The following is a 72,089-nucleotide window of genomic DNA, read 5'->3' on the forward strand; positions in this document are numbered from 1 at the left end:
GAAAATCTTTGGAGGGAGCTGAAAGTCCGTATTGCCCAGCGACAGCCCCGAAACCTGAAGGATCTGGAGAAGGTCTGTATGGAGGAGTGGGCCAAAATCCCTGCTGCAGTGTGTGCAAACCTGGTCAAGACCTACAGGAAACGTATGATCTCTGTAATTGCAAACAAAGGTTTCTGTACCAAATATTAAGTTCTGCTTTTCTGATGTATCAAATACTTATGTCATGCAATAAAATGCAAATTAATTACTTAAAAATCATACAATGTCATTTTCTGGATTTTTGTTTTAGATTCCGTCTCTCACAGTTGAAGTGTACCTATGATAAAAATTACAGACCTCTACATGCTTTGTAAGTAGGAAAACCTGCAAAATCGTCATTGTATCAAATACTTGTTCTCCCCACTGTATATGTGTATACTGTATACAGAAATGTGTTATTCTTTATTTGACCTAGAAACATGTTTTCAAAACCCCAATGTGATGCAAATATCACTTAAACAATAACAAATATGAGTCATTGTTAAGTTATACACAATTATTTTTCAGATCATGAAAAATACAGTTGATGGACACTTTTCTACCATTACGTGGAGGACTTTTATTTGGAAAATTCACTGACCCGGAAGAGCTTTTTCATTGCTGCTGATGAGACGTTAGCTTGCGAGATTGCTGAATAACATCCGGCTTTACCACTCAATCAAATAGATTAGCTAGCCTCCCTTTCTTACATGGCATGAGACAGTTTATCAGTCACATGCACCAACTGTCATTCAGATAAAGAAACGAAACGGCAAGCTAACTAGCTAGCTAGTCAGTGTACCTGCGCTACAGTAACTAGCCAGTTTATCTTCTCGCGTTAGCTAGCTATTCGTTTACATATTGGTTATCCAGCAAACTAGCTTTATTTTTTCCCAAAGCAATGGCTGCAGACCTGCAAGCGAAATACACCAAATTGGCCCAGGAGTATTCAAAGGTAAGCAGTTCTTTGTTGCTCTATCTTTAGCCACAATTCTTGGCTATTTAATCCGATTGCTGATTCATTCTAACTAGCTGCAATGGATTGCAAGGTACTCTACATGACCAAAAGTATGTGGACACCTGCTCGTCGAACATCTCATTCCAAAATCATGGGCATTAATATGGAGTTGGTCCCCCCCTTTGCTGCTATAACAGCCTCCACTCTTCTGGGAAGGCTTTCCACTAGATGTTGGAACATTGCTGCGGGGACTTGCTTCCATTCGGCCACAAGAGCATTAGTGTGGTCGGGCACTGATGTTGGGTGATTAGGCCTGCTTTGCAGTCGGCGTTCCAATTCATCCCAAAGGTGTTTGATGGGGTTGAGGTCAGGGCTCTGTGCAGGCCAGTCAAGTTCTTCCACACCAATCTCGAAAAAAACTATTTATTTATGGACCTCGCTTTGTGCACAGGGGCATTGTCATGCTGAAACAAGAAAGGGCCTTCCCCAAACTGTTGCCACAAAGTTGAAAGCACAGAATCGTCTAGAATGTCATTGTATGCAGTAGCGTTTAGATTTCCCTTCACTGCAACTAAGGGGCCTAGCCCGTACCATGAAAAACAGCCCCAGACCATTATTCCTCCTCCACCAAAGAACGGCAAACTTTACACCACTCCAGCCGACCCTTGGCATTGTGTGTGGTGATCTTAAGCTTGTCTGCGGCTGCTCAGCCATGGAAACCCATTTCATGAAGCTCCCGACGAACAGTTATTGTGCTGACGTTGCTTCCAGAGGCAGTTTGGAACTCGGTACTGAGTGTTGCAACATAGGACAGACCATTTTTACGCGCTGCGTGCTTCAGCATTCGGCGGTCCTGTTCTGTGAGCTTATTTGGCCTACCACTAAGTGGCTGAGCCATTGTTGCGCCTAGATGTTTCCATTTCACTAAACGTCACTTACAGTTGACCGGGACAGCTCTAGCAGGGCAGACATTTTACAAACTTGTTGAAAAGGTGGCATCCTATGATGGTACCACGTTGAAAGTCATTGAGCTCTTCTACTGCCAATGTTTGTCTATAGAGATAGCATGGCTGTGTGCTCGATTTTATACACCTGTCAACAACGGGTGTGGCTGAAATAACCGAATCCACTAATTTGAAGGGGTGTCCACAAACTTTTGTGTGTGTATATACACTACCGGTGAAAAGTTTTAGAACACCTACTCATTCAAGGGTTTTTCTTTAATTTTACTATTTTCTACATTGTAGAATAATAGTGATGACATCAAAACTATGAAATAACACATATGGAATCATGTAGTAACCAAAAAAGTGTTAAACAAATCAAAATATATTTTAGATTTTAGATTCTTCAAATAGCCACCCTTTGCCTTGATGACAGCTTTGCACACTCTTGGCATTCTCTCAACCAGCTTCATGAGGTAGTCACCTGGAATGCATTTCAATTAACAGGTGTCCCGCCTTAAAAGTTAATTTGTAGAATTTCTTTCCTTAATGCGTTTGAGCCAATCAGTTTTTTTATGACAAGGTAGGGTTGGTATACAGACGATAGCCCTATTTGGTAAAAGACCAAGTCCATATTATGGCAAGAACAGCTCAAATAAGCAAAGAGAAACGACAGTCCATCATAACTTTAAGACATGAAGGTCAGTCTATACGAAACATTTCAATAACTTTGAAAGTTTCTTCAAGTGCAGTCTCAGAAACCATCAAGCGCTATGATGAAACTGGCTCAACATCAACTGTTCAGAGGAGACTGTGTGAATCAGGCCTTCATGGTCGAATTGCTGTAAAGAAACCACTACTAAAGGACACCAATAAGAAGAAGAGACTTGCTTGGGCCAAGAAACACGAGCAATGGACATTAGACCGGTGGAAATGTGTCCTTTGGTCTGGAGTCCAAATGGGAGATTTTTGGTTCCAACCGCCGTGTCTTTGTGAGATGCAGTGTGGGTGAATGGATGATCTCCGCATGTGTATTTCACACCGTAAAGCATGGAGGGAGGGCGTGTTATGGTGTGGGGGTGCTTTGCTGTTGACACTCTGTGATTTATTTAGAATTCAAGGCACACTTAACCAGCATGGCTACCTCAGCATTCTGCAGCGATACGCCATCCCATCTGGTTTGGGCTTAGTGGGACTATCATTTGTTTTTCAACAGGACAATGACCCAATACACCTCCAGGCTGTGTAAAGGCTATTTTACCAAGAAGGAGAGTGATGGAGTGCTGCATCAGATGACCTGGCCTCCAATCCCTGACCTCAATCAAATTGAGATGGTTTGGGATGAGTCGGACGGCAGAGTGAAGGAAAAGCAGCCAACAAGTGCTCAGCATATGTGGGAACTCCTTCAAGACTGTTGGAAAACCATTCCAGGTGAAGCTGGTTGAGAGAATGCCAAGAGTGTGCAAAGCTGTCATCAAGGCAAAGGGTGGCTATTTGAAGAATCTCAAATATAAAATATATTTTGATTTATTGAATTTTTTGGTTACTACATGATTCCAAATGTGTTATTTCATAGTTTTGATGTCATCACTATTATTCTACAATGTAGAAAATAGTAAAATTTTAAAGAAAAACCCTTGAATGAGTAGGTGTTCTAAAACTTTTGACCGGTTGTGTATATTGTAGCTATTATAACTAGCTAGGTAGCTAATGTTAGTTGACCTAAAAACTAAAAGGTACTAGTCAAAGTATCTAGTTACGTAGCTCAATCTGTTTCCAATCAAGTTCCTTTTCAGGGTGTCACTACTCACTAGTGTGTCAATCTCCTGGGTGTATTGTCAGGTATAGAGAGAGCATCCCATTAATAGGTTGATTGGTGTTTGTGATAATCAAAGACAATATTTGGTGATTTCTTTACTGCACTGTTTACTATGAACGTGAACTGTGTACAGCAAAGGATGTAGCAAACTGCTGTCAGTCAATCAAAGCAACCTCATAGCTAACGTTATTTTGGATGGTTTCTTCACTCTTTGATTTAGCCTAGGTCACTGCATGATATGTCAGCTGACACTCACAATGTGTGTCAGTCTTTTATGACAGAGGGAGGAGGGGAGGCCAGGACAGAAGCCACCCTTCTCTAAACAACACAATGTTACACAGCCTGAGTAAAACATGGGCAGCCATGTTCTTCAAACCTGCTGTCATGTGTTAGGTAGAAAATGGATTGGTAGCCATGTCAATAGTACCCATCCTAAAAGCCCTTTGTAGGCATTATTAAAATGAATGTCAGTTAAAGACAGACTAGCTTTGGTTAATATAAAAACCATCCTCCTGACCCACACTGTGTCAGTTGACAGGCAGCGAAGGGAATGCATGGTGTTTCCTGTCTGACTGTTGTAAAATCACAGCCCCCCACTGGCCAATATCCTGTTCATTGTATTTTCCCATATAATATGTGGTGTGTAGTTGCCCAATAAGCAGCAACATTCACCCAACCTTAAGAAATGTTAGTGCAGTCATGCATTGCAGTGGAGGTCTATTGTTAAATCATCAAATATGGATGTCTCACACAAAATACATCCATAAAATAGCTATGTTGCTTTGCTTAGAAGCCAAATGCCTAGGCTATACTGTAAAATTGGCCAGTTTGGTCTTCAGAGCTAGTGTGTGTGTCTACAGCAGACCTACGTCTCAGTGTCTACTCCCATGTCTCCATAGCTCCGGGCCCAGAACCAGGTCTTGAAGAAAGGCGTGGTAGATGAGCAGGCCAGCTCCACCTCTCTAAAGGTACAGAACCATTCAGAGCCCTCTGGAATAGGGTTGCAAAATTCCAATTTCCAATCCTGGTTGGAAGAAATAAGCAGGAAGGGAGTTCTCCAACCAGGATTTCTGAAAAACCTAGGAATTTGGGGTAATTTACTTGAAAGTCACTGAGTGTCTTCTCCTCCACCCCGACATTACAGGATCAGGTGAAGCAGCGAGAACAGAGCCTGAGGAAGGTGGAGCAGGAGATGGATAGTCTCACCTTCAGGAACCAGCAGCTGGCTAAGAGAGTAGAGCTGCTGCAAGAGGAGCTGGCTGCTAGTGAGGCCAAGGGCAAAAAGAGCAAGGTAGAGACATACTTGAGTAAAAGTAAAGATACTTCAGTAATTTCCTAATAATGTATAAGTCACACAGTAAAATACTACTTGAGTAAAAGTATTTGGATATATATATATATATATATACACACACACACACAGTGGGGAAAAAAAGTATTTAGTCAGCCACCAATTGTGCAAGTTCTCCCACTTAAAAAGATGAGAGGCCTGTAATTTTCATCATAGGTACACGTCAACTATGACAGACAAAATGAGAAAAAAAATCCAGAAAATCACATTGTAGGATTTTTTATGAATTTATATGCAAATTATGGTGGAAAATAAGTATTTGGTCAATAACAAAAGTTTCTCAATACTTTGTTATATACCCTTTGTTGGCAATGACACAGGTCAAATGTTTTCTGTAAGTCTTCACAAGGTTTTCACACACTGTTGCTGGTATTTTGGCCCATTCCTCCATGCAGATCTCCTCTAGAGCAGTGATGTTTTGGGGCTGTCGCTGGGCAACAAGGACTTTCAACTCCCTCCAAAGATTTTCTATGGGGTTGAGATCTGGAGACTGGCTAGGCCACTCCAGGACCTTGAAATGCTTCTTACGAAGCCACTCCTTCGTTACCCGGGCGGTGTGTTTGGGATCATTGTCATGCTGAAAGACCCAGCCACGTTTCATCTTCAATGCCCTTGCTGATGGAAGGAGGTTTTCACTCAAAATCTCACGATACATGGCCCCATTCATTCTTTCCTTTACACGGATCAGTCGTCCTGGTCCCTTTGCAGAAAAACAGCCCCAAAGCATGATGTTTCCACCCCCATGCTTCACAGTAGGTATGGTGTTCTTTGGATGCAACTCAGCATTCTTTGTCATCCAAACACGACGAGTTGAGTTTTTACAAAAAAATTCTAATTTGGTTTCATCTGACCATATGACGTTCTCCCAATCCTCTTCTGGATCATCCAAATGCACTCTAGCAAACTTCAGACGGGCCTGGACATGTACTGGCTTAAGCAGGGGGACACGTCTGGCACTGCAGGATTTGAGTCCCTGGCGGCGTAGTGTGTTACTGATGGTAGGCTTTGTTACTTTGGTCCCAGCTCTCTGCAGGTCATTCACTAGGTCCCCCCGTGTGGTTCTGGGATTTTTGCTCACCGTTCTTGTGATCATTTTGACCCCACGGGGTGAGCCCCAGATCGAGGGATATTATCAGTGGTCTTGTATGTCTTCCATTTCCAAATAATTGCTCCCACAGTTGATTTCTTAAAACCAAGCTGCTTACCTATTGCAGATTCAGTCTTCCCAGCCTGGTGCAGGTCTACAATTTTGTTTCTGGTGTCCTTTGACAGCTCTTTGGTCTTGGCCATAGTGGAGTTTGGAGTGTGACTGTTTGAGGTTGTGGACAGGTGTCTTTTTATACTGATAACAAGTTCAAACAGGTGCCATTAATACAGGTAACGAGTGGAGGACAGAGGAGGCTCTTAAAGAAGTTGTTACAGGTCTGTGAGAGCTAGAAATCTTGCTTGTTTGTAGGTGACCAAATACTTATTTTCCACCATAATTTGCAAATAAATTCATAAAAAATCCTACAATGTGATTTTCTGGATTTCTTTTCCTCATTTTGTCTGTCATAGTTGACGTGTACCTATGATGAAAATTACAGGCCTCTCATCTTTTTAAGTGGGAGAAGTTGCACAATTGGTGGCTGACTAAATACTTTTTTCCCCCCCACTGTATATATATATATATATATATATATATATAATGTAATTGCTAAAATATACTTAAGTATAAAAAATGGCAAATTCCTTATATAAAGCAAACCAGACGCCATCATATGTTTTATTTACGGCTAGCCAGGGGCATGCTCCAACACTCAGACATCATTTACAAACAAAGCATGTGTTTAGTGAGTCTGCCAGATCAGGGGCCGTAGGGATGACCAGGAATGTTCTCTTGATAAGTGTGTGAATTAGGCAATTTTCCTGTCCTACTAAGCATTCAAAATTTAACGAGTACTTTTGGGTGTAAGGGAAAACGTATGGAGTAAAAAGTACAAAATGTTCTTTAGGAATGTAGTGAAGTCAAAGTAAAAGTTGTCAAAAATATAAATAGTAAAGTACAGATACCCAAAAAAACTAGTAGTAAGTAGTACTTTCAAGTATTTTTACTTAAGTACTTTACACCACTGCTCATCACATCACATAATGAGTAGTAATTTGGGATGCAAGGTGATTTGTCGATCAGAGATTCTGTGCAGTCCGACTGCAATGTAGTCGATCTCAGACACTTTCTCTTCACCAGAACAAAGGGGACTCCCCCTCACGGCAGGGTTCGCAGCAAACCCAGAGTGTGTTTGATGAGGACCTGCAGAAGAAGATCCAGGAGAACGAGAGGCTTCACATCCAGGTATGTCGGTCTCTGAGACATGGGAGTTATCTGTATGGGTGAGTGTGTACCAAGAGACTACTGGCTTGAATATGTGCACATCATCATGTATTTTACCAGTTGTTTTTGTGTTCTGGAATGTGTGTCTGAGGATGATGTTTTTAGAATTCTTGTAAGGTGATGCCCAAAGAAATGTTGAATCCTTGGTTGGACAATGAAGTTATATTATTTTCTATTCTATGTTCTACTCTAAGTTCTATGAGGCTGATGAGCAGCACAGGCAGCAGGAGGCTCAGCTGAAGGGCCGGTTGGAGGAGCTGGAGATAGACCATGAACAACACCAGGCCAGAGTTGACGGACTTGCCTCCAAATACATGGACACTATCGAGAGACTGCAGAGTGACAAGGCCAGACTAGAGGTGAGAGAGGGGGATGACGGGAGGGAGGGAGGGAGGGAGGGAGGGGGAGGAGAGAGTAGTGGACGTCTCACCAACAAATACATGGACACCATTGAAAGACTGACAAGGTCCGAGTTGAGATTGAGGGAGGGGGAGGGAAGGAAGGAGGATGAGAGAGTAAGAAAGCGACTGAACAAAGGCAAAACTCATGCTTTTGTTATTGCTGATGATACAACAGTAATACATGATGCTATTTGTGAATACATGATGCTACAGGTGAAATCCCAGACTCTGGAGAGGGAAGCTAAAGACTGCAGAGTTCGGACAGAGGAATGGTAAGTAACTTGTTTTAATCTACACATGTACCGGTTAGATACACACATGCTATATACACTGAGTGTACAAAACATTAGGAACACCTTCCAAATATTGAGTTGCACCCCCTTCTGCCCTCAGAACAGCCTCAATTCGTCGGGCATGGACTCTACAAGGTGTCGAAAGCATTCCACAGGGATGCTGGCCCATGTTGACCTCTTTGTGAGGCATTGGAAAACCTCCCTGGTCTTTGTGGTTGAAGCTGTGTTTGAAATTCACTGCCAGATTGAGGGACCTTACAGATAATTGTATGTGTGGGGTAAAGAGCGGTAGTCATTCAAAAATCATGTTAAACACTATTATTGCGCACAGAGTGAGACCATGCAAAGTATGTGACTTGTTAAGCACATTTTTTACTCCTGAACGTATTTTAGGCTTGCCATAACAAAGGGGTTGAATACTTTTTGACTCAAGACATTTCAGCTTTTCATTTTTAATTAATTTGTGAACATTTCGACTTTGGAAATTCTAGTTTGACATTATGGGGTATTGTGTGTAGGCCAGTGACAAATCAAAATGTAATCCATTTTAAATTCAGGCTGTAACACAACAAAATGTGGAAAAAGTCATTGGTGTGAATACTTTCTGAAGGCACTGTAGATAATCTTTGATTAACATCAGCCTACTGTCGTCACCTAGTGAGTTACACTGAGTGTAAAAAAAACATTAGGAACACTTTCCTTATATTGAGTTGCACCCCCCTCCCCTCCCCTTTTTTCCCTAAGAACAGCCTCAATTCGTCGGGGGATGGATTCTACAAGGTGTCGAAAGCATTCCACAGGGATGCTGGCCCATGTTGACTCCAACGCTTCCCACAGTTGTCAAGTTGGCTGGATGTCCTTTGGGTGGTGGACCATTCTTTATACACACGGGAAACTGTTGAGCGTGAAAAACCCAGCAGCATTGCAGTTCTTGACACACTCAAACCGGTGCGCCTGGCACCTACAACCATACCCCGTTCAAATGCACTTTAATATTTTATCCTCTAAATGGCACACATACACAATCCATGTCTCAATTGTCTCAAGGCTTAAAAATCCTTATTTAACCTGTCTTCACCCCTTCATCTACACTGATTTGAAGTGGATTTAACAGTTGACATCAATAAGGGATCATAGCTTTCACCTGGATGCACATGCTCAGTCTGTCATGGAAAGAGCAGGTGATCCTAATGTTTTGTACACTCAGTGTAGATGGAGAATGATTGTATGTATGTGGTAGATGGCTTGTGGTTAACATGAAGGAATAATGAGGGTTGTAATAATGCATATGTGGATAGGGAGGTATTTATTATGGTCACTGAGTGGTCATTTACTATCTCCTCACTCCTCTACCCTCTCTCTCTCATCATCCCTCTCTCTCTCCATCATCCCTCTCTCTCCAGTCAGCAGCAGTTGAGGAAGTGTCAGTCAGAGCTCAACAGACAGGTGAAAAAGAGCAGTAGTGTCATCCAGGAGAAAGTGCCCTTCAACGACACCAGTGAGTACTAGTTCACTATGCAACATTTCACGGTTTCCGGATCGTGTTAATTAGAAAGAAAACAGACTGAAAGAGTGATGGACTACCTGGATTTGTCAAATAAGAACTGCTCAGACAAGACACCCACATATGTACACTACCAGTCAAAAGTTTTAGAACACCTACTCATTCAAGGGTTTTTCTTTATTTTTACTATTTTCTACATTGTAGAATAATAGTGAAGACATCAAAACAATGAACTAACACATATGGAATCATGTAGTAACCAAAACGGTGTTAAACAAATCAAAATATATGTTATATTTGAGATTCTTCAAATAGCCACCCTTTGCCTTGATGACAGCTTTGCACACTCTTGGCATTCTCTCAACCAGCTTCATGAGGTAGTCACTTGGAATGCATTTCAATTAACAGGTGTGCCGCCTTAAAAGTTAATTTGTAGAATTTCTTTCCTTAATGCGTTTGAGCCAATCAGTTGTTTTGTGACAAGGTAGGGTGGGTATACAGAAGATAGCCCTATTTGGTAAAAGGCCAAGTCCATATTATGGCAAGAACAGCTCAAATAAGCAAAGAGAAATGACAGTCCATTACTTTAAGACATGAAGGTCAGTCTATACGAAACATTTCAATAACTTTGAAAGTTTCTTCAAGTGCAGTCGCAAAAACCATCAAGCGCTATGATAACTGGCTTTCATGAGGACCGTCACAGAAATGAACGACTCAGTTACCTCTGCTGCAGAGGATAAGTTCATTAGAGTTACCAGCCTCAGAAATTGCAGCCCAAATAAATGCTTCATAGAGTTAAAGTAACACACATCTCAACATCCTGTTCAGAGGAGACTCTGTGAATCAGCCCTTCATGGTCGAATTGCTGCATGGAAACCACTACTAAAGGACACCAATAAGAAGAAGAGACTTGCTTGGGCCAAGAAACACAAGCAATGGACATTAGACCAGTGGAAATTTGTCCTTTGGTCTGGAGTCCAAATTGGAGATTGTTGGTTCCAACCGCCGTGTCTTTGTGAGACGCGGTGTGGGTGAACTGATGATCTCCGCATGTGTATTTCCCACCGTAAAGCATGGAGGGAGGAGGTGTTATGGTGTGGGGGTGCTTTGCTGGTGACACTGTGATTTATTTAGAATTCAAGGCACACTTAACCAGCATGGCTACCACAGCATTCTGCAGCGACGCGCCATCCCATCTGGTTTGGGCTTAGTGGGACTATCATTTGTTTTTCAACAGTACAATGACCCTACTCCAGGCTGTGTAAGGGCTATTTTACCAAGAAGGAAAGTGATGGAGTGCTGCATCAGATGACCTGGCCTCCACAATCCACCAACCTCAGCCAAATTGAGATGGTTTGGGATGAGTCGGACGGCAGAGTGAAGGAAAAGCAGCCAACAAGTGCTCAGCATATGTGTGGGAACTCAAGACTGTTGGAAAAGCATTTCAGGTGAAGCTGGTTGAGAGAATGCCAAGAGTGTGCAAAGCTGTCATCAAGGCAAAGGGTGGCACTGCGCCTCCCGAGTGGCGCAGTGGTCTAAGGCACTGCATCGCAGTGCTAGCTGTGCCACTAGAGATCCTGGTTCGAATCCAGGCTCTGTCGTAGCCGGCCGCTACCGGGAGACCCATGGGGCGGTGCACAATTGGCCCAGCGTCGTCCAGGGTAGGGGAGGGAATGGCTGGCAGGGATGTAGCTCAGTTGGTAGAGCATGGCGTTTGCAACGCCAGGGTTGTGGGTTCGATTCCCACGTGGGGCCAGTATGAAAAATAAAAAAAGAATGTATGCACTCTGGATAAGAGCGTCTGCTAAATGACAAAAAAAAAATATATATATATATTTGAAGAATCTCAAATATAAAATATATTTTGATTTGTTTAATACTTTTTTGGTTACTACATGATTCCATATGTGTTATTTCATAGTTTTGATGTCTTAACTATTATTCTGCAATGTAGAAAATAGTAAAAATAAAGAAAAACCCTTGAATGAGTAGGTGTGTCCAAACTTTTGACCGGTAGTGTATCTGTATGCACTACTAACTACTAATGATATTGAATTATGTATTTTTGCAAATAATGCTGTATAATACTAAACATATCTCGCTGATGCTGTAAGAGGCAAACTGAAGCACTGTGTAATGTGTCATGACACTAGAGCCCTGTTCTTCTCTCTGCTCACTTAGTACTCACAAAAGTGCCTTTCTTAGATGGTTTTCATGCTATATGAAGGACAGAGCTATGACATGCCATCATTCCGCGCATTAAAGAAATAGTGCAACATTTTGGCAATTAAGCACCCTTTTTTACTTACCCAGAGTAAGATGAACTCATGGATACCATTTGTATGTCTCTGCGTGCGGTTTGAAGTTGAAGGTAGTTTCGCGAGCCATTGCTCGCAACCTCTACTTTTAATTTCCCTCCCCTTTACTCCAGAATTCAGTGACTACAACAGTCTCAACGTTCCACCACACAACAGAAGACACCAGGTGAGAGGAAACCCTATAGCAGGGATCATCAACTAGATTCAGCCGCTGACTATTTTGTTCTTGAGTGGATGGTCAGGGGGCCAGAACATAATTACAAATAATTTGCAAATTGACAGCAAGAAGCCGAAACTGATATAATGTAAAAAATAAATATAATAATAATCATTTCAAACCTTGCTTACTATTATTCTACAATGTAGAAAATAGTAAAAATTAAGAAAAACCCTTGAATGAGTAGGTGTCTCCAAACTTTTGACTGGTACTGTATATATACACACTACCAGTCAAAAGTTTGGGGACACCTACTCATTCAAGGGTTTTTCTTTATTTTTACTATTTTTTACATTGTAGAATAATAGTGAAGACCTCACAACAATGAAATAAAACATGGAATCATGTAGTAAACAAAGTGTTAAACAAATCAAGTATATTTGAGAATGTTCAAATAGCCACCCTTTGCCTTGATGACAGCTTTGCACACTCTTGGCATTCTCTCAACCAGCTTCACCTGGAATGCTTTTCCAACAGTCTTGAAGGAGTTCCCACATATGCTGAGCACTTGTTGGCTGCTTTTCCTTCATTCTGCGGTTCGACTCATCCCAAACCATCTCCATTGGGTTGAGGTTTGGGGATTGTGGAGGCCAGGTCATCTGATGCAGCACTCCATCACTCTCCTTCTTGGTAAAATAGCCCTTACACAGCCTGGAGGTGTGTTGGGTCATTGTCTTGTTGAAAAACAAATGGTAGTCCCACTAAACCCAAACCAGATGGGATGGTGTATTGCTGTAGAATGCTGTGGTAGCCATGCTGGTTAAGTGTGCCTTTAATTCTAAATAAACCACAGACAGTGTCACCAGCAAAGCACCCCCCACACCATAACACCTCCTCCTCCTCCATGCTTTACGGTGGGAAATACACATGCAGAGATCATCCGTTCACCCAGCCCGCGTCTCACAAAGACACGGAGGTTGGAACCAAAAATCTCAAATTTGGACTCCAGATCAAAGGACAAATTTCCACCGGTCAAATTCCATTGCTCGTGTTTCTTGGTCCAAGCAGGTCTCTTCTTATTGGTGTCCTTTAGTAGCGGTTTCTTTGCAGCAATTCGACCATGAAGGCCTGATTCACACAGTCCCCTCTGAACAGTTGATGTTGAGATGTCTGTTACTTCAACTCTGAAGCATTTATTTGGGCTGCAATTTCTGAGGCTGGTAACTTATCCTCTGCAGCAGAGTTAACTCTGGGTCTTCCATTCCTGTCGCGGTCCTCATGAGAGCCAGTTTCATCATAGCGTTTGATGATTTTTGCGACTGCACTTGAAGAAACTTTCAAAGTTCTTGAAATGTTCCGTATTTTCTGACCTTCCTGTCTTAAAGTAATGATGGACTGTCGTTTCTCTTTGCTTATTTGAGCTGTTCTTGCCATAATATGTTCTTGGTCTTTAACCAAATAGGGCTATCTTCTGTATACCCTCCCCTACCTTGTCACAACACAACTGATTGGCTCAAACGCATTAAGAAGGAAAGAAATTCCACAAATTAACTTTTAAGAAGGCACACCTGTTAATTGAATTGTATTCCAGGTGACTACCTCATGAAGCTGGTTGAGAGAATGCCAAGTGTGCAAAGCTGTCATCAAGGCAAAGGGTGGCTATTTGAAGAATCTATATTTAGATTTGTTTAACACTTTTATGGTTACTACATGATTCCATGTGTTATTTCATAGTTTTGATGTCTTCACTATTATTCTACAATGTAGAAATTAGTAAAAATAAATAAAAACCCTTGAATGAGTAGGTGTGTCCAAACTTTTGACTGGTACTGTATATATTTTATTGTTTTGTAAAAAAATCAAATAAAAATAATCTACCTGCCACAGTGGCTGGTGGACCAAAAAGTTAGTTTCAGTCTCTGACCACATATCTCTCTATTGTGTGTAGGAATACTTTGGAACATATTTCCCAAATTAAAATCACTTGGAGCTGATTTGCAGGTGTTTTTAGTATTTTATGTCCCAAAATGTTTTTGCTCAGAACTTGGGTGGCCAAATAAAATCACAGGCTACTAGTTGGGAAACCCTGCCCTATAGCATGATCCTGTATTTTATACAACAGTCAGGGCTCAATCCTCCGTTGTCAGGGTAGGTATGTGGTCCAGAGTTTTGGTACAAGTCTCCTCCCTCTCTCCCGCTCCTCTCCTCCAGTTGAAGGCCCGAGACGTGGCTGGTCAGGCCTTAGGCTTCGTCCAGGACCTAGTGGCTGCTCTGTTAAACTTCCACTCCTACACAGAGCAGAGGGTACACATCTACCCCCTGGATTCCTCTATCGAACCCATCTCACCACTCAACCAGAAGGTCAGGAAATACAGGGACACACAGTCTATGCCCTGCCATCCTGTTTTAGTCATTTAGCAGATGTTCTTATCCACACGTGTCAAACTCATTCCACGGAGGGCCGAGTGTCTGTAGGTTTTCGCTCCTCCCTTGTACTTGATTGATGAATTAAGGTCACTAATTAGTTCAATATACTAGGCGGTGTCAGAGAAAGGCAAAGAAATGTGTCAGACTCCAGTCACCCAAGTCATAGACTGTTCTCTCTGCTACCGCATGGCAAGCGGTACCGGAGCGCCAAGTCTAGGTCCAAAAGACTCCTTAATAGCTTCTACCCCCAAGCCATAAGAGTGCTGAAATATTTAATCAAATGGCCACCTGGACTATTTACATTGACACCCCCCTCGCTGTTTATTATTTATGCAGTCACTTTACCCCTACCTACATGTACAAATTATCTCGACTAACCGGTACCCCCGCACATTGACTCGGTACCGGTACCCCCGGTATATAGCCTCGGTATTGTTATTTTATTGTGTTACTTTTTATTTTATTTTTTACTTTAGTTTATTTAAGAAAAGATTTACTAACTCTATTTCTTGAACTGCATTGTTGGTTAAGGGCTTGTAAGTAAGCATTTCACGGTAAGGTCTACACCTGTTGTATTCGGCGCATGTGACAAATAAAGTTTGATTTTATAATTAGTAAGGAACTCGCCTCTGGTTGTCTAGGGCTTAATTGAAAGGAAAACCAAAAACCTGCAGACACTCGGCCCTCCGTGGAATGAGTTTGACACCCCTCCTCTTATCCATAGTGACTTACAATAAGTGCTTTTGGCTGAAGTAGGTAAGATGAACTCTCAACTGCCATCTTCTCCCCAGTTCTCCCAGTATCTACATGAGAATGCAGCCTATGTGCGCCCCCTGGAGGAAGGACTAGTGCAACTACACCAGAGCATCACAGAGGACACAGTAACAGTGCTAGAGACTGTGGGGAAACTCAAGAACTTTGCCGATCACTTCACCTCCTACACCCACTTTCTGCAGAAGATTCTACCATACCAGCTCAAAAGGTCAGTACTCATTACATTAGGTGTGTACTGTACACATGCGTTCCCCCGTATCCCCCTCTTCTTCTTCTTGTGGTCCTCTGTAGCTCAGCTGGTAGAGCACGGCGCTTGTAACGCCAAGGTAGTGGGTTCGATCCCCGGGACCACCCATACACAAAAATGTATGCACGCACGACTGTAAGTCGCTTTGGATAAAAGCGTCTGCTAAATGGCATATTATTATTATTATTATTATTATTATTATTATTATTATTATTATTCTCCTTCCCAACCTGGAGGAGGAGTGCGGCCGCTCTCTGTACCTCAGCCCTCACCTCTAAGAGCGTGTGTGTGTCTATGGCTGCGTTTACACAGGCAGCCCAATTCTGCAATTTTTTCCACTAATTGGTCTTTGACCTATCAGATAATTGGTCAAAAATTAGTGGAAAAAATATTAGAATTGGGCTGCCTGTGGAAACGCAGCCTGTGTGTGTCACCCTCTCCTCCTCTCTTCTCTTCACCAGTCTGGAGGAAGAGTGCGGGACTCCGCTGTGTACCTCCTCTCTCACCTCTAAGAACCAGGAGCTGCAGAGTGACATGAAGAGAATCACCTCTGTGTTCGACAAACTACACAGCTACATCAGCCTACTGGCCTTACCTAGTGAGTTAACACAGAGAGCTGACTCCACGCCAAAGTCAGTCCGCTTGAGAATAAAGCGTGAAGCAGACCAAGTGGGGATTTTTTTTGTATGGAGGGTGTTAGGGTTGGGTGGTATCCAGATTTCCATACCTTCATACCATTCCAGTACCATACCAGGGTATACGGTATTAATGGCAGTGCATATAAGGGGTGCTATTTCTTTCCGAATGTAAAAAAAAAAAAATATATATATATACAGTGGGGAGAAAAAGTATTTGATACACTGCCGATTTTGCAGGTTTTCCTACTTACAAAGCATATAGAGGTCTGTAATTTTTATCATAGGTACACTTCAACTGTGAGAGACGGAATCTAAAACAAAAATCCAGAAAATCACATTGTATGATTTTTAAGTAATTCATTTGCATTTTATTGCATGACATAAGTATTTGATCACCTACCAACCAGTAACAATTCCGGCTCTCACAGACATGTTAGTTTTTCTTTAAGAAGCCCTCCTGTTCTCCACTCATTACCTGTAATAACTGCACCTGTTTGAACTCGTTACCTGTATAAATGACACCTGTCCACACACTCAATCAAACAGACTCCAACCTCTCCACAATGGCCAAGACCAGAGAGCTGCGTAAGGACATCAGGGATAAAATTGTAGACCTGCACAAGGCTGGTATGTGCTACAGGACAATAGGCAAGCAGCTTGGTGAGAAGTCAACAACTGTTGGCGCAATTATTAGAAAATGGAAGAAGTTCAAGATGACGGTCAATCACCCTCGGTCTGGGGCTCCATGCAAGATCTCACCTCGTGGGGCATCAATGATCATGGTGAGGGATCAGCCCAGACCTACACGGCAGGACCTGGTCAATGACCTGAAGAGAGCTGGGACCACAGTCTCAAAGAAAACCATTAGTAACACACTACGCCGTCATGGATTAAAATCCTGCAGCGCACGCAAAGTCCCCCTGCTCAAGCCAGCGCATGTCCAGGCCCGTCTGAAGTTTGCCAATGACCATCTGGATGATCCAGAGGAGGAATGGGAGAAGGTCATGTGGTCTGATGAGACAAAAATAGAGCTTTTTGGTCTAAACTCCACTCGCCGTGTTTGGAGGAAGAAGAAGAAGGATGAGTACAACCCCAAGAACACCATCCCAACTGTGAAGCATGGAGGTGGAAACATCATTCTTTGGGGATGCTTTTCTGCAAAGGGGACAGGACGACTGCACCGTATTGAGGGGAGGATGGATGGGGCCATGTATCGCGAGATCTTGGCCAACAACCTCCTTCCCTCAGTAAGAGCATTGAAGATGGGTCGTGGCTGGGTCTTCCAGCATGACAACGACCCAAAACACACAGCCAGGGCAACTAAGGAGTGGCTCCGTAAGAAGCATCTCAAGGTCCTGGAGTGGCCTAGCCAGTCTCCAGACCTGAACCCAATAGAACATCTTTGGAGGGAGCTGAAAGTCCAGAAAAATCCAGAAAATCACATTGTATGATTTTTAAGTAATTCATTTGCATTTTATTGCATGACATAAGTATTTGATACATCAGAAAAGCAGAACTTAATATTTGGTACAGAAACCTTTGTTTGCAATTACAGAGATCATACGTTTCCTGTAGGTCTTGACCAGGTTTGCACACACTGCAGCAGGGATTTTGGCCCACTCCTCCATACAGACCTTCTCCAGATCCTTCAGGTTTCGGGGCTGTCGCTGGGCAATACGGACTTTCAGCTCCCTCCAAAGATTTTCTATTGGGTTCAGGTCTGGAGACTGGCTAGGCCACTCCAGGACCTTGAGATGCTTCTTACGGAGCCACTCCTTAGTTGCCCTGGCTGTGTGTTTCGGGTCGTTGTCATGCTGGAAGACCCAGCCACGACCCATCTTCAATGCTCTTACTGAGGGAAGGAGGTTGTTGGCAAGATTATTTTATTTATTTATTAAGATCTCGCGATACATGGCCCCATCCATCCTCCCCTCAATACGGTGCAGTCGTCCTGTCCCCTTTGCAGAAAAGCATCCCCAAAGAATGATGTTTCCACCTCCATGCTTCACGGTTGGGATGGTGTTCTTGGGGTTGTACTCATCCTTCTTCTTCCTCCAAACACGGCGAGTGGAGTTTAGACCAAAAAGCTCTATTTTTGTCTCATCAGACCACATGACCTTCTCCCATTCCTCCTCTGGATCATCCAGATGGTCATTGGCAAACTTCAGACGGGCCTGGACATGCGCTGGCTTGAGCAGGGGGACCTTGCGTGCGCTGCAGGATTTTAATCCATGACGGCGTAGTGTGTTACTAATGGTTTTCTTTGAGACTGTGGTCCCAGCTCTCTTCAGGTCATTGACCAGGTCCTGCCGTGTAGGTCTGGGCTGATCCCTCACCTTCCTCATGATCATTGATGCCCCACGAGGTGAGATCTTGCATGGAGCCCCAGACCGAGGGTGATTGACCGTCATCTTGAACTTCTTCCATTTTCTAATATTTGCACCAACAGTTGTTGACTTCTCACCAAGCTGCTTGCCTATTGTCCTGTAGCCCATCCCAGCCTTGTGCAGGTCTACAATTTTATCCCTGATGTCCTTACACAGCTCTCTGGTCTTGGCCATTGTGGAGAGGTTGGAGTCTGTTTGATTGAGTGTGTGGACAGGTGTCATTTATACAGGTAACGAGTTCAAACAGGTGCAGTTATTACAGGTAATGAGTGGAGAACAGGAGGGCTTCTTAAAGAAAAACTAACAGGTCTGTGAGAGCCGGAATTGTTACTGGTTGGTAGGTGATCAAATACTTATGTCATGCAATAAAATGCAAATGAATTACTTAAAAATCATACAATGTGATTTTCTGGATTTTTGTTTTAGATTCCGTCTCTCACAGTTGAAGTGTACCTATGATAAAAATTACAGACCTCTACATGCTTTGTAAGTAGGAAAACCTGCAAAATCGGCAGTGTATCAAATACTTGTTCTCCCCACTGTGTGTGTGTGTATATATATATATATATATATATATATATATATATATATACACACACACACACACACACACACACACACACACACACACACACACACACACACACACACACACACACACACACACACACAGTGGGGAAAAAAAGTATTTAGTCAGCCACCAATTGTGCAAGTTCTCCCACTTAAAAAGATGAGAGGCCTGTAATTTTCATCATAGGTACACGTCAACTATGACAGACAAATTGAGGAAAAAAAATCCAGAAAATCACATTGTAGGATTTTTAATGAATTTATTTGCAAATTATGGTGGAAAATAAGTATTTGGTCACCTACAAACAAGCAAGATTTCTGGCTCTCACAGACCTGTAACTTCTTCTTTAAGAGGCTCCTCTGTCTTCCACTCGTTACCTGTATTAATGGCACCTGTTTGAACTTGTTATCAGTATAAAAAGACACCTGTCCACAACCTCAAACAGTCACACTCCAAACTCCACTATGGCCAAGACCAAAGAGCTGTCAAAGGACACCAGAAACAAAATTGTAGACCTTGCACCAGGCTGGGAAGACTGAATCTGCAATAGGTAAGCAGCTTGGTTTGAAGAAATCAACTGTGGGAGCAATTATTAGGAAATGGAAGACATACAAGACCACTGATAATCTCCCTCGATCTGGGGCTCCACGCAAGATCTCACCCCGTGGGGTCAAAATGATCACAAGAACGGTGAGCAAAAATCCCAGAACCACACGGGGGGACCTAGTGAATGACCTGCAGAGAGCTGGGACCAAAGTAACAAAGCCTACCATCAGTAACACAACACAATACGCCGCCAGGGACTCAAATCCTGCAGTGCCAGACGTGTCCCCCTGCTTAAGCCAGTACATGTCCAGGCCCGTCTGAAGTTTGCTAGAGTGCATTTGGATGATCCAGAAGAGGATTGGGAGAATGTCATATGGTCAGATGAAACCAAAATAGAAATTTTTTGAAAAAACTCAACTCGTCGTGTTTGGAGGACAAAGAATGCTGAGTTGCATCCAAAGAACACCATACCTACTCTGAAGCATGGGGTTGGAAACATCATGCTTTGGGGCTGTTTTTCTGCAAAGGGACCAGGACGACTGATCCGTGTAAAGGAAAGAATGAATGGGGCCATGTATCGTGAGATTTTGAGTGAAAACCTCCTTCCATCAGCAAGGGCATTGAAGATGAAACGTGGCTGGGTCTTTCAGCATGACAATGATCCCAAACACACCGCCCGGGCAACGAAGGAGTGACTTCGTAAGAAGCATTTCAAGGTCCTGGAGTGGCCTAGCCAGTCTCCAGATCTCAACCCCATAGAAAATCTTTGGAGGGAGTTGAAAGTCCGTGTTGCCCAGCGACAGCCCCAAAACATCACTGCTCTAGAGGAGATCTGCATGGAGGAATGGGCCAAAATACCAGCAACAGTGTGTGAAAACCTTGTGAAGACTTACAGAAAACGTTTGACCTGTGTCATTGCCAACAAAGGGTATATAACAAAGTATTGAGAAACTTTTGTTATTGACCAAATACTTATTTTCCACCATAATTTGCAAATAAATTCATAAAAAATCCTACAATGTGATTTTCTCATTTTGTCTGTCATAGTTGACGTGTACCTATGATGAAAATTACAGGCCTCTCTCATCTTTTTAAGTAGGAGAACTTGCACAATTGGTGGCTGACTAAATACTTTTTTTCCCCACTGTGTGTGTGTATGTGTATATATATATATATATATATATATATATACTAATATAATATATATATATATATATATATATGAGGGGAAAAAAGTATTTGATCCCTTGCAGATTTTGTACGTTTGCCCACTGACTAAGAAATGATCTAATTTTAATGGTAGGTTTATTTGAACAGTGAGAGACAGAATAACAACAACAAAAATCCAGAAAAACGCATGTCAAAAATGTTATAAATTTATTTGCATTTTAATGAGGGAAATAAGTATTTGACCCCTCTGCAAAACATGACTTAGTACTTGGTGGAAAAACCCTATTTGGCAATCACCGAGGTCAGACGTTTCTTGTAGTTGGCCACCAGGTTTGCACACATCTCAGGAGGGATTTTGTCCCACTCCTCTTTGCAGATCTTCTCCAAGTCATTAAGGTTTCGAGGCTGACGTTTGGCAACTCGAACCTTCAGCTCCCTCCACAGATTCTCTATGGGATTAAGGTCTGGAGACTGGCTAGGCCACTCCAGGACCTTAATGTGCTTCTTCTTGAGCCACTTCTTTGTTGCCTTGGCCGTGTGTTTTGGGTCATTGTCATGCTGGAATACCCATCCACGAGTGGTTGAAAAACAAGTTTTAATGACTCCAACCTAAGTGTATGTAAACTTCCGACTTCAACTGTATATACATATACACATGCATACACACATCCTTTAAAAAATATATATTTGCCTTTTACTTTCTAACCCTACCACACTCAAACCGGTGCGCCTGGCACCTACTACCATACCCCTTTCAAAGGCACTTAAATATTTTGTTTTGCCCATTCACACTCTAAATGGCACACATACACAATCCATGTCTCAAGCCTTAAAAATCCTTCTTTAACTGGTGTCCTCCCCATCTACACTGATTCGAAGTGGATTGAACAAGTGACATCAATAAGGGATCATAGCTTTCACCTGGATTCACCTGGTCAGTCTGTCATGGAAAGAGCAATGTTTTGCACACTCCGTGTATATCAGCCTACTGGCCTTACTAGTGAGTAGTGTGGGACTGGAGGAAAATCAAGTGTGCAATTGTTTTCCAGGTGTTCGACAGGACTCCATGCCCCAGAGCAGTTCCTCTGCTGTCTTCACCCAGCTGGCTGCCTGTCTACACAGCCTTCACGACGCGGTCAAAGGTGAAACCTTTTTTTACTAGGAAAAAGTTATTTTGTCTGTTTTTGTAGACTAATGTTCAAGCCACTCTGTCCTTCCTCTGTGTTCTGTAGAGATGTCTAAGCTTAACTGTTATATAGCAATATACCTGCAGGCTTCAAGTAAAATGGAACCAATAACAGTGTAAGCCCCCTGTACCATCCTTTTAACTGTTGGTCTCCTTCCTGTCTCTCTCTGTGTGTGTGTAGAGATGTATTTTGTATGTATAAGCTAAGTCCCTCTCTATCTGTCTCTACAGAGATGTCTACGCATTACAGCCAGAAGGCCAGTCTGGAACAGGAGTTGTCTACAATCACTCAGAAGCTCCGCACTACTAACGAGTGTCTGCTGGCTTCCCTGGGCTCTCTCACCAGCAGCACCGGCAAGGTAGGACCATTTACCGCTATATGAACACTGGGTATGTATTAGTGATGGGAGAAAAAAATAGATACAGTTACATATCACAATATTATTTTTGGATATTATATCGATTCGTTGAAGAAGAAAAAAAGTAGCTTTAGCTAGCACTAGTCGGCTGTACCTGCGGCAAAAGTTTTTTTCTCCAATCCTATAGCTTGTTCGCCATCTTCTTTTTAAATTCTGAGCCAACATGTTTTCAGCACTTATTTCCATGACTGATCAAAACAAATGTTCTCATGCGTTCTCTTGTCTCGCTGCAGCAGACGTATAATGAGCAATATGTTTGGAACATCAAATCGCAGTATCCAATCGTAATACATATAGAATCGTGAGAATCGCAATACATATCATATCGGCACCTAAGTATGGTGATAATATCGTATCGTGAGGTCCCTGGCAGTTCCTGGCCACATCTATTACCACACCATCTGTGTCTAAATCAAGACAACTGGCCTCAGTAAACAAGCACACTGACAGCCGGTGTTGTTTTTGGTTGGCATTCTCACATTAGCACAGTTTAATTGGTTGGGTAACATGAAAAAATATTGATTGATTTTATTTGTCTGACTGTTGTTTTTTATTTTTAAGACATACAGTGGGGAAAAAAAGTATTTAGTCAGCCACCAATTGTGCAAGTTCTCCCAAAAGATGAGAGAGGCCTGTAATTTTCATCATAGGTACACGTCAACTATGACAGACAAAATGAGAAAAAAAAATCCAGAAAATCACATTGTAGGATTTTTAATGAATTTATTTGCAAATTATGGTGGAAAATAAGTATTTGGTCAATATCAAAAGTTTCTCAATACGTTGTTATATACCCTTTGTTGGCAATGACACAGGTCAAACGTTTTCTGTAAGTCTTCACAAGGTTTTCACACACTGTTGCTGGTATTTTGGCCCATTCCTCCATACAGATCTCCTCTAGATGTTTTGGGGCTGTCGCTGGGCAACACGGACTTTCAACTCCCTCCAAAGATTTTCTATGGGGTTGAGATCTGGAGACTGGCTAGGCCACTCCAGGACCTTGAAATGCTTCTTACGAAGCCACTCCTTCGTTACCCGGGCGGTGTGTTTGGGATCATTGTCATGCTGAAAGACCCAGCCACGTTTCATCTTCAATGCCCTTGCTGATGGAAGGAGGTTTTCACTCAAAATCTCACGATACATGGCCCCATTCATTCTTTCCTTTACACGGATCAGTCGTCCTGGTCCCTTTGCAGAAAAACAGCCCCAAAGCATGATGTTTCCACCCCCATGCTTCAGAGTAGGTATGGTGTTCTTTGGATGCAACTCAGCATTCTTTGTCCTCCAAACACGACGAGTTGAGTTTTTATCTGACCATATGACATTCTCCCAATCCTCTTCTGGATCATCCAAATGCACTCTAGCAAACTTCAGACGGGCCTGGACATGTACTGGCTTAAGCAGGGGAACACGTCTGGCACTGCAGGATTTGAGTCCCTGGCGGCGTAGTGTGTTACTGATGGTAGGCTTTGTTACTTTGGTCCCAGCTCTCTGCAGGTCATTCACTAGGTCCCCCCGTGTGGTTCTGGGATTTTTGCTCACCGTGGTCTTGTATGTCTTCCATTTCCTAATAATTGCTCCCACAGTTGATTTCTTCAAACCAAGCTGCTTACCTATTGCAGATTCAGTCTTCCCAGCCTGGTGCAGGTCTACAATTTTGTTTCTGGTGTCCATTGACAGCTCTTTGGTCTTGGCCATAGTGGAGTTTGGAGTGTGACTGTTTGAGGTTGTGGACAGGTGTCTTTTTATACTGATAACAAGTTCAAACAGGTGCCATTAATACAGGTAACGAGTGGAGGACAGAGGAGCCTCTTAAAGAAGAAGTTACAGGTCTGTGAGAGCCAGAAATCTTGCTTGTTTGTAGGTGACCAAATACTTATTTTCCACCATAATTTGCAAATAAATTCATAAAAAATCCTACAATGTGATTTTCTGGAATTTCTTTCGTGTACCTATGATGAAAATGACAGGCCTCTCTCATCTTTAAGTGGGAGAACTTGCACAATTGGAGGCTGACTAAATACTTTTTTTCCCCACTGTACAGTACCAGTCAAAGGTTTGGACACACCTACTCATTCAAGGGTTTTTCTTTATTTTTACTATTTCCTACATTGTAGAATAATAGTGAAGACATCAAAACTATTATATAACACATATGGAATCATGTAGTAACCAAAAAAGTGTTAAACAAATCAAAATATATTTTATATTTTGAGATTCTTCAAATAGCCACCCTTTGCCTTGATATGACAGCTTTGCACACTCTTGGCATTCTCTCAACCAGCTTCATGAGGTAGTCACCTGGAATGCATTTCAATTAACAGGTGTGCTTTTTAAAAGTTAATTTGTGTAATTTCTTTCCTTCTTTATGCGTTTATGCCAGTTAGTTGTGTTGTGACAAGGTGGTGGGGGGGCGTATACAGAAGATAGCCCTATTTGGTAAAAGACCAAGTCCATATTATGGCAAGAACAGCTCAGATACGCAAAGAGAAACAACAGTCCATCATTACTTTAAGACATGAAGGTCAGTCAATGCAGAACATTTCAAGAACTTTGAAAGTTTCTTCAAGTGCAGTTGCAAAAACCATCAAGCGCTATGATGAAACTGGCTCGCATGAGGACCGCCACAGGAATGGAAGACCCAGAGTTACCTCTGCTGCAGAGGATAAGTTCATTAGAGTTACCAGCCTCAGAAATTGCAGCCCAAATAAATGCTTCACAGAGTTCAAGTCACAGACACATCTCAACATCAACTGTTCTGAGGAGACTGCGTGAATCATGCCTTCATGGTCGAATTGCTGCAAAGAAACAACTACTAAAGGACACCAATAAGAAGAAGAGACTTGCTTGGGCCAAGAAACACGAGCAATGGACATTAGACTGGTGGACATTTGTCCTTTGGTCTGAAGTCCAAATTTGACATTTTTGGTTCCAACCGCCGTGGCTTTGTGAGACGTGGTGTGGGTGAACGGATGATCTCTGCATGTGTATTTCCCACCGTAAAGCATGGAGGAGGAGGTGTTATGGTGTGGGGGTGCTTTGCTGGTGACACTGTCTGTGATTTATTTAGAATTCAAGGCACACTTAACCAGCATGGCTACCACAGCATTCTGCAGCAATATGCCATACCATCTGGTTTGGGCTTAGTGGGACTATCATTTGTTTTTCAACAGGACAATGACCCAACACACCTCCAGGCTGTGTAAGGGCTGTTTTACCAAGAAGAAGAGTGATGGAGTGCTGCATCAGATGACCTGGCCTCCACAATCCCACGACCTCAACCCAATTGAGATGGTTTGGGATGAGTCGGACGGCAGAGTGAAGGAAAAGCAGCCAACAAGTGCTCAGCATATGTGGGAACTCCTTCAAGACTGTTGGAAAAGCATTCCAGGTGAAGCTGGTTGAGAGAATGCCAAGAGTGTGCAAAGCTGTCATCAAGGCAAAGGGTGGCTATTTGAAGAATCTCAAATATAAAATATATTTTGATTTGTTTAACACTTTTGTTTACTACATGATTCCATATGTGTTATTTCATAGTTTTGATGTCTTCACTATTATTCTACAAGGTAGAAAATAGTAAAAATAAAGAAAAAGCCTTGAATGAGTGTGTTCTAAAACTTTTGACCGGTAATGTACATAAAAATCCAAAAACCGTGACCGGGAATGCACAATGACAGACTAATTTCCATTGTGGTCCCTATTTTTTTTATTTTTTGTTGCTGTTTTGTTTACATATGAGTTTAAGCAGCAGTAGCAACTGCCTTGGTATGTTGCTCATCGACCGTGCAGATTGGTCATTTACAATACATGACCACTAATAAGAAGGGAGGGTTTAGTTGGGGCAGAAGGGCTATTTTCACAGATCCGCACCATATCATAGCATCTACAGCTGTGTATCCCAGATAAAAGGGATGGGGGGGCTTTGAAACAGAGTACAGTGAGTGCATACGTTTGTACTATACGTATGAGAACCCTGCGGGAATTGAAGCCACGACCTTACCAACTGATGGTATGTAGAGGAGGTAGAGAAATTTTACTGTAATAACGATACTGTTCTTTTTTGGTATTATAGTTATATAGTCTCTACTGTTGCCTGGCTGATGAATGCACCAGACACAGACCGACTGTTTGTTTGAGGTATGAGAGATGGGACTGCTGTTTTGTGTTGTTGTGGAGGAACAGGGATGGAATGCTCTGGGCTGGCTGGTTGCAGAGTTCCAGAGTTCCACGTCTGTGTTCCAGAGTTCTGTAAGAAGGATGTTTACCATGAGGTGATCTGAGACCGGGGCTCAATTCGTCTTTCTCAAGGTCCCTCCCCATGGTCCTTCTTCTCCAATGTATTTTGAAAAGGAGGCAAGGAGATAGGATGGGGGGGAGACGATGAAAGAATGGGCGAGTTGTTTTGAATGGCCCGGTGCCCCAGGTGGGGGGAGATTTCACTTCAGGAACAATGGATAGGTCTAAAATGTGCAAACCCCACCCATCCAGGGCACCTGGCCATGTAAAACTAACTCTCCCATTAATTGAGAAAGAAACTGGGTTGACAGTAATGGGAGTGTAAAAAAACTAAACAAGGAGGACCAAGGCACTCTTCATATAATTAAAAGTAGTAGTGGGAGTGTGTATTAGAAATCTGTGTCTGTATTCTGTCAACTCATCCTTGACTTCACCCACTGACCTCCTTAAAGGAACAGTGACGTAGTTCTGTAGGATAAGTGTGTTTAGGAAAGTTTGACTTGGTGTTATGGGGTTGTTGAAGTGTGTAGTATAGTGAAGTTATCATGACTCAAATTATTTTATAAACTCCTTTCACATTAGTTTTTGTATTTAAGTGTACCTGTTTCACCCTCATATTTAAGCGTATACAACATTGATAGATTGAAAACGTATATTCTATGACATTGTTGTACAGTGATATTCAAATGGCGGTCTGGACTACAACATACAGTGCATTCCGAAGGTATTCAGACCCCTTTACTTTTTCCACTTTTTGTTACGTTACAGCCTTATTCTAAAATTGATTAAATCGTTTTTTTTCCCTCGTCAATCTACACACAATACCCCATAATGACAAAGCAAAAACAGGTTTTTAGAAATGTTTGCACATTTATTAAATAAACTGACATCACATTTACCTAAGTATTCAGACTCTTTACTCTGTACTTTGTTGAAGCACCTTTGGCAGCGATTACAGCATCAAGTCTTCTTTGGTATGATGCTACAAGCTTGGCACACATGTATTTCGGGAGTTTCTCCCATTCTTATTTGCAGATCCTCTAAAACTCTGTCAGGTTGGATGGGGAGCGTCGCTGCACAGCTATTTTCAGGTCTCTCCAAAGATGTTTGATCGGGTTCAAGTCTGGGCTCTGGCTGGGCCACTCAAGGACATTCAGAGACTTGTCCAGAAGCCACTCCTGTGTTGTCTTGGCTGTGTGCTTAGGGTTGTTGTTCTGTTGGAAGGTGAACCTTCGCCCAGGTATGAGGTCCTGAGCGCTCAGGAGCAGGTTTTCATCAAGGATTTCTCTGTATTTTGCTCCGTTCATTGTTCCCTCAATCCTGACTAGTCCCCCAGTACCTGCCACTGAAAAACATCCCCACAGCATGACACTGCCACCACCATGCTTCACCGTAGGGTTGGTGCCAGGCTTCTTCCAGACGTGACGCTAAGAGTTCAATCTTGGTTTCATTAGACCAGAGAATCTTGTTTCTCATGGTCTGAGAGTCCTTTAGGTGCCTTTTGGCAAACTTCAAGTGGGCTGTCATGTCCCTTTTACTGAGGAGTGACTGCCGTCTGGCCACTCTACCATAAAGGTCTGATTAGTGGAGTGCTGCAGAGATGGTTGTCCTTCTGGAAGTTTCTCCCATCTCCACAGAGGAACTCTGGAGCTGTCAGTGACCATTGGGTTTTTGGTCACCTCCCTGACCAAGGCCCTTCTCCCCCGATTGCTCAGTTTGGCCGGGTGGCCAGCTCTAGAAAGAGTCTTGGTGGTTCCAAACTTCTTCCATTTAAGAATGATGGAGGCCACTGTGTTCTTGGACCTTCAATGCTGCAGAAATGTTTTGGAACCCTTCCCCAGATCTGTGCCTTGAGACGAACCTGTCTCGGAGGTCTACAGACAATTCCTTCGACCTCATGGCTTGGTTTTTGCTCTGACATGCACTGTCAACTGTGGGACCTTATATAGATAGGTGTGTGCCTTTCCAAATCATGTCCAATCAATTGAATTTACCACAGGTGGACTCCAATAAAGTTGTAGAAACATCAAGGATGATCAATGGAAACAGGATGCACCTCAGCTCAATTTCGAGTCTCATAGCAAAGGGTCTGAATACTTATGTAAATAAGGTATTTCAGTTTTTTATTTGTAAGACATTTGCAACATTTTCTACATCTGTTTTTGCTTTGTCATTATGGGGTATTGTGTGTAGATTGATGAGGGGAATAAAATGTTTGTGTGTAATGTGACAATGTGGAAAAAGGGAAGAGGTCTGAATACTTTCCGAATGCACTGTATAGGCCTAGAAGACCATGTATATGGCTCACCAATACTGTTTATAAGAAGACATTATAAAGGCTTAAACATGCTTACAACAAATTATAAAGAATTAGTGCCTATACCTGGATGATGTAAAGTCTTACCATAATATTGATTCTGTACATTTTTCAACAGATTGCGACGTTCTTCAGCAACAACCTGGATTTCTTCACGTCTTCGACAGGCTACAGTCCGAGAGGGGGGGCCGGGGCCCTCAACCCCCTGCAGGCAGAGAGCATGCTGGGTAACAAGAAGAAGGCCTCCGACTACATGCATGCCATCAGAAAGGTCAGTAGCTTTCCCTCGCTTCGCTGGTCATGTCACCTTCACAGACCTGGATTCAAATACTATTTGAATGTCATTCAGCTGTGTTCGATTAAGCTTGCCTAGCAAAATGGAACCAATAGAATAGTCCCAAAAGTGTAAATCCCGCCCCATCTGGCACTCCAATCCAAGCAGCCTAAAGCAAACAGTGGAACATCACCTTAACAACGATGTTGTGGTTCAGTATAACAGTGTGTATTTGACTGTCCTGTCCTGTCTGTTGTTTATCCAGCCCAGACCAGAGTCCGTTCCATACAGAGAGGCCCTGTTGAATCGCCGTGTTCTAACTAGCTCTACAGAGAGCAGAGAGGGACTCACACAACAGGTATTGATTGTACTTCCATGCTCCTCTCAGGACACAGGCCCTATGCTTCTGTGAAACTCTTCATTATGCTCAAGGTAACTCATTTGGTTACTGACTAGATAAGTGTTATATAGAAGTCCTCTTACCAACTCTCCTCGCCCCTCGGTCTCTCTCCTCTCCGCCTCTTCTTTCCTCACGTGTCCTCTCCTCCACCTCTCCATTTCCCTCTGTGTCTGTTCCTCTATCACCCCAGGTGGTTGCGAGCCAGGAGAAGATTGCTCGTCTGGAGCAGGAGAAAGAGCACTGGTTGCTGGAGGCCCAGCTGGGCAGGGTGAGGCTGGAGAAGGAGAGCCAGCGCATCCAGGACCTGGAGAGACAGCTCTCCTCTGCCCTGGGAGGAGGAGGCTGCCCAGCCCTCACCAGCCTGGAGGACGGAGAGGTGGAGGAGAGAGGAGCAGGGAAGGAGGCTATGCTAAGCACCAGTCTGGTAGATGCATCTTCACTCTTTTGTTTTTCTTTACGGTTGCAAGAATCCTTCTAAATTGATTTCAGTAAAACTGGTAACTTTGGGAAACTTTCCGGAAGTTTGCGACCTTATTTTTCTTCAATAGTGATTTGAATTGGTCTTCATCCTCATGCTTAAAAAGACTACTTTGCAGTTGTCTGCTGAGACTGGCATGATATGAGATGAAAATCTAGGGACATCATTCCTCCCTTTGCAACCCTCCCCTTTCCCACAAAATGAGTCAGACACGTCCTAGTGGGAGAAGCCATAACATGTGTATGGCTTCAGTGAAGGGGTTGTGTTATCAGTGTCTGGCTAAGTTCCGATTATCTCTCCTTTGGCCCTTTCACTTGGTAATTTCCCTTCACTGATTTGAAAATAAATGATGGGTATAAGGAATATGGTGGAAACTCCCTCTAGCCCATGCCTCCACCAATTCAATGCGTTTAGATTTGTGGGAAGTAGTGAACGAGTGTACACTTCAGGAGAAAATAGATATTATTGGGAAGCACCCTCTCTTTGCACCAGCTTCCTTGTTTCATACTGCCTGTATTTTAAAAGCATACTCATTAGAAGGTCTAGGATACACCCACTTAACCTTTTCCCAGATCTATTTGTTTTGTCCTGCCCAGACCCAGGGTACACCCACTTAACCTGGTCCCAGATATATTTGTGTTGTCCTATGGTGGTTGTCAAGACCGCACAAACAGATCTGGGACCAGGCTAACCCCCTGCTAGTCACTAACTCGACACTGTTGTCATGTAATGAACAACCAGCTAAACGCTTCATTCACAGGCTTCTATAGATTTAATTCCTTGCAGGTCCAGTTTTGACAGATACCATTAGGGGCCTGTAGTGTTTTATAGGATTTCAGTGGGAGAGGAGTGGGTTTTATTAGCCTGGGCCCAGATCTATTTGTGCTATATAGCCAACAATGACCATAGCAGTTGGCAAGACGACAAAAACAGATCTGGGACCAGGCTTGGTTACATTTTTATAGCTTTCTCAATTCTCATAGGGAGTGAGTAACTGTGTTACTGTGTTTCTGTGTTTTCCATCTCTCTCATCAGGTTGGCATGTTAACCACAACTCCTACCAACGAGGAAGTAAGTTTGTCTCGTTCTTCTTGACCCAACTATTCTTTAAAGTTTGTTCCTTTTCCCATCTTTCACAGGGCTAGTCTCTTTTTTTTCCTGAAAAGATGGACTAATGAACTCCAGATTATCACACTGTGGACAATTACACTGAATAGAATGAGTGCTACGTAATAACATGTTAATACAATCTAGTTATACTAGTGTAATTACAACACCGGTATAAGAGCAATTTCATGTAAAGTTGTTGTCGTCCTCTCTGTGTGTATACAGGTAGGAGACGAGGAGTCCAGAGAACAGCTGATCAAGACTCACTACATGGCCAGAGTAGGAGAGCTCACCACACAGCTACAGGTCTCTGACAGCAAGGCTGTTAACTTCCACGCTGAGGTGAGAGAGAAATTATGTACTGGATCTATTTCCCATTCATAAACATAGCAACCCGTCCAGAACTATTATTTCCTATTGAATGTAAAAGGATGTGTAGCTCTTATTTTGTTGGTGGATACATGGGAGATATGGGGAACAAAGTCACACACGTGTGCGCTCAATTTAGACGCTGCTATACAGAAGACCAACTAACTAGTTGTACAGTCACTCAACCTTTTCCCCGCACGTCTTCCTTCCTCTAGTACATACAGTGGGGAAAAAAGTATTTAGTCAGCCACCAATTGTGCAAGTTCTCCCACTTAAAAAGATGAGAGAGGCCTGTAATTTTCATCATAGGTACACGTCAAATATGATAGACAAAATGAGAAAAAAGAATCCAGAAAATCACATTGTAGGATTTTTAATGAATTTATTTGCAAATTATGGTGGAAATAACTATTTGGTCAATAACAAAAGTTTCTCAATACTTTGTTATATACCCTTTGTTGGCAATGACACAGGTCAAACGTTTTCTGTAAGTCTTCACAAGGTTTTCACACACTGTTGCTGGTATTTTGGCCCATTCCTCCATGCAGATCTCCTCTAGAGCAGTGATGTTTTGGGGCTGTCGCTGGGCAACACGGACTTTCAACTCCCTCCAAAGATTTTCTATGGGGTTGAGATCTGGAGACTGGCTAGGCCACTCCAGGACCTTGAAATGCTTCTTACGAAGCCACTCCTTCGTTGCCCGGGCGGTGTGTTTGGGATCATTGTCATGCTGAAAGACCCAGCCACATTTCATCTTCAATGCCCTTGCTGATGGAATGAGGTTTTCACTCAAAATCTCACGATACATGGCCCCATTCATTCTTTCCTTTACACGGATTAGTCGTCCTGGTCCCTTTGCAGAAAAACAGCCCCAAAGCATGATGTTTCCACCCCCATGCTTCACATTAGGTATGGTGTTCTTTGGATGCAACTCAGCATTCTTTGTCCTCCAAACACGACGAGTTGAGTTTTTACCAAAAAGTTATATTTTGGTTTCATCTGACCATATGACATTCTCTCAGTCCTCTTCTGGATCATCCAAATGCACTCTAGCAAACTTCAGATGGGCCTGGACATGTACTGGCTTAAGCAGTGGGACACGTCTGGCACTGCAGGATTTGAGTCCCTGGCGGTGTAGTGTGTTACTGATGGTAGGCTTTGTTACTTTGGTCCCAGCTCTCTGCAGGTCATTCACTAGGACCCCCCGTGTGGTTCTGGGATTTTTGCTCACCGTTCTTGTGATCATTTTGACCCCACAGGGTGAGATCTTGCGTGGAGCCCCAGATCGAGGGAGATTATCAGTGGTCTTGTATGTCTTCCATTTCCTAATAATTGCTCCCAATTATTTGAGGGATTTCTTTCCCTCAATTTGTCTGTCATAGTTGACGTGTACCTATGATGAAAATTACAGGCCTCTCTCATCTTTTTAAGTGGGAGAACTTGCATAATTGGTGGCTGACTAAATACTGTTTTTCCCCACTGTACATGTACAGTGAGGGGGAAAAAGTATTTGATCCCCTGCTGATTTTGTACATTTGCCCACTGACAAAGAAATGATCAGTCTATAATTTTAATGGTAGGTTTATTTGAACAGTGAGAGACAGAATAACAAAAAAAAAAATCCAGAAAAACGCATGTCAAAAATGTTATAAATTGATTTGCATTTTAATGAGGGAAATAAGTATTTGACCCCCTCTCAATCAGAAAGATTTCTGGCTCCCAGGTGTCTTTTATACAGGTAACGAGCTGAGATTAGAGCACACTCTTAAAGGGAGTGCTCCTAATATCAGCTTGTTACCTGTATAAAAGACACCTGTCCACAGAAGCAATCAATCAATCAGATTCCAAACTCTCCGCCAAGACCAAAGAGCTCTCCAAGGATGTCAGGGACAAGATTGTAGACCTACACAAGGCTGGAATGGGCTACAAGACCATCGCCAAGCAGCTTGGTGAGAAGGTGACAACAGGTGGTGCGATTTATTTGCAAATGGAAGAAACACAAAAGAACTGTCAATCTCCCTCGGCCTGGGGCTCCATGCAAGATCTCACCTCGTGGAGTTGCAATGATCATGAGAACGGTGAGGAATCAGCCCAGAACTACACGGGAGGATCTTGTCAATGATCTCAAGGCAGCTGGGACCATAGTCACCAAGAAAACAATTGGTAACACACTACGCCGTGACGGACTGAAATCCTGCAGCGCCCGCAAGGTCCCCCTGCTCAAGAAAGCACATATACAGGGCCGTCTGAAGTTTGCCAATGAACATCTGAATGATTTAGAGGAGAACTGGGTGAAAGTGTTGTGGTCAAATGAGAGACAAATCGAGCTCTTTGGCATCAACTCAACTCGCCGTGTTTGGAGGAGGAGGAATGCTGCCTATGACCCCAAGAACACCATCCCCACCGTCAAACATGGAGGTGGAAACATTATGCTTTGGGGGTGTTTTTCTGCTAAGGGGACAGGACAACTTCACCGCATCAAAGGGACAATGGACGGGGCCATGTACCGTCAAATCTTGGGTAAGATTTGCCCTCAGCCAGGGCATTGAAAATGGGTCGTGTATGGGTATTCCAGCATGACAATGACCCAAAACACACGGCCAAGGCAACAAAGGAGTGGCTCAAGAAGAAGCACATTAAGGTCCTGGAGTGGCCTAGCCAGTCTCCAGACCTTAATCCCATAGAAAATCTGTGGAGGGAGCTGAAGGTTCGAGTTGCCAAACGTCAGCCTCAAAACCTTAATGACTTGGAGAAGATCTGCAAAGAGGAGTGGAACAAAATCCCTCCTGAGATGTGTGCAAACCTGGTGGCCAACTACAAGAAACGTCTGACCTCTGTGATTGCCAACAAGGGTTTTGCCACCAAGTACTAAGTCATGTTTTGCAGAGGGGTCAAATACTTATTTCCCTCATTTAAAATGCAAATCAATTTCTTAACATTTTTTACATGTGTTTTTCTGGATTTTTTTTGTTGTTATTCTGTCTCTCACTGTTCAAATAAACCTACCATTAAAATTATAGACTGATCATGTCTTTGTCAGTGGACAAACATACAAAATCAGCAGGGGATCAAATACTTTTTTCCCTCACTGTATATGTTCCTGCTACTATTTTGGTAACTTACTTCAGTCCTATAAGTCTTGTTCCAAGGGAAATGGAAATGGCAACAGTTGACTATACTGTAGTCCTACCTTGTTTCCCTGAGGAGACAATTTCTACTTTTTCTCTTCCTCTTTCGGTTCTCTCTATCCACTCTTTCTATTCTATCCTTTATTTCCAGCTGGACTGACACGGGTGTGCTCACAGGGAAATCATTCAACTTTTGCACTGTTGTTCACAGTCCCAGAACTACACTTGGATATATATTTTTTTACATCTAGAATTATTTTTTAAATATTTTTTTTTTACCTTGTTACATTCATCTACATTGGCATGAAATAAGTTGTGATGCTATAGTTAGCCAAGTCTAAATATATCCATGGGGCATTAGTAAGTATGTAGTAGTGACCGACTGCCACATGTCAACCCTCAGTGCTATGCATCACGGCAGTATGATTCCTCCTGATTTTGACTCTGTGTCTGACAGATGGGAAACTGGAAGTAGTGATTAGATGCTGGCTTAGATGCTCCCTAACAAAGTCACACTTTCTTTACTGTAGCAGAGTCAGTTAAGTTCAAACCCAAACATCATGTAGGCCTATATTTACATAGTTTTAGTGACGAGCATCCCATTTTGTGACTTCCAATTAGTTGAAGTGATCATCTGTGGATATGTTATGTTATATTTTGCATGTTTGTTTATTCTCTGTATCTCCTGTGTTGTAACTTCCCACCCCTAGTGTCGAGCCCTTGCCAAGCGTCTGGCTATCGCAGAGAAGTCACGGGAGACTCTGACGGAGGACGTCAAACTGGCTAATCAGAACATCACATGTCTGCAGGTAAACAACAACATCTGTTGTCTGACTGCCAGACTGAAAGAAACCAGCATATCCCAGATCCGTTCTCTCACACACAGTATACATTCAGCTCCAGAGATGTTAGATCGGGTCCAAGTCCAGGCTCTGGCTGGGCCACTCAAGGACATTCAGAGACTTGTCCCGAAGCCACTCCTGCGTTGTCTTGGATGTGTGCTTGGGGTCATTGTCCTGTTGGAAAGTGAACCATTGCCCCAGTCTGAGGTCCTGAATGCTCTGGAGCAGGTTTTCATCAAGGATCTCTCTGTACTTTGCGCCGTTCATCTTTCCCTCGATCCTGACTAGTCTCCCAGTCCCTGCTGCTGAAAAACATCCCCACAGCATGATGCTGCCACCACCATGCTTCACCGTAGTGATGGTGCCAGGTTTCCTCCAGACGTGACGTTTGGCATTCAGGCCAAAGAGTTCAATCTTGGTTCCATCAGACCAGATAATCTTGTTTCTCATGGTCTGAGAGTCTTTAGGTGCCTTTTGGCAAACTTCAAGCGGGCTGTCATGTGCCTTTTACTGAGGAGTGGCTTCCGTCTGGCCACTCTACCATAAAGGCCTGATTGGTGGAGTGCTGCAGAGATGGTTGTCCTTCTGGAAGGTTCTCCCATCTCCACAGAGGAGCTCTGGAGCTCCTCAGAGGAACATCTCCTCTGATTGCTCAGTTTGGCCGGGTGGCCAGCTCTAGGAAGAGTGTTGGTGGTCCCAAACTTCTTCCATTTAAGAATGATGGAGGCCACTGTGTTCTTGGGGACCTTCAATGCAGCAGACATTTTTTGGTACCGTTCCCCAGATCTGTGCCTCCACACAATCCTGTCTCTGAGCTCTACGAACAATTCCTTTGACCTCATGGCTTGGTTTTTGCTCGACATGCACTGTCAACTGTGGGACATTATATAGACAGGTGTGTTCCTTTCCAAATCATGTCCAATCAATTGATTTTACCACAGGTGGACTCCAATGAAGTTGTAGAAACATCTCAAGGATGATAAATGGAAACAGGATGCACCTGAGCTCAATTTCGAGTCTCATAGCAAAGGGTCTTAATATTTATGTAAATAAGGTATATCTGTTTTTAATTTTTAATAAATGTGCAAACATTTCTAAAAACCTGTTTTCGCTTTGTCATTATGGGTATTGTGTGTAGATTGAGTATTTCTTTTTTTTCCTTCATCAATTTTAGAATAAGGCTGTATCATAACAATGTGGAAAAAGTCAAGGGGTCTGAATACTTTTCGAATGCACTGTATGTGAAAATTGCGCATTTCTATGTTTTGTAGTAAAAAAGAGAGGAAAATAAGTGTTTCCAATGACATCGGTGTGCATCGTGTGATTTTAACCAATTATGAGTAGTTGATGTCATTTTCCTCCTATTTTTTACTACAAAACATAGAAACGTGACATTTTGACATATGTTGATGTTTGGGTGGTACTGGCTCTACCTAGCCACAACATGTTCCTTTTCTTACAGGATGAGCTAGCCACGACCAAGAGGAGTTACAAGGAACAGCTCAGTATGATGAGCGACCACTTGTGCAGCATGAACGAGACCCTCAGCAAACAGAGAGAGGAGATCGACACACTCAAACTGGGCAGCAAGGTATAGAGTCCCCTCACACCCCACTCACTTCCTACAAACTGTATGTTGACTGCTACTATATTGATGAGGTCTTTCTTGCAAAACAGATTTGATCTCTTTGAGACTAACCTTGATAAGTTAAGGTTCAATAAAAAATGTCACTCACTGGCCCACACAGCAAGAGAAGCAGTACTAGGTCAGGTTATGCTGACATGCTGTGTAGACATATCCCAGTAACAAACTACTGTCCATTGTGAGGGGAGCCGGGATGTGCCAGTGGGGGATGGGGGGCCAGTGGGGGATGGGGGGGACAGCAGGGTCTGATAGGAAAAGCACCTGCTGGAGTCTGAGGCTGACATCTGAACAATTCATTACTGTTTGGCTGGGCTGCTAAAGTAGATGAAGAGGCCTTCTGTTAAAACTCACTTCTCTTAAAACACTTCTGAAATGAGAGTGCATGTGGGGCAGTTTCAGGACAGAAGGCGTGTATAAGTTCTGAGGGTATGGATTTCACCAAACCTAGCTATTGTGTGTGAATGTCAGCACTTGACTGCCACCACAAGCCAATTCAACCTGAATACAATCCAAGTGTAAAGAAATAAAACGACGACATGATTAGCTGTGAGTGAAACTCTAGAATGGAACGAACAATGTTTCAAAACCAAGACACATTCATGGGGTTTCTTTCATGAGTGATCACTGGTCACGTACTAACACCACAATCTTATTCAAAGAAGGGCTACCCCAAATGAAGTTACTGCATGTCCAAATGCCATTACTATCTCCAGATTACAGTACCAGAGCAGAAGTGTTGAGACTTGGACTAGCTCTCCTGCTTTTGCTTTATCGTTTTAATGTTAATTAAAAAGTGTATTGTGAGTCTTAGTTTACCATGCATGATATATAACTTCACCTCATTCTGCCTTTTCCAGGGAAACTCCAAACTCCTGAAGAAGGGTCGGTAGGAAGGTCTGTTGGGAAACTGGCACCATTTTGGATCGGCAGAGCACCCTGGACTGAGGGAAGAGCTGTACTATGGGACCACCCACCCACTACAGTCCTGTCAGCTCCACACCACCCCAAGATGGAGGACCCTGTTAACTTCTCCTCTATCAGAGGGTGGGCTATTGGGGAGTGTCTCTGATACCACTCTGCTTAACTAAAATAAGCTGTTTTTATCTAATGTGTATTTCTAATTGACACAGATAATAACTTGTGTAAAGTGCTTCCCAACCTGTGACGGAAGCAGCTGCTTGACCCTTTGACCTTTGGTTTGAGGGAGGTAAAGGAAAAATTTAAGAAGGAAATAAAATATTTTTTCCCCACCAACTAGTGAGGTCATGGATGCTCACTAAAGTCAGGGAATGAAGACCACCAGGGCCTGTGTGTGTCTTCTCTCTCTCTCTTCTGTCTCTGTGTGCTAAGCGTGGGAATGACGGAAATATGCATTACTCAAATTGCTATTAAGTGGGAAGAGGAGATCATACAAGCGAGTGAATGTGTTAACGTGTGTGTATGTGCGTGCCTGACTGACTGTGGGGGTTTTCATTATGCAAGAAAATGTATTCATCTAATACTGTGAATCTTGACTTTCGTGCCAGGCTTTGAGTGGGACTGAAACTAATGTAATCTTTCCATGTATTATGTTTAGTTTTTTTTTCTTTCAATGAGAATATTTGTGCAAATGTTGTGACTTGAGGGACTATGTTTGTTATGTTTACCACAGTCTTCTGTTTGAAGAAGGGCTGCCCCTGATTAAATCAAGGAATGAGTAACAAATTACACACACTAGCCTCTGATGCCCAGGCTTTGCTAGACACAAACACACACATTCCCTTAACCAGATATGCCATCTGTCCTCTAGAACGGATGGAAGAATCCATACACTCAAGTAGCATTGATGACCTTACTAGCCAGAGGGTGGGGATAGATAGACAAGGGCTACCTCCCAAATGGCATTCTAATTCCATATTTACTGCACTGGCTTTGGTAAAAAGTAGTGCACTATATATATATATATATGTGTATGGAATAGGGTGCCGTTTTGGAAGTAGTTCAGGGGTGTATTCCGTGAGGTGAAATGTTCAGAGTGTGATGTTGCAGACAGAAATGCAGTGACATAGAACTGATTGGGGAATCGTGACAGATCTATTCTAACATGACAGAACTGTTCTACATGATACATTTCTATCTGAACTAAATGTTCTGTAACGTTGCACTGTTCTGAACTAGGCACAAGGTAGAGTTCAGAGTTCATAAAATGGTGACCATTTGTCTGTGATGTTTCTGTAGTGTGTACAGTCAGGGAAAAAAGTATTTGATCCCCTGCTGATTTTGTACGTCTGCCCACTGACAAAGAAATGATCAGTCTATAATTTTAATGGTAGGTTTATTTGAACAGTGAGAGACAGAATAACAACAACAAAATCCAGAAAAACGCATGTCAAAAATGTTATAAATTGATTTGCATTTTAATGAGGGAAATAAGTATTTGACCCCCTCTCAATCAGAAAGATTTCTGGCTCCCAGGTGTCTTTTATACAGGTAACGAGCTGAGATTAGGAGCACACTCTTAAAGGGAGTGCTCCTAATCTCAGTTTGTTACCTGTATAAAAGACACCTGTCCACAGAAGCAATCAATCAATCAATCAGATTCCAAACTCTCCACCAAGGCCAAGACCAAAGAGCTCTCCAAGGATGTCAGGGACAAGATTGTAGACCTACACAAGGCTGGAATGGGCTACAAGACCATCGCCAAGCAGCTTGGTGAGAAGGTGACAACAGGTGGTGCGATTATTTGCAAATGGAAGAAACACAAAATAACTGTCAATCTCCCTCTGCCTGGGGCTCCATGCAAGATCTCACCTCGTAGAGTTGCAATGATCATGAGAACGGTGAGGAATCAGCCCAGAACTACACGGGAGGATCTTGTCAATGATCTCAAGGCAGCTGGGACCATAGTCACCAAGAAAACAATTGGTAACACACTACGCCGTGAAGGACTGAAATCCTGCAGCGCCCGCAAGGTCTCCCTGCTCAAGAAAGCACATATACAGGGCCGTCTGAAGTTTGCCAATGAACATCTGAATGATTCAGAGGAGAACTGGGTGAAAGTGTTGTGGTCAGATGAGTCCAAAATCGAGCTCTTTGGCATTAACTCTACTCGCCATGAGGAGGAATGCTGCCTATGACCCCAAGAACATCATCCCCACCGTCAAACATGGAGGTGGAAACATGCTTTGGGGGTGTTTTTCTGCTAAGGGGACAGGACAACTTCACCGCATCAAAGGGACGATGGACGGGGCCATGTATCGTCAAATCTTGGGTGAGAACGTCCTTCCCTCAGCCAGGGCATTGAAAATGGGTCGTGGATGGGTATTCCAGCATGACAATGACCCAAAACACACGGCCAAGGCAACAAAGGAGTGGCTCAAGAAGAAGCACATTAAGGTCCTGGAGTGGCCTAGCCAGTCTCCAGACTTTAATCCCATAGAAAATCTGTGGCGGGAGCTGAAGGTTCGAGTTGACAAACGTCAGCCTCAAAACCTTAATGACTTAGAGAAGATCTGCAAAGAGGAGTGGAACAAAATCCCTCCTGAGATGTGTGCAAACCTGGTGGCCAACTCCAAGAAACGTCTGACCTCTGTGATTGCCAACAAGGGTTTTGCCACCAAGTACTAAGTCATGTTTTGCAGAGGGTTCAAATACTTATTTCCCTCATTAAAATGCAAATCAATTTCATAACATTTTTTACATGCGTTTTTCTGGATTTTTTTGTTGTTATTCTGTCTCTCACTGTTCAAATAAACCTACCATTAAAATTATAGACTGATCATGTCTTTGTCAGTGGGCAAATGTACAAAATCAGCAGGGGATCAAATACCTTTTTCCCTCACTGTATGTATGGATGTGCACTGAGGAGAACTATGGGTGTGTCCCAAATGGCACCCTATTTCCAAATAGTGCATTACTTTTGACCAGAGCCCTATGGACCCTGGTCAAAAGTAATGCACTATATAGGGAATAATGTGGTGTCATTTGAGACATAGAATGTGTAGCATCACAGTCTCCAAACCCATGTTTTATGTATGGATGAAAAAGGGTTGTGAATATAATACTCCTTTTGAATCATGTTCAATGTACATTATTCTATTGTGTACTTTTTAAAAGTAATATACTAGAAAACAAAGGCATTCATTCTACGTTCCAGAGATATTTGGAAATATGTCTATTGAAAGGTAATAAACACGCAGAAAGGTCCACTCTCTTGGAATTCCAGTGAGACTGTATCACTGTTTGTGGACGGCACATTACAATTGTATTATCGGCATGTTGGCAAGCTAGTCTACCCCTTGTCTGGTAATGTGTAGCGACGTCTCTAACAAACAGTTTACAGTTAACAGCAGGGTCGTGTTCATTGGGGTATACCGTAGCAAAACTTTTAGCAACGGAAAAGGAAAGTCCAGATAGTACATTGCTGTTTCACCCAGTTTTGGAACATTTTCTTCCATTTTGTATCTACTTAACACACTCCTGGACTCTTCTTGCTTGTGTGTTCTAGTGAGGCTTTGACCGATTTGAATAGGTTTTGACCAGTTTGGACGCTTCTAACAGGTTTTGACCGGTTCTAACGTGTTCAGTTCAGCCACCAGGTTTACCAATAACGAGATCTCTACTATACCTGCCGGTGGATCTTTATATGATGAGAATTCAAGAGGTTTGCCAACATGCCCTATACTACTGAAACTTGTAAAACAATGTAATCTGACTGACCAACAGATTGCACATATGAATGCATATGTGAAATAAATAAAGAGCTCAATATTATTTGTTTTGTGTTAGTATTACTAGTACTTAGTAATGACGCACCACAAAGTTGAAAACTTCAGAATTATTCAGGATATCATTTTGACAGGCCACTGTAGATTTATGAAGTTAACTTCCAATGTTATATGGCAAACAAACTTGTTAACTATATGCGTTAACTATGTCCACAATGTTCCCAATCCCAAAGAATTCAGGCAACACTAGCAGCCAGAACCAAACACACTTTCACTTACACACCAGCACCCATTTACTCTCACATTATAATAGTTGGCATGGCCAGGATGATGGCCCTTACAGGCTTCTGTTGCCAGCTGCACTGTTACTTCTTCAGCAAAGAACAGGATCAACTGTAACCCTGATCACATTCCATATTGTCAGTCTGCCCTTGGCCCACTGTGACTGGATGTTCTCATCCAAATACTTTCTCTCTCTGTTTGCATTGTGTTCATTTTGGGTCTGTTCCCAAGGGGCTAAATGACCTTTTATTGTGTTAGGCTATGGGTTGGCCATAACCCCATAGCCATCCTCCTCCCCTCTGTGAAAAGTGCTATGTTGTCCCCTGTTTATCCACCCTCCTCCACTCATCTTTTATGGGACAGAACAGGGGCAAACCACTTCAGTTGTGTGTTTATTGGTTTAATTTAGTGTGTGCGCGCGCGAGTGCCCTTTTGCATGCGTGTTTGTGTATGTGTGCACTTTTGCATGCTTGTGTGTGTGTGAGAGAGAGTGATTATTGTCTGGACCAGCTCCAGATGACAGTGCACTTCAATGACAATTCTCTCCCATCCTACCGCTGACCCCTCCCTTGGTGAGTAGTCTCTATAGTAATCTACTCCTTACTGTCCCACCCTAGCATCAGACCTCTGTCACTGTGTGAACCACTACCCTTTTCTTCTCATGGAGTCATATGAACATGTCTGCCAGAATTCAGCTCAAATGCTCTCCCACTCACACACACAGCTCAAATCTCTTTCCTTCTCTTTCTCTCTTCAGATTTTCATCTTTGGTCATAATTTATAGGCTAGACTCTCCAGTCTCCATAGCTTGTAACTAGGCCTACCCTTCTGATGTAACTAGGCCTATCCCACTGTGCTGTAAACAAGTTGACAGGGCTGGGGAAGAGGTTAATTGACAGACAACCCTGTACTTGTCCTAATCCAAATTCTCGTGAGTCAGAATGTGCTTTACTACTTATTTCATTACCGTTTTATTTAGTTGGAGGAAGTCAACAAAAAATATTATATTCATAAAGCTTCGAACTAGGCTATCCAGCTGATTGCAGTGGGCGACAATGTAACGCGTTGAGGTGATATCATTCGCTACTTGCAAAGTAACGTTGAAGTAGGCTAATGGCTGGCTGCGCTTTCAACATTGCAGCCTAATGTTTTATCGTTTGTGTTATTGTAGCCAAACCATAAGCTTTGTCTACTTCACGGGCGACGCATAACATCGGCAAAAACAAACTCCCTGTCACGCCAAAAGCATCGTCATCATTCGGTTAGATGTGGGAGGAGAATATGGGCATCCTCTGTTCATTCCTTCACTCGCGCCACTTCATTTCTCTAGCAGGGACGTCCCGTTAACGGGAGGGCTGAAAGTGGATAGCAAATCGGCAGCATTCTCGCTCTCTCCCTCTGCCATTTTGAGAGAAACCAGTCGGCCTCGCATATAGGGATTTATGCTGTTTTAACGGAAAATAAGAATCATGACCTGATTGTTGTTATTTCGGGATTTGTGGAGAACGTGAGTATTTTTTTCTCTCTTTACAAGTTTCCTCCAGAAAGTCAATTGACAACTTCCGTCTCATTGCTCCGTCAAAGCAACCTACTGTAGAAGAAGCAAGCAAGGCTACAACAATAGCCAACTTCTGTTTTGGGATCAACTTGTTACCATAAAGTTGTCTATTCTATTCCATTTTTATTATATTATTAGGAACAAATCGAATCTTGATGATTATGAACATGTACCTTTCTTGAACGAGTGGAATTTGCTTTTATAACGGTAGCATATAATTAACCATTTAAATCTCAAGTCATATTCTTTGCTGACAAACTACAACGAAAGTCATAGGTCGAATGACAAAACGACAAATGCACAGGTAGGATAGCCTAATTCTCCTTTCGTGACATTGCATTGCAAAACAGGATCGTTCCTGTCCCGATGTTGAGACCACAGTTCCTCCGGCGGTAATGAGTCATGGACGATCACAGCACGGTTGAATTGTTACAGAGACCAATGCACAGTCTGCGTTGTAGCAAAACATGGAAAAACAACGATTGTCGCTATGCAGTGTTTCACAGAAGGATGCGGTAGGCCTACAGGCAGCGTCAATCTTCAAACCACTAGGTCAGCTGTCACTCAAATAAACATTATTGTACACTGGACAGATAGACTTGGCTTATCTCACTCAAAAGCTATACATCAGCTGTAGCAGAGACACTTTTAAACAGGATGGTGCCCACACATAGTGCCTGCTAAACATTTATTGGTTGATAAGCATAATAGTAGTTGTAACCTACAAATGTAGGATCTGAATTTGATGACCCTGTTGCAGGAGAATTTTCCTGCAATGCAGGAAATATTTAACTTGTAACGTATATTATTTGAGGTTTAAAAAGGCTTCTGAAGTTTAATTTCCAATTTCCAATTTCAGACATTCCCTTCCGAAAAAAGTATCAACCCCTACAAAAATGTCCATTAATTATAATCCACATAATATTTCACATGACCTGTTGTTGCAGGATTATTTTCCTGTTGTAGCAAACTGGCTCAAATTAAGATACTATATCTGTACAGTTATTTGACATTGGCATGAAAGGAAAATATTCCACTCTAAATTAAAAGGGGCAATCTGCATTTGCTACATACATTTTTAGACTTTTAAAGTATTGATACCCATTGATTCTGGAAGACTATAATTTATAGATGCCTCATTAGCTTAGTTCAACTGTTGTACACCATCAGAACCCAAAATATGAGCTTGTTTTACTCCTTTGTAAACAATGTAAATGTAAACAAACAATGTATAGAAATAAATCATCTCACACACACACACACACAAGATTGATATAAAATATTTGCTACAGAAATAATGCTTATAATATGGGGCATTGAAAAATTAGCCTTGTGCAGACTCTGCCACAAGGAAACAGAATCAATAGAACATATTTTCTGGTACTGTCCATCGGTGGTCCATCAGTCAGGTCCAGGAATGGTTACCTCATAATATCAAAATATAGAGAAAATAAACATAAATAAATAAGGGGGATTAGAAATTATGCAAATTAAATTGATAGAATCTACACTGAAAAAATAAATAAATGCAAAATACAACAATTTCAAAGATTTGACTGAGTTACAGTTCATATAAGGAAATCAGTCAATTGAAATAAATTCATTAGGCCCTAATCTATGGATTTCACATGACTAGGAATACAGATATGCATCTGTTGGTCACAGATACCTTTAAAAAAAAAAGTAGGGCGTGGATCAGAAAACCAATCAGTATGTGGTGTGACCACCATTTGCCTCATGCAGCGCGACACATCTCCTTCGCATAGAGTTGATCAGGGTGTTGATTGTGGCCTGTGGAATGTTGTCCCACTCCTCTTCAATGGCTGTGTGAAGTTGCTGGATATTGTCAGGAACTGGAACACGCTGTCGTACACGTCGATCCAGAGCATCCCAAACATGCTCAATGGGTGACATGTCTGGTGAGTATGCAGGCCATTTTCAACTTCCAGGAATTGTGTACAGGTCCTTGTGACATGGGGCTGTGCATTATAATGCTGAAACATGAGGTGATGGCGGCAGATGAATGGCATGACAATGGGCCTCAGGATCTCATCACAGCTTTGCTTTATCTTGGCCAGGTCGCAGTTGTAAATGAGAACTTGTTCTCAACTGGCTTACCTGGTTAAATAAAGGTGAAATAAAAAATAAAAAAATAAAAACAGTATCTCTGTGGATTCAAATTGCCATCGATAAAATGCAATTGTGTTTGTTGTCCGTAGCTTATGCCTGTCCATACCATAACCCCACCGCCACCATGAGGCAATCTGTCATAACGTCTGCCATCTCCCCGGTACAGTTGAAACTGGGATACATCTGTGAAGAGCACACTTCTCCAGCATGCCAGTGGCCATCGAAGGTGAGCATTTCCCACTGAAGTCGGTTACGACGCTGAACTGCAGTCAGGAAAAGAGCCTGTTGAGGACGAAGAGCACGCAGATGAGCTTCCCTGAGACAGATGGTTTCTGACAGTTTGTGCAAAAATTATTTGGTTGTGCAAACCCAGTTCATCAGTTGTCAGGGTGGCTGGTCTCAGACGATCCTGCAGGTGAAGAAACCGGATGTGGAGGTCCTGGGCTGGCGTGGTTACACGTGGTCTGCAGTTGTGAGGCCGGTTGGACATACTGCCAAATTCTCTAAAACGAGGTTGGAGGAGGCTTATGGTAGAGAAATGAACATTCAGTTATCTGGAAACAGCTCTGGTGGTCATTCCTGCAGTCAGCATGCCAATTGCACGGTCCCTCAACACTTGAGACTTCTGTGGCATTGTGTATTGTGACAAAACTGCACATTTTAGAGTGGCCTTTTATTGTCCCCAGCACAAGGTGCACCTGGGTAATGACCATGCTGTTTAATCAGCTTCTTGATATGCCACACCTGTCAGGTGGCAAAGGAGAAATGCTCACTAACAGGGATGTAAACAAATTTGTGTACAACATTTGAGAGAAATAATATTTTTGTGCGTATAGAACATTTCTGGGATCTTTTATTTCAGCTCATGAAACACGGAACCAACACTTTACATGTTACGTTTATATTTTTGTTCAGTGTATCTGCAATATTAAAGCTGATTTGCCTGGGGGACGTCTAGAGGACACGGCGTCAGCACAGGGTCAACACTGACGGCTATAGAGGCATTATCAAGATCTACAGATCATAGAGTGTTTATCTTATGTTTACATCAACACTGTTTACATTTGGTCATAATCAAGATGGGAAAGAGAGATCATAAGAATACCCACAACTTCACACAACACAACACACACACACACACACGACACTGTTTTTGGAAAGGTAGGGACTCTATATTTTATTCCCTGTTCAAATGCGTTAATTCAGCACAGTAGCATGGGTCATAGCAGGGCAAAGCAGCACTCGCAGGGGGCATGAATCTCTTCTTTAGTCACAGCAGGGAGTATTTGATTCCAGATTACATGGGATATTCTGCTATTAAGAATTCTCTCAAAGTTCGGAAGCAAATACGATACTATCAAACACTCAAGAAGACAGTAGTCTAATAAGCATTCATCTACAATTCTTTTGGCTGAACACGTTAAATAAGGTCACGATGACATCCTTTTAAAGGGGCAATCTGGGATTCAACCCGCCACTTGTTTTGATAAACAGCTGAGTGATGGGGCTGGAGAAATGTTACCACTCTCAAATAATTCATAGACAAAGCTATGGATTTAAGTATGAATAGCTATGGATCAAGTAAGAAAATAAATCGGTCCGTGACTCACTCAACTCACTTCTGCAGGAAGCGTCTGACATAGTTTTAAAGACTAGACAACCAGACGGTTCTTTATTTAACAAGGGAAGTCACATTGGGATTGACATCTCTTTTCTAAATGTGGCTTTTTTGTCAATCACTCATCAAGTCATTGTCTTGTGACTGTTTGAAAAGAGTCTCTGCCAGAAAATACATAACCTAGAGTTAAAACGTTCCATAGCTATCTTGTAGGCACTTTGGACTTGGAATTGCAGGAAATTAGCTTTAACGGTCGACTTTGGGCAGGAAAAACGGTCGAACTCCATCTCTTTCTCAATTTTCAAACAGAAATTGGGAGTGACATTGGTGGTTCATCAATGTGTCATTCTGGTCATTCTGGTCACGCAACCGACGTAGCTAGTTTGTTAGCTAAGCTAGCCACTTGTAGCTAGACAGTAACTCCTCCAGTATGTGTTGATGTTATTTCACAGGATTTGTTTTTGGGTGGAAGCTGTAGAAATTTGGTAAGAAATTACACTTCTGTAGGCAAATATCTTATTCATAACTTATTTTTTGTTTTTAAGCATTAAATGACCTGGTATGATGGTGCATTGATCAGTTATACAGGTTAAAGCCGTTATCTTTGCGTTTTTGCCCAAAGTCGACCTTTAAAGTAACGGTCCAGTGTTTCCAGATTTCTATGAAATATGACATATTATTAACTACAATATGAGTAAAATAGTTTTCTTTCCAAAATTTTTTAATTAAGTATGTTCAAAAGCAGCTGTTCTGTGTAGGAATGGTGTGGGCGAACCCCAACAACAGAATGGTGTGGGCGTATATAGTGGTCATAAAAAATATGAATGTGAGTAGACCGCTGATTGGCCAGCTCATCCTTCTCAGGAGGATGACATCAACCTCTGAGGAAATAGCAAGCATTTTTTAAACGGTCTGTTTGAGATACAAGTTTGAGGTGGGGTTTTTTAAGTTTTTTTTTCTCCAATTTATGCTTCGGCCACAAACACGAGTATAAGATGAGTCAACAACATTATTTGGGTATGAGTTAAGAGAATATTAACTTTTAAAAAAGTGAGATTTTCACTGGACAGTTACTTTAAAACTGCAACATTGTCTCTCAGTCTCATGGCAAAATGTGTAGAGTAGAAGGAAATTAACTTTAAAACAACAAAATGTTGTCTAATCCTCATGACAAAATGTGGTGAATAGCATAAAACAGCAAAAACTATTCTTCGCCCCATGGCAAAATGTGTAGAATTGCAGAAAATTAGCTTTAAAACTGCAAAATGGTATCTCTGCCCCATGGCAAAATGCGTTGAAATGCAGAAAGTTAGCTGTTTTCCTTCCACTTATACTGTTTTTTCAAAATACCCCTCCATATACCCCTCATTAATTATAAATGTAAAAAAAAAAAAAACATTACTCTGAGATGCTCCCTTCGGCTCCTACAGCCCCTGAGCTCCATCCATATAGTTATTTATAGCATGAAGGGAACCTTGCCCTATTACATTTAACCCATTGGATGTGGTAAATGTAATGTAAGTTAGGCCTCTATCTCTGTGGTGAGGTCGGTGGCTGTGACAGATACAGAATGTAACCAGTTGATCTGCCTCTGTCTGGATGTTACTACTATCATTGCTGCTGCTGCTGTTGGCAAGAGCAGTGTTGCCAGTGTGTCACAGCCAAGGCACAATTGGCTGCTGAGGTTGACTGGGAATCAATTGCTAGATGGTATGTTGATTACAGCGTGTCTGACTCCGTTCTGCTAGGGTGGAGGTAGTCTCGCATTGCAAGACATCACACCCTATTCTCTAACATGGAAATCTTTAACAGCTGGGGTCGAGGCTAGGGTGGAGAACATGAATGACATCAGAGCTCAGGATAATGTACTAGCCTATATTTCCAATAGCCTGGTCCCAGATCTGTTAGTGATGTCTTGCAAATCAGATCTGGGACCAGGCTATATTTCCACAGCTCTTAAGAAACTGCTACCACATAATAGGCTATGCAGTAACCATTGTATTAGATTTGTCCACCAGCCGGCTCTTTCTCTAGCAATTAGTCTGGGAATGAGGTTTACAGTACACTATATATACAAAGGTATGTGGACACCCCTTCAAATTAGTGGATTCTGCTATTTCAGCAACACCTGTTGCTGACAGGTGTATAAAATCGAGCACACAGTCATGCAATCTCCATAGACAAACATTGGCAGTAGAAAGGCCTTACTGAAGAGCTCAGTGACTTTCAACATGGCACCGTCATAGGATGCCACCTTTCCAAAAAGTCAGTTCGTCAAATTTCTGCCCTGCTAGAGCTGCCCCGGTCAGCTGTAAGTGCTGTTATTTTGAAGTGGAAACGTCTAGGAGCAACAACGGCTCAGCCACGAAGTGGTAGGCCACACAAGCTCACAGAATGGGAACGCTGAGTGCTGGAGCGCGTAAAAATCGCCTGTCCTCAGTTGCAACACTCACTACCGAGTTCCAAACAGCTTCTGGAAGCAACGTCAGCACAATAACTGTTCGTCGGGAGCTTCATGAAATGGGTTTCCATGGCCGAGCAGCCGCACACAAGCCTAAGATCACCATGCGCAATGCCAAGCGTCAGCTGGAGTGGTGTAAAGCTCTCCGCCATTGGACTCTGGAGCAGTGGAAACGCATTCTCTGGAGTGATGAATCACACTTCACCATCTGGCAGTCCGACGGACAAATCTGGGTAGTCCGACGGACAAACCAAGGGAACACAATCTGCCCGAATGCATAGTGCCAACTGTAAAGTTTGGTGTAGGAGGAACAATGGTCTGGGGCTGTTTTTCATGGTTCGGGCTAGGCCCCTTAGTTCTAGTGAAGGGAAATCTTAATGCTACAGCATACATTGACATTCTAGACCAGGGGTACTCAACTCTTACCCTACGAGGTCCAGAGCCTGCTGGTTTTCTGTTCTACCTGATAATTAATTGCACACACCTGGTGTCCCAGGTCTAAATCAGTCCCTGATTAGAGGGGAACAATTAAGAAATGCAGTGGAACTGGTTTCGAGGTCCAGAGTTGAGTTTGAGGGTTCTAGACGATTCTGTGCTTTTAACATTGTGGCAACAATCTGGGGAAGGCCCTTTCCTGTTTCAGCATGACAATGCCTCTGTGCACAAAGCGAGGTCCATACAGAAATGATTTGTCGAGATTGGTGTGGAAGAACTGGACTGGCCTGTACAGAGCCCTGACCTCAACCCCATCGAACACCTTTGGGATGAATTGGAACGCCGACTGCGATCCAGGCCTAATCACCCAAAATCAGCGCCCAACCTCACTAATGCTCTTGTGGCTGAATGGAAGCAATTCCCTGCAGCAATGTTCCAACGTCTAGTGGAAAGCCTTCCTAGAAGAGTGGAGGCTGTTATAGAAGCAAAGGCGGGACCAACTCTATATTAATGCCCATGATTTTGGAATGAGATGTTCAACAAGCAGGTGTCCACATACTTTTGGTCATGTAGAGTATATATGAGGTGTAACTCATTAAGTCCTATGAGGACATTCATTATGCTTGGATTTAATTTTCAAATTACCATTACACCACAGCACAGTAGTGTCTGTGCCTCATATCTCACCAGCTGTTAAATAATCCAGAACCCTCACACCAGCTGTTCCAGTGTTCCACAGCGTAGTTATCACAGATGGCTTCATACTGATGGCGAATAAAGAGGGGTGATTGGTTCTCTGCTTGAGTGCCAGTGACACGTTTCCTGAATCCTACCCAGGCTTTGGGTTCCCCTCCACCCAATCCCTCCAATTCAGTTCCATTCCATCTTCCACATTTCCTACCAGAGCATGGTATTTTCATCCATCACAATTTTTCTATAATTTCCAAAATCCTACATTTTATTCCACATTTCACCACCTTTGAATAGGAGGGCGCTGACGCCTGAAGTTCAACCCAAATTGAAATCGACCCCAATTCCTCTGGTACTGGCTGACAGAGCAGAGCAGAGCTGCACCTCTCTGCCTTTTCATTCAACAAGGCTGCAGCTGTAGCGTTTAGCCAAATGTTACTCAGCAGTGTCCACTAGCATATTCAGTATTTCTATATTTATCCTACTCAATTCCAGTGAGAGAACACATGGAGTGTGTGTGTAGTTGACAAGACACTTAGACACGGCAAAGAGCAATATATTTTTCCTCCCCACTTATGTATTTGACTTGTATTTATTCCTAGCACAAAGTACAGTATTGTAAATAGTACCACTATTTGCTGAATTGCCACAAATAAAAAGGAAAAAAGGAATGTGACAACATACACACCAGCTATTAAATCATTAAACCAACAGTCATGTGGGAAATGTAATGTCGCCGATTGGCTGAGAGGGGACATCATCCAACTGCACTGTGTTGCCAGATTGTTATGACACTTTGCAGGTTAATCGGAGCCAAAATCCCCCTAAAATCTACTAACAGTAGCCCAAATGTAGATTTTGAAAACGACCCTATCTGGCAAGACTAACTGTAGGAGATGTCTCTTAGGCCAGAATGCTCACTAGGGGACACTGTAGGGTAATTTCTCAGTGTAAACAAAAGATGCCTGATGCACCAATATATAATAACTGTAGATTCTACAGAAAAATATTATATGCTGATACTCTGAGTGTGTTCTAATCTATGACTATGTTCTGTTTAGTGTTTCAGCAGGGAAGACCTCTGTGGCGGAGCCTGAGGATATCGTCAACAACAGAAGCAGGAAGTGCTGACTTCAACCTGGACACCAAAACAACCACAGCCATGTGCTCCATGAACAATCCAAACTGGGTGACCTTTGAGGATGAGGGGAGTACGTCTACGTCCCCTTCTTTTGCCTCAACCCCCTTGAAGATCCCAGAGAGTGGGACAAAGTTGGCCTCAACACCCCTGAAGTCACCAGGGGCAAAGATAGGGTCACCCCCTTCCTTTGCCTCTACACCCCTGAAGACACCCCCAGGTAGTGTGACAACGACAGGGTTAAAGACAATCCCCCGTCCCAATGGCCTAAAGCTGGTCCTCCCCCCAGTGGGAGATCCATCCTGGATCTTCAGCAGTTCCCCTCCAATGCACTTTAACCTCAACGGAAGTTCCTGTGTGCCCTGCAACACTCCTCTTTGCACTCCGGTGAGGGAGGTTCCTCCTACCGGCGCGTTACCTTTCCATTGCAGGCCCTGGGATCAGCACGATTTCTTCCGTAGTTTTTCCAGTTCATCCTCTGCCTCTGTGCCTTATTCTTCTTCTCCCCCTGGCCCAGACCAGGCCACCACTACCGGCACCACCACACATCCCCAGGGTGACGTCTCCGATGGCCCCAGTACCTTCCCCTCCTTCCAGGGGGACCCGGGACATTTCAACCCATTCTGGGAGGGGGCTGGTGGGCATAGCGTGGACTCTGGGAGCTCATCTTCTGACTCTGAGTCTGGAGGTTCTAGTCTGCCTCGCTTCTTCATCCGGACGAAAGACGGCAACGAGCCTCGTCGACCAGACCACCTCCAGAGCTCCTTCTCCTACATCTGCCACAAGCTGGAGGGCCTGCGGGCCGAGGAAGACAACGATGCAGAGGAAGGAGTAGTGATGGATAGAGGGGAGAGGAGAGGAGGAAGAGACAGGGAGGCAGTCAGGGAGGGACCATCGCCAGCCTTCGTCTCTCACGGTCTGTTCCGTAGCGAGAAGAGAGACGGTTGGTCTTTAATGCTGAGGATCCCAGAGAAGAAAAACCGAATGTCGTCCCGACAGTGGGGCCCCATCTACCTGCGTCTGCTGTCTGGAGGGGTGCTCCAGATGTACTATGAGAAAGGACTGGAGAAGCCCTTCAAAGAGTTCCAGCTGCAGCCTCACTGCAGGTTGTCAGATCTCAAGCTGGAGAGCAATGGAGAGCCTCGCAAGATCCAGACAGTGAAGGTGGAGCACGTGTCTTACACAGAGAAGAAGCGCTACCACCCCAAGGTAATAGGGGGGAGACACAATTGAGGTTTTTAAATCACGTTTAAAAACACACCTTTTTAGCTTGGCGTTTAATCAATGATATTATTGTTATAGATTTAATCATATTGTTTTACTGTGTGTTGAGATTTTAAATGCATAAAGTTTGATTTGAAGCTGGAGGTGTCCCACGAGGCAGAGGTGGAGCAGTTGCTGAAGTTTGGAACCACAGAACATGGCGACATGGAGGACCTCTTCGAAACTATGGAGGAGGAGCTTCTCAGGCTGGCCCCGCCCCCGTTGCAGAAACGACACTACGATGAACAGGAGATGACATTGCAGATCACAGACCACCTCTGGGTGCAGCTGGACAAGGTGCATTTACTTCTTCTTCCACTACCATACAACTACTGTAAGACAGCTGACGCAAGCACACACATTTTGTTCAGGAAATGTAACTTTGCTAGTGTAGTTCATTGGTATTTCAGCATTATTACAAGTTCTTAAAAGCAGTCGTTATTAAAAACAAATGTATTAATTGCTTAGTTACTTATTATATAAAACATTGATAGCCTAAATAATAAGGTTATACATTTCTATGAATGTCTTTTCCTAAATTCTTTCACATAGAAATGATTCCCTACCTATTTTGTATATATTGCATGCCCCTTGGGGATCCTTTTTTGCCACTCGACCTCTCATTTGCTAAAATCAGAAGATACATTTTTCAAGGACGGTGTGGTGATGGACCGGGCGGCCATGACGAGGATCCACTGCCTGGCGTTCCTCAACGGCCCAGGGGAGTGCTTCCTGGCTCTCAACGACTTGGGGCTTCTACGCTTCGATGCCAGCTACGGCTCTGGCTCCGAGGAGGTTTAGTATTAGTTTCTTAACATGCATATCAACACACAAACATAACATTTTAACACACATATACAGTGAGGGAAAAAAGTATTTGATCCCCTGCTGATTTTGTACGTTTGCCCACTGACAATGACATGATCAGTCTATAATTTTAATGGTAGGTTTATTTGAACAGTGAGAGACAGAATAACAACAAACAAATCCAGAAAAACACATGTCAAAAATGTTAGAAATTGATTTGCATTTTAATGAGGGAAATAAGTATTTGACCCCTCTGCAAAACATGACTTAGTACTTGGTGGCAAAACCCTTGTTAGCAATCACAGAGGTCAGACGTTTCTTGTAGTTGGCCACCAGGTTTGCACACATCTCAGGAGGGATTTTCTCCCACTCCTCTTTGCAGATCTTCTCCAAGTCATTAAGGTTTCGAACCTTCAGCTCCCTCCACAGATTTTTTTATGGGATTAAGGTCTGGAGACTGGCTAGGCCACTCCAGGACCTTAATGTGCTTCTTCTTGAGCCACTCCTTTGTTGCCTTGGCCATGTGTTTTGGGTCATTGTCATGCTGGAACACTCATCCACGACCCATTTTCAATGCCCTGGCTGAGGGAAGGAGGTTCTCACCCAAGATTTGACGGTACATGGCCCCGTTCATCATCTCTTTGATGCAGTGAAGTTGTCCTGTCCCCTTAGCAGAAAGATGGTGTTCTTGGGGTCATAGGCAGCATTCTTCCTCCTCCAAACACGTCGAATTGAGTTGATGCCAAAGAGCTCGATTTTGGTCTCATCTGACCACAACACTTTCACCCAGCTCTCCTTTGAATCATTCAGATGTTCATTGGCAAACTTCAGACGGCCCTGTATATGTGCTTTCTTGAGCAGGGGGACCTTGCGGGCGCTGCAGGATTTCAGTCCTTCACAGCGTAGTGTGTTACCAATTGTTTTCATGGTGACTATGGTCCCAGCTGCCTTGAGATCATTGACAAGATCCTCCCGTGTAGTTCTGGGCTGATTCCTCACCGTTCTCATGATCATTGCAACTCCACAAGGTGAGAACTTGCATGGAGCCCCAGGCCGAGGGAGATTGACAGTTATTTTGTGTTTCTTCCATTTGCGAATAATCGCACCAGCTGTTGTCACCTTCTCACCAAGCTGCTTGGCGATGGTCTTGTAGCCCATTCCAGCCTTGTGTAGGTCTACAATCTTGTCCCTGACATCCTTGGAGAGCTCTTTGGTCTTGGCCATGGTGGAGAGTTTGGAATCTGATTGATTGATTGATTGCTTCTGTGGACAGGTGTCTTTTATACAGTTAACAAGATGAGATTAGGAGCACTCCCTTTAATAATAATCTCAGCTCGTTACCTGTATAAAAGACACCTGGGAGCCAGAAATCTTTCTGATTGAGATGGGGGTCAAATACTTATTTCCCTCATTAAAATGCAAATCAATTTATAACATTTTTGACATGCATTTTTCTGGATTTTTTTGTTGTTATTCTGTCTCTCACTGTTCAAATAAACCTACCATTAAAATTATAGACTGATCATGTCTTTGTCAGTGGGCAAACGTACAAAATCAGCAGGGGATCAAATACTTTTTTCCCTCACTGTAAATGCCTAGCCATACAATTTTAAGCCACATATCAAAGCACCATTTTATCACAAATATTAACACGAAAACATACAATTTAATTTTCATATCAAAAGACAACACGATAAGTAAAATCATCCAGGATGACCCAAAAACTCAAGACAGGCCTCTTTCCATTGTGGTCTTCTAATTTCCATTGTGGTCTTTCAGGATGACCTCCTGGAGGGTTGGATGGAGATCAGCGACTGCCACTTCCACAAGTGCATCAACGACTTGGAGTTCCACAGGTCCCGGCTGCTCAAGTTCTCTCCTCCGGATGCCTGTAGAGTAGAGCTGATGCGCTACAAGACATTAGCCCTGGGATGTACCGAGCTACCCTTCTCCGTCAAAGCCGTGGTGACTGTCCAAGGGGCCTACGTGGAACTCCAAGCCTTTCTCAACATGTCAGCCGCCTTCCCGTCATTTACCGGAGTGCCGGAGACTCAGCCGCTCTGTGAAAATGTCCTGATCCGTGTGCCGGTACCGGGGGACTGGGTGAAGTTGTCGCGTACAGTGACGTTGCTACGACGTAAGTCACTGACGGCCAGGATGAACCGGAACGCGTGTCTGGGGTCAGTCAGCGCTTCAGAGTCACAGCCAGTCATGCAGGTTACCGTGGGGACGGTCAAGTATGAGAATGTGTACTCAGCCATCGTGTGGAGGATCGACAGACTGCCTGCTAAGAACATGGGTAAGGACTAAAAGGAAGAGCCTGGCTGTCTATTGATGATCGATTGATGATGGGGGTCTATTGATATTCATCTATTGATCTCTTTTCATATGGAATGCTGGCTCTATATGACAATATTGGCTTTATTTTACATGTTACATTTACAACTTACCGAAATGTTTCAAAATTGGCTATGTAAAATGTAACTTATGTTCCCTAATCAGTTTAGCTACAATACATAGTATTTATAGTATTATGGTTTGTTATACTATTGCTTGGTTAAATACTCAATTCCAATTGACTGATGTTACAGTGATTTGTTTGCATTGTGCCAGAGAAGATGGAAACATGCATCTTTCAGATTCTGCTCATAGTGCTCCCCCAAGTGGTAGAGATTGCTAACTACACATTCTCCCTTTTATCTCACAGCAGTGGACCATCCCCATACCTTCTCCTGTAAGTTAGAGCTTGGTTCAGACCAGGAGATCCCCACTGACTGGTACCCGTTTGTCACAATGGAGTGTGACATGGTGGGGGCCGTGGTCACACAGACCAGAGTGAAGTCACTGGGCACAGAGAGTGACATTCAGCCTCAGAAACATGTTACCAGTAGGACTCACTATCATTGTCAGGTAAGGCCTGAGATATTATTATTATTATTAGTTAACAAGTTTAATATCTATAATGTTTAGTATTTAAATGCTGTTTAATATCTATAATGCTGTTGTAGACCTAATTTTGTTTGTTTCTATTCCAATCTATTTCCCAAGCAGAATCATGCTTTGTGATTAATAAGGGTACAGGGTATATTTTATACTGTAGTTATTACTGTGACACCAGCTGACCATGCCTAGGCTGGTCCTGTAGTGTAGCAAAATCTTCTATTGTTGTCATTCCATAGTGATTATTCCATACCTATTGAAACTGAACCGTATCGGTCTGTCCTTTTACAGGTAGAAATTGAGAAGAAGTGGATTGAGACAGAAGCACAGGGGCAATCAGGCTGCACAACACAGTAATGATTATGATGAAGGAAGTCTTAAAGGATCAAGTCTCACATTACCATACTCCCAAGTCTCGTTCGTCGTGAGGAAGCCTGGAATTGAGGCTATACGCAGAATGCCCATTTCCTTTTGCCAACCAAACTCATCCTCCCTGTTTCAATACAAGGACAAATGTTTAAAAGGGACATCATCTTTTATATTGTGTGTTCGTTGTGTACGTTTTATCACCTATAAGTCTGACATAATATTGTTTGGCCCTGTTGTACTCCTGTATGTATGGATATTAACACGTTGTATAGCCTGGGTGCCAGACATGACAATTTTGTAAGGGGTTGGCTAGAGAGCAGAAACAGACTGGCAGCCAGGCTAGTTCTAACCTGCATGGTAGAATAGAAGTAGGCTACAACAAACAAATATATTATCATTGGAAGAACGAACAACCGAACACACAGCCCTACCATCACAATGCACTTTACATTTCTCTCAGAAGATTATTCATTGTGAAATGACAGGAGGTTGAAGAAGCTCTCTTTATAAAAGAGGAAATACCATGTATAATCTTGTAGACTTGCATTTAACACACTCACAGGACTGGTTTTCCCGACACAGATTAGGCACAGGAGGTTGCTGAGGGGAGATCGGCTCATAATAATGGGCGGAACGGAGCAAATGGAATGGTTTATTTGATACCATTCCACCTATTCTGCTACAGCCATTACCACAAGCCCGTCCTCCCCAATTAAGGTGCCACCAACCTCCTGTGAGATTAGGCTAAATCTAGTCCTCTCTAGCTCAGTTGGCATTTGCAATGCCAGGATAGTGGGTTTGATTCCCGGGACCACCCATACGTAAAATGTACTGTACGCATGCATGACTAAGTCGCTTTGGATAAAATCATCTGCTAAATGGCATATATTATTATTATTGTTATTATAATAATATAAAAAGCACTTTCAATGGAGATTCTCAATTGAGCTTGCTTTTCAGTCCACGACAAGGCTCAATTTGTGTTTGGGAAACCACCCAATGTTTAGGCCTATTTCCAATAACTATCTGGAATGTATTTCCAATGAAGAAAATTAGGCTAATAGGCTAATAAAAAAATAAATTAAAAAAAGGCTAATTATAAAAATGTCCTGTAATTTGTTGTCTAGCTAGCTGACCATGGCCCTTTTGCACAGCTAAGCATGTGCACTCATCTATTATCCTATAAGTCAATATCATTGACTTATGGTTATATGAAGTAGCCTACATACATTATGGTCCTGTGTATCTCCGATGGTAGAGCATTGCACTTGCAACGCCAGAGTTGTGGGTTTGATTCCCACGGGGGGGGGACCAGCACGAAAATGTATGCACTCACTACTGTAAGTCATTCTGGATACGAGTGTCTGCTAAATGACTAAAATATATTACTAATTACAATATTTCAGAGGGGGCCCTAGAGACGCAGCAATGGTCTGCACTCACTAAAGAATCTATATAACTACATTTATTAAATGTGTTGTATGTGTATATGACTTCAGTGGTAGTTATAAACAAAACTTTATAAAGATATTTGCATTTTATGCCTGTGTTTGTGAAAGGGTAGAGGGGTAGATCAAAAGTTGCAACCTGGTTTCAGAGCATTTTGTATTATTCTGTAAGTAAATCCGTGACACACCATTTATCAAATGTGCCGAATACAACAGGTGTAGGCCTTACGGTGAAATGCTTACTTACAAGCCCTTAACCAACAATGCAGTTAAAGAAATAGAGTTAAAGAAAATATTTGCTAAATAAACTAAAGTATAAAATAAAAAGTAACACAATAAAATAACAACAACGATAACAAGGCTATATACCGGGGGTACCGGTACCTAGTCAATGTGCGGGGGTAAAGGTTACTCCAGGTCACTTGGCAAGAACAGCTCAAATAAGCAAAGAGAAACGACAGTCCATCATTACGTTAAGACATCAAGGTCAGTCAATACGGAACATTTCAAGAACTTTGAACGTTTCTTCAAGTGCAGTCGCAAAAACCATCAAGCGCTATGATGAAACGGCAGGTAGCTTAGTGGGTAAGAGCGTTGTGCCAGTAACCGAAAGGTCGCTGGTTCTAATCCCCGAGCCGACTACGTGAAAAATCTGTCGGTGTGCCCTTAAGCAAGGCACTTAACCCTAATTGCTTGTGTAAGTCGCTCTGGATAAGAGCGTCTGCTAAATGACTAAAATGTAAATGTAAAAATGATAAGTTCATTAGTTACCAGCCTCAGAAATTGCAGCCCAAATAAATGCTTCACAGAGTTCAATTTTTTTATTTATTTCACCTTTATTTAACCAGGTAAGCCAGTTGAGAACAAGTTCTCATTTACAACTGCGACCTGGCCAAGATAAAGCAAAGCAGTGCGATAAAAACAACACAAAGTTACATATGGGGTAAAAAACATAAAGTCAAAAATACAACAGAAAATATATATACAGTGTGTGCAAATGTAGCAAGTTATGGAGGTAAGGCAATACATAGGCTATAGTGCAAAATAATTACAATAGTATTAACACTGGAATGATAGATGTGCAAGAGATTATGTGCAAATAGAGATACTGGGGTGCAAAAGAGCAAAATAAATAACAATATAGGGATGAGGTAGTTGGGTGGGCTAATTTCAGATGGGCTGTGTACAGGTGCAGTGATCGGTAAGGTGCTCTGACAACTGATGCTTAAAGTTAGTGAGGGAGATAAGAGTCTCCAGCTTCAGAGATTTTTGCAATTCGTTCCAGTCATTGGCAGCAGAGAACTGGAAGGAATGGCGGCCAAAGGAGGTGTTGGCTTTGGGAATGACCAGTGAGATATACCTGCTGGAGCGCAGACTACGGGTGGGTGCTGCTATGGTGACCAATGAGCTAAGATAAGGCGGGGATTTGCCTAGCAGTGATTTATAGATGGCCTGGAGCCAGTGGGTTTGACGACGAACATGTAGTGAGGACCAGCCAACAAGAGCGTACAGGTCACAGTGGTGGGTAGTGTATGGGGCTTTGGATACAAAACGGATGGCACTGTGATAGACTACATCCAATTTGCTGAGTAGAGTGTTGGAGGCTATTTTGTAAATGACATCGCCGAAGTCAAGGATCGGTAGGATAGCCAGTTTTACGAGGGCATGTTTGGCAGCATGAGTGAAGGAGGCTTTGTTGCGAAATAGGAAGCCGATTCTAGATTTAACTTTGGATTGGAGATTCTTTATGTGAGTCTGGAAGGAGAGTTTACAGTCTAACCAGACACCTAGGTATTTGTAGTTGTCCACATACTCTAGGTCAGACCCGTCGAGAGTGGTGATTCTAGTCGGGTGGGCGGGTGCCAGCAGCGTTCGATTGAAAAGCATGCATTTAGTTTTACTAGTGTTTAAGAGCAGTTGGAGGCTACTGAAGGAGTGTTGTATGGCATTGAAGCTCGTTTGGAGGTTTGTTAACACAGTGTCCAATGAAGGGCCAGATGTATACAAAATGGTGTCGTCTGCGTAGAGGTGGATCTGAGAGTCACCAGCAGCAAGAGCGACATCATTGATATACACGGAGAAAAGTGTCGGCCCAAGAATTGAACCCTGTGGCACCCCCATAGAGACTGCCATAGGTCCAGACAACAGGCCCTCCGATTTGACACACTGAACTCTATCCGAGAAGTAGTTGGTGAACCAGGCGAGGCAGTCATTTGAGAAACCAAGGCTATTTAGTCTGCCAATAAGAATGCGGTGGTTGACAGAGTCGAAAGCCTTGGCCAGGTCGATGAAGACGGCTGCACAGTACTGTCTATTATCAATCGCGGTTATAATATCGTTTAGGACCTTGAGCGTGGCTGAAGTGCACCCATGACCAGCTCGGAAACCGGATTGCATAGCGGAGAAGGTACGGTGGTATTCGAAATGGTCGGTGATCTGTTTGTTAACTTGGCTTTCAAATACTTTCGAAAGGCAGGGCAGGATGGATATAGGTCTGTAGCAGTTTGGATCTAGAGTGTCACCCCCTTTGAAGAGGGGGATGACCGCGGCAGCTTTCCAATCTCTGGGGATCTCAGACGTTATGAAAGAGAGGTTGAACAGACTAGTAATAGGGGTTGCGACAATTTCGGCGGCTAGTTTTAGAAAGAAAGGGTCCAGATTGTCTAGCCCAGCTGATTTGTAGGGGTCCAGATTTTGCAGCTCTTTCAGAACATCAGCTGTCTGAATTTGTGTGAAGGAGAAGCGGGGGGGGGGCATGGGCAAGTTGCAGCGGAGGGTGCAGAGTTGGTGGCCGGGGTAGTGGTAGCCAGATGGAAAGCATGGCCAGCCGTAGCAAAATGCTTGTTGAAATTCTCGATTATTGTAGATTTATCGGTGGTGATAGTGTTTCCTAGCCTCAGTGCAGTGGGCAACTGGGAGGAAGTGCTCTTATTCTCCATGGACTTTACAGTGTCCCAAAACTTTTTGGAGTTAGTGCTACAGGATGCAAATTTCTGTTTGAAAAAGTTAGCCTTTGCTTTCCTGACTGCTTGTGTATATTGGTTCCTAACTTCCCTGAAAAGTTGCATATCGCGGGGGCTATTTGATGCTAATGCAGTACGCCACAAGATGTTTTTGTGCTGGTCAAGGGCAGTCAAGTCTGAGGAGAACCAGGGGCTATATCGGTTCTTATTTCTGTATTTTTTGAATGGGGCATGTTTATTTAAGATTGAGAGGAAATTACTTTTAAGGAACAACCAGGCATCCTCTACTGACGGAATGAGATCTATATCCATCCAGGATACCTGGGCCAGGTCAATTAGGAAGGCCTGCTCGCTAAAGTGTTTTAGGGAGCGTTTGACAGTGATGAGGGGTGGTCGTTTGACCGCGGACCCGTTACGGACGCAGGCAATAAGGCAGTGATCGCTGAGATCCTGGTTGAAGACAGCTGAGGTGTATTTAGAGGGTATGTTAGTCAGGATGATATCTATGAGGGTACCCATGTTTACGGATTTAGAGTTGTACCTGGTAGGTTCGTTGATAATTTGCGTGAGATTGAGGGCATCTAGTTTGGATTGTAGGATGGCCGGGGTATTAAGCATATCCCAATTTAGGTCACCAAGCAGTACGAACTCTGAGGATAAATGGGGGGCAATCAATTCACATATGGTGTCCAGGGCACAGCTGGGGGCTGAGGGGGGTCTGTAGCAAGCAGCAACAGTGAGAGACTTATTTCTGGAAAGGTGGATTTTTAGAAGTAGAAGCTCAAACTGTTTGGGCACAGACCTGGATAGTATGATAGAGCTCTGCAGGCTATCTCTACAGTAGATTGCAACTCCACCCCCTTTGGCAGTTCTATCTAGACGGAAAATGTTATAGTTGGGGATGGAAATTTCAGAATTTTTGGTGGCCAGACACATCTCAACATCAACTGTTCAGAGCGGACTGTGTGAATCAGGCCTTTATGGTCGAATTGCTGCAAAGAAACCACTACTAAAGGACACCAATAATAAGAAGAGACCTGCTTGGACCAAAAAACACGAGCAATGGACATTAGACCGGTGGAAATGTGTCCTTTGGTCTGGAGTCCAAATGGGAGATTTTTGGTTCCAACCGCCGTGTCTTTGTGAGATGCGGTGTGGGTGACGGACGGATGATCTCCGCATGTGTAGTTCCCACCGTAAAGCAAGGAGGAGGTGTTATGGTGTGGGGGTGCTTTGCTGGTGACACTGTCAGTGATTTATTTAGAATTCAAGGCACACTTAACCTGCATGGCTACCACAGCATTCTGTAGCGATATGCCATCCCATCTGGTTTGCGCTTAGTGGGACTATCATTTGATTTTCAACAGGACAATGACCCAACACACCTCCTGGCTGTGTAAGGGCTATTTTACCAAGAAGGAGAGTGATGGAGTGCTGCATCAGATGACCTGGCCTCCACAATCCCCAAACCTCAACCCAATGGAGATGGTTTGGGATGAGTCGGACGGCAGAGTGAAGGAAAAGCAGCTAACAAGTGCTCATCATACATTTTAAATTTTAGTCATTTAGCAGACGCTCTTATCCAGAGTGACTTACAGTTAGTGAGTGCATACATTTTCATACTGTCCCCCCGTGGGAAACGAACCCACAACCCTGGCGTTGCAAGCGCCATGCTCTACCAACTGAGCTACAGGGGAATCATGTGGGAACTTCTTCAAGACTGTTGGAAAAGCATTCCAGGTGAAGCTGGTTGAGAGAATGCCAAGAGTGTGCAAAGCTCTCATCAAGACAAAGGGTGGCTATTTGAAGAATCTCACTATTATTCTACAATGAAAAAATAAAGAAAAACCCTTGAATGAGTAGGTGTGTCCAAACTTTTGACTGATACTGTACGTACGGTCACTGTGCGGACAATGTCGTCGATGCACTTATTGATTTAGCCGGTGACTGAGGTGGTATACTCCTCAATGCCATTGGATGAATCCCGGAACATATTCCAGTCTGTGCTAGCAAAACATTCCTATAGCGTAGCATCCACGTCATCTAACCACTTCCGTATTGAGCGAGTCACTGGTAATTCCTGCTTTAGTTTTTGCTTGTAAGCAGGAATCAGGAGGATATAATTCTGGTCAGATTTTCCAAATGGAGGGTGAGGGAGAGCTTTGTATGCGTCTCTGTGTGTGGAGTAAAGGTGGTCAAGAGTTTTTTCCCCCTCTGGTTGCACATGTGACATGCTGGTAGAAATGAGGTAAAACGGATTTAAGTTTCCCTGCAATAATGTCCCCGGCCACTAGGAGCGCCGCTTCTGGATTAGCATTTTCTTGTTTGCTTATGGCCTTATACAGCTCGTTGAGTGCGGTCTTAGTGCCAGCATCGGTTTGTGGTGGTAAATAGACGGCTACAAACAATATTAAGAACTCTCTTGGTAGATAGTGTGGTCTACAGCTTATCATGAGGTACTCTACCTCAGGCGAGCAATACCTCGAGACTTCTTTAATATTAGACATCACGCACCAGCTGATATTGACAAATAGACACACACCCCCGCCCCTCGTCTTACCATACGTAGCTGCTCTGTCCTGCCAATGCACGGAAAACCCAGCCACGACTCGGTGAAACTTAAGATATTACAGTTTTTAATGGAACGTTGGTAGGATAGTCTTAATCATAGATCATCAAGTTTATTTTCCAATGATTGCACGTTGGCCAATAGTACTGATGGTAGTGGTGGTTTACACACTCCCCTCCAAATTCTCACAAGGCACCCGGACTGCCGCCCCACGTTTTCTCTGTCTTTCCTTCACGCGAATGACGGGGATTTGGGCCTGGTCTCGAGAAAGCAGTATATCCTTTGCGTCAGACTCATTAAAGAAAACATCTTTGTCCAGTTCGAGGTGAGTAATCGCTGTTCTGATGTCCAGAAGCTCTTTTCGGTCATAAGAGACAGTAGCAGCAACATTATGTACAAAATAAGTTACAAGCAATGCGAAAAAACAAACAAAATAGCACTGTTGGTTAGGAGCCCTTAAAATGGCAGCCATCCCCTCCGGCGCCATTCTTTATAATGATACGTGACGTTTCATGTGGTATGCATTAATTTGTGGATGTCCATCATCCATTTCGTATAACAGGGTTCGTACAGACAGTAGCAAGTCAAGTACTTTTTCAAGCACTAATATTTATTTTTAAGGACCATCAATTTGTAATTGTTCCTATTATGCAGTTGTTCTAATCCAGGGTTCTTCAATTCCGGTCCTGGAGGGCCGAAACACCTCTGTTTTTCATCCTATCCTTCTAATCAGGGGCTAATTCAGACCTGGGACACCAGGTGAGTGCAATTAACTACCAGGTAGAAATAAAAAACAGAAGTGTTTCGGCCCTCCAGGACCGGAATTGAAGAACCCTGTTCTAATCACTACCTTACAAGTTATACTCAATAATACGTGTTTCACTACTTATTTACTACATACAGGAGTGATACGTCAGTACTGATGATGTTGACAGTGCACAAGATAATAATATTAAGTAGTCTTTATACTTAAATTGTCTATATATTTCACTAAATGTTAGGTCCCACAGGCTGTCCCAACACATGACATGAAAGCACATTCTAACAGTGTAAAAGGCCCTTAGTTGACTCTAAAATTTTATATTCTATACCCATTTGAAGAGAAATAAGTTACTAATGTGTTTGATAAGATTAAAGATTCTCTCATGAGACCCTATTTAAATTTTAGGGGACCCACACGTTTGGGAACCACTGTACTACTAACCTCTCTCCCTGCTTGCTTCAATGCTTCCTCTCTCTGTGCATCTCCTTTGCAGCCTGACTCACCACTATCTGTCTCACTACTCTCGGTAAAGAAAAGGTATTTTGTTATGAGAACTTATAGTAGCCCATCTTTTGATTATAGCTAGCTTAATTTCAGTTAACTGCTCCTACTGCGGTCAGGCTCTGTTCATCGTTAGCTTCTAACTTCATCCTTCTAGCCAGCTAGCTATGGCTAGCTACCTGGCTAACAGCCAGAGCCATGGAGCTACCTAGCTAGCTAGACATCTGACTGAAATATCAGCAACTATTTACCAGTTGTACACTCATTCTCAGAGAGTCAGCTTTTATTCATTTATTTGGGGAATGTCTGTTGACACGGCAGGAAAATAAATCCCACTCTCAGCGGCTTCTCTCTGCCACTTACCACTGTAGATCTGGGCTGAGGAAGTTTGTTTCACCTCTCGGCCTATGTCATGGGCAGAGTTTTCCGTTGGACAGAGTGGTGAATAAATGCGCTTCTAACAAGGCAAATCCGAGGGAGCTGGTGAACATAACGAACATAGATGAATCATTCATGATTCCACTCATTCGCAGAGGTAGGGGCGATTAGAACTCAGATCAAGAAGCCTTCTGAGCATTTCCAACGCTAGGAACACAATAATAAGTGGGTAAAAGATAATTAACTAAATAAAAAGGTGAGTGAACACTGTATAAAAAGGTGTGTAAACTGCATTTACCCTCCACTACATCCCTGGTTGGGTCTGGCAAAACCCATTCATAAACATCAATATCCTGACAGGCAGGTTTGAATCTACATTTGCCCAGCATTTTAGCAATCAATGTGATGTTTGGCTGCGCCTAATCAGTCAGTTCTGCCCCTGTCTGGCTGAGTGGCAGTGTGGGTGGAATGTGCGAGCTCGCCTGGCAACAAGAGCGCAAAAATGTATTTGCATGACCAATACATTTCTAATATATATATTGTTTAATTCAACATTAGCTAGGCTAGAGGTTAGGAGTTTGGTTAAGGGTTATTAAAGCTAGGGGAAGGGTTAGCTAAAAGGGTTCAGGTTTGGGTTAGGTTTAGCTAACATGCTAAGTAGTTGCAAAGTAGCTAAAAAGTAGTAAGTAGTTGCAAAGTTGCTAATTAGCTAAAATGTTAAAGTTGTCCGTGATGAGATTTGAAACGCAGCCTTTGGGTTGCTAGACATTTACGTTACACGCCCACCCTTCTTTCGTTTTTGCCTTAAGTAACCTTCTGTCTTACTTAACTATACCACCCGTAACATATCATACTAATTTGGGGTTCCGGATTTACATTTACTATGTTACTTCTGGTCTATGAGACCAGGCTGCAACCAGATGTCAAGAATAAAATGTCACACTCACCTGTGTTGGAATGAGCTGCCCCTTCAGCCTAGCCTACTATTTCAGCTGTTTCTAGCTAATGAAACCAAGGTATAAACTGCTGTATCAATGTCCACCTAGGAAAGAAAGACTAAGACAAACCTGCGCGAGCTAATTATTTAGCTGCCCAGCTAAGCTAGCCAGACCAGGTCAAACAGGTGTGTCTGTGTTAGTCAGATTATCCAGTGTCCACAGCAACACTATTCATTATTCTCTACTCCCAGTGCATGTGGTGTACTATGGTCTTAGTCATGCCCTCACTAACCCAAATATTCTCCCCTTCCGGAGAGCTTGAGGCGTGACTGAGCCCTGGCCCAATCTCACATGGCCCCACTCTACTTTAAAGTTCATAATTAACATATACAGCTCTGGATCCATTGCCTTACTTACTACTGCGACAACTTGTGTCAATTATTTGCCCTTTTATAGAAAACCCTTTTTACTAATGACTCAAAGGTGTGTGAACATTAACATTGGCTGCATATCCATTGACCTTCTTCCAAAGTGTGGACTTTACATTTTAGTCATTTAGCAGACACTCTTATCCAGAGCAATTAGGGTTAAGTGCCTTGCTCAAGAGCACATTCGACAGATTTGTCACCTAGGGGATTCAAACCAGTTACCTTTCGGTTATTGGCCCAACGCTCTTAACCGCTAGGCTACCTGCCATCCCATTGCAGGGATATAACAATGATGTAAAGTAGCTTACACCTATCCAGTGCTTGGACATCCATGAGGAGAGGGATGGACAATTGGTATGCAGCCATTGATTTTAGGTGGCTTCATCAACAGATGGAATGTGTCTGTGTCCCAAATGGCACCCTATTCCGTATACATTTGGCATATTAGTAATTTAGCAGAAGCTCTTATCCAGAGTGCATACATTTTCGTACTGGTCCACCGTGGGAATCAAACCTACAACCCTGGCGTTGAAAGCGCCATGCTCTACCAACTGAGCTACACAATAAATAGTGCATTAATTTTGACCAGGGCCCATACGGCTTTGGGACGTATACCACCTGTTGAGCCACACCCTGCCTATTGTAAACCATTTCTCCATCCCATTCCCCCAGTTAATCAAATGAAGGGGAGAGGCTCTGAGTATAATGAATGTAGTACATTACTTTTCCTGTTAATGACTTTATTTGATAAACTTCCTTTATTGTGTGTGTACCTTTTAAATAAAACCTTCATCCAGACAAGAAATCCATCTTTGAATATTCCATCAATGAAATGTACCAATGAGATGAATGAGTTGTATTGCAGTTGTGCGTGGTGTTGTTGCCATTCAGCCTCATCTAGCCTTGGAATGGAATAACTGATAACTGACAAAATCAAATCACATTTGATTTGTCACATACACGTGTTTAGCAGATGTTATAGTGGGTGTAGAGAAATGCTTGTGCTTCTAGCTCCGACAGTGCAGTAATATCTAACAATTTCACAACATATACCCAATACACACAAAAACATAAGGAATGGGATTTAAGAATAAATACATAAATGGACAAGCAAATACCTCATCCTTAGCAAATCTTTGGGGAAAGAAGTCCCACTTCCAGTTTGCACAAATCGTTATTTGACTTGCTGTAATACAGAAATACAGACCGTATAAAAGCATATATTCAAGACCCTATGGTTAGGCGTCATAAAGAAACCATAGTAAGTAATGGAATCCAGGTTTCTGGGTATGTGGGGAGTGGGGTCAGTGACTTGAGGGAGAGAAAGTACCAGTGAAGGCAGCAACAGGCAGGTAGCAGGTAGAGTGGAGCCAGGTGGGATTGGGCCAGGCACGTCCAGGTGTCAGGCCAGGGTGTACTCAGTCGCGGTCCAAGAGCTTCAGGCCCCCCGGAAGGGGAGACAGAGACAACATGAGGGTTTCGAGCATGCACTGGGGGTAGAGACGAGTCAATAGTGTTGCTGTGGACACTCGATAATCTAACACACACACACCTGTTAGACCTCGCTGTGATACTGTAGGCCTACTTACAGTGGGGAGAACAAGTATTTGATACACTGCCGATTTTGCAGGTTTTCCTATTTACAAAGCATGTAGAGGTCTATAATTTTTATCATAGGTACACTTCAACTGTGAGAGACGGAATCTAAAACAAAAATCCAGAAAATCACATTGTATGATTTTAAAGTAATTAATTTGCATTTTATTGCATGACATAAGTATTTGATACATCAGAAAAGCAGAACTTAATATTTGGTACAGAAACCTTTGTTTGCAATTACAGAGATCATACGTTTCCTGTAGGTCTTGACCAGGTTTGCACACACTGCAGCAGGGATTTTGGCCCACTCCTCCATACAGACCTTCTCCAGATCCTTCAGGTTTCGGGGCTGTCGCTGGGCAATACAGACTTTCAGCTCCCTCCAAAATGTTCTATTGGGTTCAGGTCTGGAGACTGGCTAGGCCACTCCAGGACCTTGAGATGCTTCTTACGGAGCCACTCCTTAGTTGCCCTGGCTGTGTGTTTCGGGTCGTTGTCATGCTGGAAGACCCAGCCACGACCCATCTTCAATGCTCTTACTGAGGGAAGGAGGTTGTTGGCAAGATCTCGCGATACATGGCCCCATCCATCCTCCCCTCAATACGGTGCAGTCGTCCTGTCCCCTTTGCAGAAAAGCATCCCCAAAGAATGATGTTTACACCTCCATGCTTCACGGTTGGGATGGTGTTCTTGGGTTGTACTCATCCTTCTTCTTCCTCCAAACACGGCGAGTGGAGTTTAGACCAAAAAGCTCTATTTTTGTCTCATCAGACCACATTACCTTCTCCCATTCCTCCTCTGGATCATCCAGATGGTCATTGGCAAACTTCAGACGGGCCTGGACATGCGCTGGCTTGAGCAGGGGCACCTTGCGTGCGCTGCAGGATTTTAATCCATGACGGCGTAGTGTGTTACTAATGGTTTTCTTTGAGACTGTGGTCCCAGCTCTCTTCAGGTCATTGACCAGGTCCTGCCGTGTAGTTCTGGGCTGATCCCTCCCCTTCCTCATGATCATTGATGCCCCACGAGGTGAGATCTTGCATGGAGCCCCAGACCGAGGGTGATTGACCGTCATCTTGAACTTCTTCCATTTTCTAATAATTGCGCCAACAGTTGTTGCCTTCTCACCAACCTGCTTGCCTATTGTCCTGTAGCCCATCCCAGCCTTGTGCAGGTCTACAATTGTATCCCTGATGTCCTTACACAGCTCTCTGGTCTTGGCCATTGTGGAGAGGTTGGAGTCTGTTTGATTGAGTGTGTGGACAGGTGTCTTTTCTACAGGTAACCTGTTCAAACAAGTGCAGTTAATACAGGTAATGAGTGGAGAACAGGAGGGCTTCTTAAAGAAAAACTAACAGGTCTGTGAGAGCCGGAATTCTTACTGGTTGGTAGGTGATCAAATACTTATGTCATACAATAAAATGCAAATTAATTACTTAAAAATCATACAATGTGATTTTCTGGATTTTTGTTTTAGATTCCGTCTCTCACAGTTGAAGTGTACCTATGATAAAAATTACAGACCTCTACATGCTTTGTAAGTAGGAAAACCTGCAAAATCGGCAGTGTATCAAATACTTGTTCTCCCCACTCTATGTTACTTTTCTGAGTCAATTCAGGTAGCATTCAATGTCCTGCGTTTGTGTTAACCATGGCAGCCAGCATTGTAAATAAAGAGATGTGCAGAAAGATAATCAGCCTCTGGTGTCTGTGGAGCCTTTCCCATTAATGCATTTTTCATGTCAGCCAAGCCCATCTTTTCAAAGAAACACCACTTAATTCAATCTCTAGTTGAGTAAAATGAGGAGTCTATTGCTTCAGTATTGTTTTCACTTCTTGTTACCTGGTAAATAGCTAACAACCATGGATAACCACAAGGAGAATAAGGTGAGGAAACAGTCCATGTCAGCCAGGACCATCTTTTTAAAGAAACCCATTCATTTTTATCTCTAGTTGAGGAAAATAAGTAGTTTTGTTCTTAGAAATACTATAACAGTAAATTAACAGATGACATTCACTGAAATAAACCTGTCTCCAATATAATTGCATAGTTTACACAGACCCACCGCGGACCTTTGACACATAAATCTCAGTGTGAAAAGACGTTCCATGGTCTGTTTTGTCAACGAACTCAATGTATTCCAAACACTGGTGGTAACCAGATGATCCCAATAATTTAGGTAGCCTAGTAAACGATGCCCCTCTCTGGTCAGCCTCTGGCATGTTCTATCGCGAGTTGTCTGGGACTAGTTTTCCCTGTTTACTTCTCAAATATATTTTACTTATTAAGTCAAATAGGAAATTAACTGCAGTACACTGGTCTCAAATATATTAGCATAACTATGCTACACAGAACCATGGCGGATACATTGTATAATTAGAGTTTTTTTTTATTGTATTAAAACGTGTCTCAGTCCAACGTGCCTAGCTAGCTCTGCCCACTGGGGCGTGGCTTACGGAGCGCTCTTTGAAATAAATGCTCTTATCGGCTTATTCCAACGGATGGAGTTATCTCACCTCACCAGTGAGCATGATCTTCTCCCTTTTCTTGTAGCTAATGTTAGTCCTCCCTGACCAATGGACTGTTGACTTCGCTTTGTCATGCACAGTGGACTTGACTACTTATTTTATGTCAAAAAGGGAGTTAATAAATATTGCAGAATATCTCACATTGAAGTGTGGTGTTTTGAAGACCTAGCTACAGTGGGGAAAAAAAGTATTTAGTCAGCCACCAATTGTGCAAGTTCTCCCACTTAAAAAGATGAGAGAAGCCTGTAATTTTCATCATAGGTACACGTCAACTATGACAG

The 72,089-nt window shown here is 43.0% G+C and overlaps 2 protein-coding genes across 2 annotated transcripts; both read left to right on the forward strand.

Moving 5' to 3' along the window:
• The first annotated feature begins 641 nt into the window (after positions 1-641).
• Positions 642-39,002, forward strand: LOC311100832 (protein phosphatase 1 regulatory subunit 21-like). The gene is made up of 21 exons (XM_084141805.1): positions 642-973; positions 4,639-4,707; positions 4,884-5,030; positions 7,318-7,422; positions 7,656-7,820; positions 8,076-8,134; positions 9,559-9,653; positions 12,091-12,143; positions 14,346-14,495; positions 15,353-15,543; positions 16,044-16,180; positions 21,944-22,036; positions 22,312-22,439; positions 29,171-29,323; positions 29,592-29,684; positions 29,917-30,150; positions 31,240-31,275; positions 31,537-31,653; positions 35,519-35,617; positions 37,113-37,241; positions 38,153-39,002. Exons 1-21 carry the CDS (start codon positions 920-922, stop codon positions 38,183-38,185), a joined length of 2,340 nt encoding a protein of 779 aa, XP_083997931.1. The 5' UTR covers positions 642-919; the 3' UTR covers positions 38,186-39,002.
• A 7,141-nt stretch (positions 39,003-46,143) lies between these two features.
• Positions 46,144-59,092, forward strand: LOC311101134 (stonin-1-like). Its single transcript, XM_084142200.1, has 7 exons — positions 46,144-46,197; positions 52,237-53,522; positions 53,676-53,873; positions 54,231-54,371; positions 56,163-56,682; positions 57,091-57,293; positions 57,615-59,092. Exons 1-7 carry the CDS (start codon positions 46,179-46,181, stop codon positions 57,678-57,680), a joined length of 2,433 nt encoding a protein of 810 aa, XP_083998326.1. The 5' UTR covers positions 46,144-46,178; the 3' UTR covers positions 57,681-59,092.
• The last annotated feature ends 12,997 nt before the right edge of the window (positions 59,093-72,089 follow it).

This window comes from Coregonus lavaretus (assembly GCF_964263955.1).
Source record: "Coregonus lavaretus genome assembly, chromosome: 25".
NCBI lineage: Eukaryota > Metazoa > Chordata > Actinopteri > Salmoniformes > Salmonidae > Coregonus > Coregonus lavaretus.

Excerpts from the sequence above, each read along its gene's own strand:
- LOC311101134 (XM_084142200.1), top strand. Across the intron at positions 53,874-54,230 it reads TCTGGGTGCAGCTGGACAAG|GACGGTGTGGTGATGGACCG; the intron begins GTGCATTTACTT and ends ACATTTTTCAAG. Across the intron at positions 57,294-57,614 it reads GGACTCACTATCATTGTCAG|GTAGAAATTGAGAAGAAGTG; the intron begins GTAAGGCCTGAG and ends GTCCTTTTACAG.
- LOC311100832 (XM_084141805.1), top strand. The coding sequence starts at position 920 with ATGGCTGCAGACCTGCAAGCGAAATACACCAAATTGGCCCAGGAGTAT. Across the intron at positions 29,324-29,591 it reads ACATGCATGCCATCAGAAAG|CCCAGACCAGAGTCCGTTCC; the intron begins GTCAGTAGCTTT and ends TTGTTTATCCAG. Across the intron at positions 29,685-29,916 it reads GAGAGGGACTCACACAACAG|GTGGTTGCGAGCCAGGAGAA; the intron begins GTATTGATTGTA and ends CTATCACCCCAG.